This window comes from Eleginops maclovinus, chromosome 12 (genome assembly GCF_036324505.1).
Source record: "Eleginops maclovinus isolate JMC-PN-2008 ecotype Puerto Natales chromosome 12, JC_Emac_rtc_rv5, whole genome shotgun sequence".
In the NCBI taxonomy this organism is placed as follows: Eukaryota; Metazoa; Chordata; class Actinopteri; order Perciformes; family Eleginopidae; genus Eleginops; species Eleginops maclovinus.
The window spans coordinates 3,938,887-4,010,411 of NC_086360.1; the positions used below are offsets into that span (position 1 = coordinate 3,938,887).

General features: G+C 40.3%; 4 protein-coding genes and 1 long non-coding RNA gene across 7 annotated transcripts in view; 1 reads left to right on the top strand and 4 right to left on the bottom strand.

Moving 5' to 3' along the window:
• Positions 1–7,416: 7,416 nt before the first annotated feature.
• Positions 7,417–13,019, bottom strand: ppiaa (peptidylprolyl isomerase Aa (cyclophilin A)). Its single transcript, XM_063897632.1, has 4 exons — positions 12,778–13,019; positions 9,525–9,644; positions 8,824–8,996; positions 7,417–8,193 (listed from the first exon to the last, which is right to left on the bottom strand). The coding sequence occupies exons 1-4, from the start codon at positions 12,841–12,843 to the stop codon at positions 8,061–8,063; spliced, it is 492 nt and encodes a 163-aa protein (XP_063753702.1). The 5' UTR covers positions 12,844–13,019; the 3' UTR covers positions 7,417–8,060.
• A 3,744-nt stretch (positions 13,020–16,763) lies between these two features.
• On the bottom strand, positions 16,764–49,132 carry LOC134873779 (zinc finger MIZ domain-containing protein 2-like). 2 transcript variants are annotated; one of them, XM_063897631.1, is made up of 21 exons: positions 48,730–49,132; positions 43,556–43,654; positions 43,227–43,341; positions 42,896–43,104; positions 42,144–42,303; positions 39,246–39,488; positions 37,884–38,040; positions 36,402–36,520; positions 35,869–35,961; positions 33,243–33,432; positions 32,473–32,614; positions 31,468–31,546; positions 30,425–30,556; positions 29,825–29,930; positions 25,486–25,643; positions 24,566–24,633; positions 24,402–24,470; positions 23,396–23,658; positions 22,245–22,417; positions 21,932–22,132; positions 16,764–21,757 (listed from the first exon to the last, which is right to left on the bottom strand). In XM_063897631.1, exons 2-21 carry the CDS (start codon positions 43,603–43,605, stop codon positions 21,650–21,652), a joined length of 2,835 nt encoding a protein of 944 aa, XP_063753701.1. In that variant the 5' UTR covers positions 43,606–43,654; positions 48,730–49,132; the 3' UTR covers positions 16,764–21,649. The 2 variants fall into 2 exon arrangements, with proteins under 2 accessions (XP_063753701.1, XP_063753700.1); XM_063897630.1 differs by having other exon boundaries at positions 39,246–39,500.
• Positions 49,133–56,094: 6,962 nt separating this feature from the next.
• LOC134873006 (uncharacterized) lies at positions 56,095–57,802 on the top strand. Its single transcript, XM_063896388.1, has 6 exons — positions 56,095–56,467; positions 56,657–56,724; positions 56,809–56,982; positions 57,074–57,132; positions 57,223–57,285; positions 57,411–57,802. The coding sequence occupies exons 1-6, from the start codon at positions 56,313–56,315 to the stop codon at positions 57,519–57,521; spliced, it is 630 nt and encodes a 209-aa protein (XP_063752458.1). The 5' UTR covers positions 56,095–56,312; the 3' UTR covers positions 57,522–57,802.
• A 2-nt stretch (positions 57,803–57,804) lies between these two features.
• LOC134873008 (uncharacterized) lies at positions 57,805–59,159 on the bottom strand. Its single transcript, XR_010166905.1, has 4 exons — positions 58,838–59,159; positions 58,638–58,753; positions 58,331–58,442; positions 57,805–58,232 (listed from the first exon to the last, which is right to left on the bottom strand). It is a non-coding gene; the product is annotated as an uncharacterized LOC134873008 (long non-coding RNA).
• A 2,399-nt stretch (positions 59,160–61,558) lies between these two features.
• Positions 61,559–71,525, bottom strand: part of ogdha (oxoglutarate dehydrogenase a) — a 40,125-nt gene continuing 30,158 nt past the window's right edge. For both annotated transcript variants that reach the window (XM_063898003.1, XM_063898004.1), the window contains exons 16-23: positions 71,280–71,407; positions 69,969–70,147; positions 69,170–69,241; positions 67,502–67,627; positions 67,007–67,079; positions 66,758–66,921; positions 64,496–64,650; positions 61,559–63,583 (exon numbers count right to left, since the gene is read on the bottom strand). In XM_063898003.1, the coding sequence (XP_063754073.1) occupies positions 63,463–63,583; positions 64,496–64,650; positions 66,758–66,921; positions 67,007–67,079; positions 67,502–67,627; positions 69,170–69,241; positions 69,969–70,147; positions 71,280–71,407 (1,018 nt within the window). In that variant the 3' untranslated portion in view covers positions 61,559–63,462. The remainder of the gene's footprint in view (positions 63,584–64,495; positions 64,651–66,757; positions 66,922–67,006; positions 67,080–67,501; positions 67,628–69,169; positions 69,242–69,968; positions 70,148–71,279; positions 71,408–71,525) is intronic.

Consider the following 71,525-nt stretch of genomic DNA (forward strand, 5'->3'; position numbering starts at 1 on the left):
TATCCATTATTAGAATCGAAAAAAAGAAAGACAGAAAACAAGCTGAGAGATCCACATGTCAAAGCTGCAAACAACAGAGCAGAAATTATACTTGGGTAAATTAGATAAAAATCTGCAGTTTTAAAGTAGGTTGTTCAAAGCATTTCTGCTGGTTTCATCCCCTCTGTTGGGACTGAGAGAAGGAAAATAAAGGAGGATCGAGCAGTGATTGATCAGCCGGTGGGAAGATGTGGATTTGGCGCAGCTTCCTGTGTGTGTCTGTGGTGTGTGGCCTGGCCCTGGACTCCAACACCATCAGATCCTCTAAAGAGCAACAGGGCTCCGAGCTTCCGGTAAGACAAATGATCAGAATGAATACTGCACCATATTTTAACAGGAGATCATGTATTTTATCCTGCACTAGATCCATCTGACAACTGGAGTTATTATCAACTCTACACATTTACTAACTTTAGTACGGAGAAGTGAGTAAGACCAAGTGTGTCCATCTGTTCAAAAGGTTATCTTAATTTGAGTATTTTTATTTTGAAGACTTTTAATATTCATTTTGGTTTATCTAACAACTGGAGTTTATTTACTTTTATTATTATTATTATTATTATTATTATTATTATTATTATTATTATTAATAATAATAATAATAATAATAATTAAACGAGCAAAATTCAGATTCATTATACAGGGGGTAGAATACAAAAGACAACAATAACAAAGGAGTCAGGAGTCATGTGTAAATCACATCAGATAAAAACATTACAATAACAAAACAAAATATGTGTTTGTGGCTGTTAAATGTACATACAAATAATGCTGATTCTTTATCAAATGGTTTATAAGGGTTATTCGTTGCCCTTTCATGTTTTTTTAATAAACTAAACTATTTCAATTATATTCTTTATACAACAAATTACATCATGTCTTGGTGTTAAAGGAACAGCACCAAGAGTGTAAAACTGTTTCTGAGTATGCAACAATTTATATTTAAAGGTAGTGATTTTAATTTAACTTGTTTATTTTTGAGAGTATCAGGCTGTTTAGAGTTTAATGTTCTTTGTCGAGAGATGATTATTAGCTCCATTTATGTGATTTGGTGTCAATTATATATTAACATCCGGGTGTGGCTGACATTTTTAGTTTAATGTTTTACACGAAAAGGAGACATTTGAAGGTATCAAAACTGATTCAAAAACCAAGAAAAGTATACAGATGACAGGTGTACATCTTAGTTTATGTCATTATGTAACTACGGAACCCTCTCAGTTCAATAAAATGTTAAAGTTAGTGACGTAGAATAAACATGTCTGTAATTCCGAGGGATCATGTGATCTGAATTAAGGTTTTTTTAATGACATTTCATTAAGCCTACATTTCATTCAAGTGTATTCAGCAATGAGGATACAGTTCAGAAGAGCAAGTACATAAACTTTCAAAGAGCAATATCTTTCAAAGTGCTTTGTAGTAGTTTTATGTCTTTTTGTGGTCCTTCTGATTCTCTTTGTAGTCATTTTCAAACACTTCGCTCTCATTTTGTGTCACTTTGAACTCATTTTGGGACTCTTTATAGTCATTTTTTTATATCTGTGAATTTTAGCCCCTTTTCTTAATCCATGTGAGCCTCTTTGTGAAGGCCAAAAGAGGGCCCTGCACACACACACACACACACACACACACACACACACACACACACACACACACACACACACACACACACACACACACACACACAGATAGATAGAAAAAAGAAATTCTAATTTAAATTGAAGTTGGTCATGCAGGACTTCTATCATTATCATAAGGTTGCCATTTCCTTATTTATCAGAGTACAAATCGGTTCAGTTGTGTGCTGCTTGTATAAAATGCACTTTCATTAAATTGTTGGGAGGTTTCAATAAAAACTAAGTGATCTTTCCTCTAAATGATTTTAATTCTCTATCCTTACCCTGTCCTATGATCTGCCCATGTCCTATCAGAGGGGAGGCTGCAGCAACAGAGCTCAGAGGAGGCCGTCTTCGCAGGACAGACACGTGGACAGACAAGTGGACAGACAAGTGGACAGACACGTGGACAGACAGCGAGACACAGAGACAGACACCCTCTACACAGACGGCTTCAACAGGACCAAAGGTGAGTGACTGAAAGTCAACGAGTCCCAGAGCACGACTGGAACAGTGATATTCCAAAACCATTATATGAAATAGTATAACACTGACAGAGTACATCCTACACCAAAATACTAATTATTACTGTAAGTAACCCATTTGCTGATAATACTCACATATTTTCACTTTATGTTCATTTTGCTGATAATATGCACATCATTTTACTTCAGTCAGGTTTCGAAAGCAGTACCTCGACTTGTAGTAGAGTATTTTCATAGTATGGTATTATACTTTTACTGCAGGGGTGGTGTATTTTTGTAGGCCAAACACAAAGATAACATCACAAAAATACAATGAGATTTATTGGGAATATTGAAGAAAATAAGATCTTTGGCAACACATGTTTATGATATTTGCACGTTTTGTTCAGCGGGAAGATCTCAGGTAGAAGTAAAAAGCTCCATTAGGCAACAACCGAACTGCTTGAAGGTCATAGGACTTCACGTGAGCACCGCTAAGCTAAAGGCGCTAATGTTTGCGTGATTGCGTTAAGTTGTCCCATTTATTCACTTGTAGCAACACATAGAAGCCTCATACAATCACCAGTGGGGTATTTACTGACATATTTTATATTGTAGAACAAAACGTGAACATTTCTTCAGCTTGTGTTCACATCAGACCTTACTTCAGGCATCTATAAAAGCTCATTCAAAAAACTACTTTTAGTTTAGCGATCCAGAAGAACAAAATGCTAACTCACTTCCAGCGTTTAGGACTCATTCCTGCACCACTCTCTAAGGACGTGTAGTAAACTGTGTCTCTTGCAGCTCCAGAGATGTCGAGCTGTGTGCGCTCCGGTGACTGTGCGGCCGGTCTGTGCTGTGTCCGCTATCTGACCGGCAAGCGGTGTCAGAGGATCCCGGTGGAGGGGGAGGCCTGTCTGCTGCGGGGGTCCACCAAGCTCAGGAGGAAGCTGGGGCGCTGTGACTGTGATGCGGGGCTGTCCTGCACCGCAGTCAGCCGGGTGGAGACAGGGACAGGGAAAGCCAAAGGCCAGGGGGTTTGTACGCCCCGCCAGAGAGAAGGCCAGAGGAAAACAAGGCATTCTGGGAAGAATAGGAGGACGGCAGAGAGCAGCTGCTGAAAGACTCTATATGAACTCTGTAGCTTTAAACACATTTAATTTAATCGTTGGTTCAGTTTGTAGGAAAATATTGTTGGTCAGTGATACTTTTTTCTCAACGGGTCACATCCGTGGTTCCCATACTGAGGAGTGTGAGGACAAAGTTTAAAATGTTTTCATTATTGTCATTTGAGTCAATAAAAGTCACTGTAGTATTAAGGAGTATGGCTGTTATTATGTTTGAATTATAATGAAGAGATTCCACAAAATGGAAACAAGTGAAATTGCAGGCGCATAGCATTAGTTCGCAAAATATCAGAATAAGAATCAAGTTTATTGTTTGGATGTACAACGAGTTTGATTTGGTGTCTGGTGGTGTGAATATAAACAATCTCAGAAAATAAGTTGCAAAGAAGGTAAAAAATGTAAAGTAAAGTATTTTTAAGAAACCATTTAGCTTTTTTTTTAAGGAAATGCTAAAGACAAGTATTTACACTAAATTTAAATTTAAATACACAAAGAACCTTAAAAGCTACACAAAACTAAAACACTTAGGACAATGAAAATATGGCAATATATGGTAGACTACAGACAATTGTATTTTAAAGTGGAGGGCTGTGCATACATGTGATGCAGTAAGAGCTGAGCATGAACATTATTCATGAAGAAAAAAAGAACAAGATGTTGTTCACATGACGTGCATTAATGTAATGCACATCATGTTTGTGTGTGTGTGTGTGTGTGGGGGGGGGGGGGGGTAAAGGGTCACTGTCAGTGGGGGTCCCGGGCCTTGTTGATAAGGCTGGTAGCGAAGATTTTGGTCCTGATGGAGAACAGACTCCTGCCAGAGGGGAGCATGTCAACAGTTTGTGGCCAATAGGCCCAGGAAGACATTTTTCCATTGACCTTTATTTGGAAAGAGACGTCTGTAAATCAGTGTATCACATTACAAACACTTTTTTTTGTCATTAGGTCCTAAAGGTAGTAAAATGCCCAAAAACAGACAATATTTTTTTCTCTCCTCCATTCATGTGACTGAGCTGAGATCGAGGGGATTTGAGCAGAGTGGGTAGGGGGGGAAACGCAAGGGCACATCATTGATGTATTCAAAATGTGTCATAGCCTATACTTTCTTATCATATCACTAATGTTGTGTTGAAAGGAATAGACAAATAAAATATAAAACATTTTGGTAAGTGCTGCTAGCAGATGTTGGTTCTTAAGCTGCCTGGTCTCCTGCTAGGGCTACTCTGCTATTATGAAAACACGCACTCAAATATTGTATAAAATTGAAGAATGGCTTTTTTTCTGACAGCTATCCTGCTATAACCCACACAGGGTATTTAAATTATTTAAGCAAATAGAGCTCTTCTGAGTGTGTGTGTGTGTGTGTGTGTGTGTGTGTGTGTGTGTGTGTGTGTGTGTGTGTGTGTGTGTGTGTGTGTGTGTGTGTGTGTGTGTGTGTGTGTGTGTGTGTGTGTGTGTGTACAACAGACTGTTAACATTTCAGTTTTTGGCAGGCGTTTCCAATTTGGATAAAGGATTCGTATAGTCAGGTCCAACAAGAGAAGAACTTTTCATGATAATACCTGATTACCTTTGAGTTACGCAGAAAATGTTAAATATATATCTTCACGGGTTTATGTATTTGAACTCAAACGCGTTACAACGTTCCAAAGCGTTACCATTAGAGAAAAAATACAAAAATGCCAAAAAATATGCAAATTAAGAAACATCTTAACCATGTTCACACAGCTGGGACTGCAGCTCTCACTTAAAATATAAGTTTTATTGGATTAATTTAACAATGTGATCATATGATTCCTTCCAATATTATTGCAGATCTGCTGTTAGCTAGCTAGCTAACCTAGTCATTTAAATATACTGACAAACACTTGCATTTATGAAACAGACTAACTCTGCCAACGAAGACCGATTTATAACTCCCGAACGCCACCGAGCGCTCCAGTGCCAGCTGTGTACTTTTTAGTTTCCGTGTTCCGGGTGTATTGTGAGCAGCTTTTTTGTATTTGCAGTGTTTTATTAATGCAGCACTTTTAGTAAGCTCTGCACCCGTTTCTGGTGAAGACGTTTCTTCATTAGCATTTGCTTAGGCACATTTTTAGATTTGTATCGTTTTTGAAAGTGCAGCGAGCTTCTCCAAATGGAAGTGTTTTGGGTGTTTTAGCTCTCTGGCACCCCTCGGCCACCGTAGCTAAGGTTTGATTAGATAACATGTTGTATGTGGAGCTAAATTCAAATGTCAAAAGTCAAAAGATCATTTAAAAAGTTGAAAGTTGAAGTTTGGACCTGACTTTGAGTAATAAAACAATGTACTCAAACTAAAAACATATGGAAAGTTGCTTCAGGTTGAATAGTATTTAATTCCGTTTCAGTGAAAAACAATGTGAAACAGGAAAATTAAGAAACTGACCAAAAAAAGTTACAAATCGTAATGCATAAAATCTGCAGCTGAAAAATGTATATCAAAATTATATATGTAAGAAGTGAAAATGTATAATTCCATTCAAAAGAATTACTAAACTGAATACAAATATTCAACATGAAAATATTTTTATATACTTATTTTTAGTTTGAATACATTATATTTTTGAAAGTTCATGATCAAAACTTTTAAATGCATTTAATTTTTCAAATGATCAAAACTTTTAGCCAGATTTCGATCCCTAGTTGTATTTGCATGTGTATCTTATATAGATGGGACTTGAGATAGACGAGTTCAATAAGAAAAATATACAGTATAGTTCTTCATGAAGTGTAGTTCAATATAGGCTAGGCTTGAGTAAATGTATTTATTGACTTCTAGATATGAAATCTACGCCGATCAGCCGTAACATTATGACCACCTTCCTAATATTGTGTAGGACCCCAAACCCGTCGAGGCAAGGCCTGGCCTCCACTATACCTCTGAAGGTGTGCTGTGGTGTCTGGATGTAAGCAGCAGATTCTCTAAGACTGTTTCAGCTATTTGAGTACCAGCAGCTTTTGTTGGACCGGGCCAGCCGTTGCTTCCTACGAGAATCAATGAGCCTTGGCCACCCATGACCCTGTCGCCGGTTCAGTGGTTTCCCTTCCTTGGACCACTTTTGGTAGGTACAGACCACTGCAGACCGGGAACACCCCACAAGAGCTGCAGTTTTGGAGATGCTCTGACCCAGTCCTCCAGCCATCACAATGTGGCCCTTGTCAAAGTCGTTCACATCCTTACGCTTTCCCGTTTTCCTGCTTCCAACACATCAATTTAGAATGCAGGACCTTTAGAATAATTTGACCCAGTTCTTTTTATCTGTTGTGTGGAAAATCAAGAGAAGTGTGTTCATATTTCACATATGGATATTTTTAAGGATTTTTTAAAGTTTGATTAGAACGTAATCAATATATTTAAATGTGTATTTAACTATGTAGCCCTTTGTAAAATGAAATATAATTTTAATGAGTCCACTGTAAAAATCACTGGATTAAAATGACTACAGATAAAAACACTGTAAAGCTTAAGAGCTCCCTCTGCTGGACATTTCATTTAGTGTATTTCAGAATTCAAAGCCAAACAGCATAACCGATCATTTTCAGACTCGGAGCCCCCATCAGCACTTGATTAGAAATTAAATTGCAAACTGGTATAGCAATAGTATACGGTTAATACGACCTGTAAGGTATTATCACAGATAGGAAACACCATGATAAAGTAAGGGCATATACTAACCCATGGGTGCCCAAACTGTGGCCCTGGGTCCATTTCAATTGCCCCTTAGCTCAGTCTAAAAGTATAATGGAATATGGCCCACACAAAGAACTTGTCTTATATTGTACTTAAATGTAATTACACACTACTCCTTTGTAAATGAGCCACTATTTGAAATCTAGTCAGTTAATTAAAGCTGCCAACACTTTCTCATTTTGATGACTGATAACTTTACTTAAGAGGCAATGACGTGCCCAGGCCCTTTGTATATTTTTCTGTAGGTGGCCCTCAGTGAAAAGGTTTGGACACCCCTTTTGAACTATTAGATCATATTCCAACCTTTGAACTAAACCTGACAAAAAGTTTTCCAAAGGTAGAAATAGCCTCTCAGCTCATCAGAAATGTCCTCTGGAGTTTTAATCGGGTTAGTTTAAAACAGCCCATCGTGTTGGTATTAAAAGCATCAGCGTTTTGAATGAGCAGCCACCGGAAACTTTTTCAGAGATTTATTCTGTAAAGACACAACTTTATTTGTTCTGGGCTGAGCAGATGTTAAATTGGCAAGTTAGCTCTGGCAGTTTCCAAACCAGCAGCATACTTTTATTAACATCCTTTCTGTTATTGCTGCTTAATTCTGTGGAACATTTTAAAGAGCTATGGATATGAATAGCAGTGAAAATACACACATGTATGGACGGCTAAACTATGCTGACATTCACTTCTAACTCACCAGGATGAGGAAGTTCTGTGGTGATGAAGTTACAATGTCTGCTAAAATGCTGACCATGATGTTCGTATATCTTTTAGACAATCTTTAACAAGTTGAACGTTTCTCTGTAATAAAAAAACAGACGCGTTTCAGCTGTCAAGGCAACTTTTCAGTTTTACTTCATTTTTTTGACTTAACAAAAAATCGTTGGGACTTTGTGGAAATAAACGTTAATGCAAAAGAAACTTCCAAAGGCAAAGTCACAAATGCAGCAACATGATGTCAACAACAGAATAAAAAAACCAAGAGGGAAGGGGGTCATTTGAATCTCCATCAACAGGAATGTGGAATGGCGATGGGGAGGGGGTGGTAGGAGCCTACAGGGGTGTGGCTACAGGATGAGCAGAAAGGGTTATGTGCTCCAGCTCAAAGCTGCCCACAGTCGGCGATGGCGAGTTTGCCATTGGTTTTGCCGCTCTGGCTGCCTTTTTTCTCCATCGCCGCTACGATGTCCAAACCCTCCACCACGGAGCCGAACACCACGTGCTTCCCATCGAGCCTGCGTACACACACACACACACACACTGAGCAGCTGCAGTAGCACATGGAAACTACACACTTGTGAAATACACCAAACAAGCACATTATCTGGTTGTGCTCAATTGTATTATTATCATCATCATCATCATCATCATCTAGGAGCTAATGCAGGCTATGATATTTTGTATGTTAAAAGATGCTAAATTACTTAATGGCCACGTTTCAAGCTGGACACTATAGTTTGCATTTTAAATGTTCCAGTGTCGAGCTGCCATTTCCACAGCCTCCATATAGTCAAACAGTTTAGAAAGGACCCTACAACTAATTTACCTTTTGCTTGATATGGTAGGTTTTAATTGTTTACCCAAGGTTAGGCCTCTTCAACGTTTTGGAATCTGCCATGAGATTAGCATTTATAAAAAAAAACAAAAAAACAAAAACACTGAAAATGAAAAAAAGTCTGTACTAAACGACAAGAGTGAAAACTGAACATTTATTTCACCGTAGGATGCTTTCATTATGTTGTCCGACAGTTTTTATAACTTGAGCCTTCCAGTGTTGGTTGTGGGTGCATTAAATTAACCGTGCTCAAAAAGGGTTCGTCACTTACAAAAAACAGGAAAATGGATAGATATACACATTTTCTTACCATGTGGTTTGGGCAGTGCAGATAAAGAACTGGGACCCGTTGGTGTTTGGTCCAGCGTTGGCCATGGACAGGATGCCGGCGCCGGTGTGCTTCAGGGTGAAGTTCTCATCACCAAACTTGTTGCCATAGATGGACTTTCCACCGGTTCCGTTGTGGTTGGTGAAGTCGCCACCCTTTGTGTTGAACAAACAAGTTAAAACTACAATTTGGCAAACCTACAAAAACCTGACCCCAAGACTTCCCATAGTCAAAGCACATCGTGAAATGCAGGAATGTACACAATGCCCATTGCATGCATGTGTTGCATTAGCCCAGTGAGGAATGGTCGAGAACTAGCAAGACATTTCAGTGTCTCATGTGTGTTACGTGCTGAGAGTTCATCTGGGGATTTGAATGATTTAAAATTAAGAATCATGCCATCTGAAGTACAGTTGAAATCGTTTCATACTAAAGTCAACAGTTTGGATAACAATGATTACCCAAAAAGAAAAATTGTGTCTTGCTTTTATTTCTCCAACAGTGATTCTATCGCATATTTGGAAAGCTTTAGACAAACACTGGAAGGCATTATGCTACAGAACTGTCACAAGCACTTATAAACACTTCATAAACAAGAAACAATCTCTAGATTAATCAAAATAAGTCCTCAATAAAAAGCCTCTAAGAAAGCACTGATGATCCGAAGTAGTTGGCTGCATCACCTGGCACATGAAGTCGGGGATGATGCGGTGGAAGATGGAGCCCTTGTAACCGAAGCCCTTCTCACCAGTGCAGAGGGCACGGAAGTTTTCAGCGGTCTTGGGAACCACGTCGTCCCGGAGCTGCAGAAAAATGGAAACAAACAATTTAAGCCAAAAAGTAATATCTGCTCAGAGTTGTCTTAAGTCTTGAAATATGCTATACTTGGCAAGTATCCAAAAGTACATTGACATCTTTCAAATATGAAAAAATATTCACACTGGGGGCTCTTGAGATTACAATTTGTTTCTTTAAATGTAATGAACATAAGCAGTAGTCCCATGTGTGAAAACACAAAATAGTCAGCTTAGAAAAAATCATTTAAAAGCCAAGCAGTTTGAGCAACTCCTTAGATTTTTGCTCCTCAAAGAACATGTCCAAAGGGCACAAATGGGTTGCAAAGTCATTATTCAAAGCGAAGGTAGAGGCTGGGAAATCAGTAACTAGTCACCTGGGCTGTAACCATCCAGGCACCTAGCCAAAACTAAAGTAGGTTAAGATTCTGGGCAACTCATTTATGCACAAAGAAAAATCAGTACATCTGTTTCTAATCGCCCAACTGTAGGTAGATGTTTGAGGCTTTCACATCCTTAGCCCAGTCGAGCAACGTTTTTTTTCTTGCCCAATGCAGGCATCTGTAGAAATTACAACACGAGTCAGTTTGTGCACATCGCACTGATTTTCCCAATGGATGGTAAACTCACAACTAGTTAAATATAACATTTAAAAAATAGCTAAAGACGATTACATGTGATCTGAAAATGTCAAAGCTCTACTACAGGTGCTAGCATGTGGTAGCCACACTTTATTGCAGGTTTAAACTTGATACAGTGTCTTAGAACTTTAAGAAGCTCGATTACACACTGCTTGACATTTTATGTCAACAAATCACTCCGCGTAGCCCGAGGGTAGCAGTTCCACCCCATTAAACACAGATCAGGTTATTAAGTAATGAGCTTGTGGTAATTGTGCAGTGTCATGGTGAAGCTGGAATGCAGCATTGCACCACACAGATATCTGCATGCCCTGCACAGACAGCAATGACGCTACCATGCAAGTATGAAGGTGGGGGGGGGGGGTTATGCTGCAGCAGACGGACTTGAGTGGGGATGAGAGGCTGCTGCTGATCTCAGCTCCGGTAGTAACAAAAACCACACCTTCATAATTTAAGAGCCGTCGGCTTGAAACGACCCGGGGGTCTGGTTACATGAAACACCACACTAGGATGGCCAGAAATAAAGACTGCATTTGCAGCTGTGTCCTGTAGAGCTGCAACAATTAGCTTATCAGAAGAAGAATACCATTTTGATAATACACCAATTAAAGTGTAGTTAAAACTATTGATTGGAATATGCAGATTATTGCCTTTATCACATATGGTAAATAATTGCTAGTTGTGGTTTCTTTGAAGACCAGTAAACACTGCTAGTATGATAAAAAATGTTTTAAGAACTTCCAACATTTTAGAAACAGAAGGAAACCTGGAGTTTTCTAGAAAAGGCAATCGTAACCTTGGATCAAACCATGTTCAACATTTGTTTTAAAACACAGCTGTTTTGGGTAAAAAAAAACAACATTTATACTAGGCTACTAGTTATAGTGCTTTCTCTAGATGGGAATCAAACTGGAAAGTGTTAAAAGTTTGGCAGTGTTGCCGGGTAGGAGTTTCCTTACTCAAGAAACAATCTGTACATTTTGCAGGTGACTATGGTTAAAACATATTTAGAGGCAACTGCAGACTTCCCAAGTAAATAACATTGAATAGGCCTATAATTGTATGCATTACAAGTTCTCTGAAAAGTTATGTTTACATATATAAATAAGGAATTATTAAGCTAACTAATTATACAGATACAAAGATAATTTGCGGTAAAAAACAAACTACTTGTGTATTTTCACCAACTGGTCTGAAAAAGACATTTAACTAAGCATAAATAGCCTCAACTTTCACGCAACATGGTTTTTGAAACGTCTTGAAAAACGGAGTTCATCTTATTTTTAGCCATATTATCTTGAAGCGGGAACGCCCATAATGGGGCTCAGCTTCAACTGTGTGCACAAAATGGCAGGACGTTTTAGCTAGCACAGTATCAGACTTCAGTTTGCCAAGGTGTGGGTGAAACAATGATGCATTTATAGTCCTTATTGTGGATTATGCAGCATACGCGTAGTCCATGTGGGAAAAATAATTTAGTAAAGTAGATCGCAGTTGTTTTTGGCCTACATCCGCATTTTTATCATGCAGATATCCCCTCCCCCCATGGAACTTTCCAGAACCACATGAATCGGCGCAGTTAGCTACGGTGGCTAGCTAACATGCTGAACCCAGCATGCCATTTGTATATTTTTTAACGTTCGACTTTGGCCACAGTTGGCCAGTTTCAGCATAATAATTAAAACTGGAATTAAGAAGGGCAGCAGTATGATTGTTCTAGTAGTTTCACTGACGCAGCAGGGGTTACACGGGCTCGTGAGAACAAAGGGCGGCGCTGCTAATGTCTGCATTTTCAGTTAGCATTAGCTGAGCCTGATATTTGGAAACGAAAAACTGCTAGCCGGCAGATCGATTTTCTACGACTCACACCAGGACCGCGGGCCTTTTGTGGGCCTCTACGTGACGCAAGCTAATGCAAGTTAGCACTTAAGCTCTACCCCATTGTGAGAAAATCGGGCAGTTAATTGTTTGAGATGTACTTATTAACGCCTTAAAATGATAATGCTAAATACTGCAACCCAGAAAAAGCAATGGCATTTATATTTACATATTAAACTCTTCAGATTGCAGCTGAACATGTTTTCAATTACAAATGATTGTGCCGAGATATGAATAAACTGCAAATTCAGTCAAAAACATAAACTACGTGTAAAATATTAAGACGATGCTCCGTAAATACAAATGAATAAAGCCACATCTGCACTTGCTCAAGTTCCGTTATGTTGCTGGTTAACGCTGGCTCCGAGCCAAGGCACACACACGTGCACATGGTCCATGCAAAGGCAACAGTGTTCGTGACAGCTCGGCTAGCGCTACCTCGTGTCAACTGAAAGTTAAACATATGAAACCGGGGTGCAACTATTAGCAGCACAAAGTGACTTAATTTTTGTAAGAAATAAAGACAAAGCACACAGTGATGACTAAATGCCCGCAAGGACGATAACCAACGTGTCTGACAGTGATGACTCCCAGCTACACTTTGCATCATTGAGACTGTTTACCTCCATCACAATCCGGCCCATGGGTTTACCGTCAAGGGTCACATCGAAGAAGACTCTTGGCAACATTTCAGCAGGATGAGTTGGCTAGCGTGGACTGAACGGGTTTTCCAGCGATGGGATACGGCTGACCAGGAGGAACCAAGAAAAGACGGCGATGTGTGGATTACATTTATATTATACGAGGGTAGGCGGCGTAAAGCCAACACGAACCAATTGGTAGCCATGAAGTATTTGATTGGCACCCGTTTTAGCAAATCCGCAGCGGAACAGCTGAACCCCCCCCTTTTTGACAGGGCAGTCACATTGCAAAGCATGTTTGAATAGTAAGGCAGAGTGGGCCGATTCGGGCGGAGGTTGGAAGTTATAAGCTTACCTTAGACACCGCCCCGTTTCTTTGTCAGGGTAACGAAATCCGTTTTTAACTATGCGCGCCACGAATCATTGACAGCTGGGGCGTCCAATAAGTGCAACGCACGCGAAGGGGTGAGTGTAAAGTCCCGCAGTCAGCGCTCGCTCCCCCTGTCAGGGGAAAATGTGAGTGCGCGACCACGCGGTCAGGGCGCGGTTCGTCCGGTTCTCCGCATAAAGAAAAAAGTTATCACGCAAAGTTCACCATGTCCAAAGTTGGTCATGGATTTAAAGCAACATTTTAAGTCATTTATCCGCCTGCGCAGGGTTTACCAGATGTACTTAACCTTAAAAAAAAAACGAATCCTGTTTATTGCCAAAAAGAAGTTTAAAAATAAGGAATGTGTGTTGTGTTATTATTGAAGAAGGATAAAGATTTTTGCATCATTGTTCAAATTTTCATTGACAAATACAGTATATTATAATGATCATGCTGGCTATGTTCGCAGGATCTGTCCCAAAACAAAACATATTTTTGTCTTTAAAATACTATACGTCAGGAATTCATGCCAAATATAGAGGATATCATGAAAGGAAAGACATATCATGGCAGATGTGTATTATATATATGTATGTGTGTACTATAAACAGATTCACAGAGCTCAGGAGTTCAGCAGTCTTATAGCCTGTGGTATAAAACTGTCTCTGAGTCTGGTGGTCTTGGTCCGGATGCTGCGGTACCGTCTGCCAGACGGCAGCAGACAGAACAGATTGTTGCTGGGGTGATGGGGGTCCTTTAATATCCTACCGGCCTTCTTCCTACACTGCTCGGTGTAGAGGTCCTCCATGCATGGCAGCTCCGTCCTGGTGATGTGCTGAGCAGTTTTCACCACCCTCTGTAGAGTCTTACGGTTGAGGGCGGTGCAACTGCCATACCAGGCGGTGATGCAGCCAGTCAGGATACTCTCGATGGTGCACCTGTAGAAGTTGCAGAGTATCCTGGAGTCCATGTTGAACTTCCGCAGCCTGCGGAGGAAGAAGAGCCGCTGTCGAGCCGTCTTGGATATGACCCTGGTGTGATGAGTCCATGTCAGGTCCTCACTCAGGGCCGGTTCTAGCCCATTGGCTGCCCTAGGCGATATTGAATTTTTTCCATCTATAGCCAATCAGATGTCTCCTCCATTCTAAGCCCATCACATGAGCGCGCCCCCACGAGGGTATGACGTAACGCCTGACAGGTCAACTTCAACATTTCGTCTAGCATAAGTCGTGTTAAGCGTCTCTGCGTCAGGCCTGGTGCCAGGATAAAATGACTGAGGGGGCTATTATTTTATTTTTTTCTTCTTAAAATAAAGTAACTTAATGTACCCATGCAAAAAGGCTGAACACTTATAGCATACGTTTTCAACATTTAAAACATTTATTAACCAAATCCCCAAAAATAAATCACAGAAACCTAGAACAGCACAGTGCTAAATACAGTATTGAAAAATCAACGTCAATGTAAATGTGTCAAAGCGGCAGAAAGCAGAATTCATACAGTTAAGTGGGACATGAAGTTCTCTCAGGTTTATTTGTCCTTTTACTTTGTAAATTAACGACAGTTTCAAGAAAAATTAAGGCCCCTTAGAATTGGGGGAAGTAATCATTTATAGTTATTTAATAACTTTGACATATTTTGTACTTTTTGATGGATGGATGAGGATCAAACTGAGGGGAAACAATTCAACTGACGGGGCAAAGCCCCCGTTTGCCCCCTCGTGGCGCCGGTCTGCCCTGCGTGAATTATTCAATATGTTTTAGATATGAATTGTTGTGACTTTAGTGATGTGTTACTGTTAGCATGGAAGTGACGTTAAATAGGATTAACCGGTTAAAGTCCTAGGTAGTCTATTAGCATTATATAGCTAACTTGCCAGCAAACGCTAGCATTACATGCCACCCATATTACTTCCATGCTAACAGTAACACATCACTAACGTCACAAGAATTACACCTAAAACACATTGAATCATTCATGCAGAGACACTTATCACTCACACTTGTGCTGGACGCCATGTTGAAGTTGACCTGTCAGCTCCGGACAGCGCAAAATGCGTATATGACGCGTTACCTCACGAACGCAATAAATCATACCCTCGTGGGGGCGCGCTCATGTGATTGGCTTACAATGGAGGAGACATCTGATTGGCTAAAGATGGAAAAAATTACAAGTACGAATCGGCTGAGCGTCAGGGGAGTCTCAAAAAACCCACACACGAATACACAGCGATCCATACACAGAGAGCGGTTTGTGTTTGCAGGTTCAGCGGTTTGAAACGGAAAACAAATGTGTGGATCAAAAATACACATGTAAAACTTTTTTCTGTATTTGGATTTTATTTACATGTATGTGAAACGGAACACATTTGTGTGTGCATTGAAAATACAAGTGCGAATGCTTTTGCGGATCATGAAATACAAGTGTGAATCCTTCTGGGTGCATTCGTGTATTATGAGACTGATCTGACCCCATAGACATCGATCATGGGCTGAGGATTGGAGAGCATAGATACTGTGTACTCTCTCTGGTTCGGCAGAGATGAGAGATCCTTTCCTCAGAGCACTCTAAAATAACTTTTAATAAAACCTCTCTGGTCAATAAAAAGCATATCTTTGTCAATAAGATTTTTGTCTGAGTTGTCGTATTGGATCTTAGATTTTAGAGGTGTACCTTAAAGCATAGGTAACTAAAAGATGTAAACTGTAGCCAAACCAGGTGATTGATTTGAATTTTGCACAACTTGCCTTATGTTCACCTAACCGGGTTTAAATACCGCTGCACAACACTTTACATGTAGAGCTAGCCAACTATATTCATTGTTATTGTTCATCAGTGAATTTTTAAGCTCTTTATTCAATAAGTATTTTAGTTTTTGCAGCTGCTGTAGTTTTAGAATTTTGTGCTGGGATTAATAACATAGCCTACCCTTTCTAAAGATATCTATATATGTATCATAAGTGTAGTTGGAGTATTGATTCAGCCGCTGTTTATGTCCTTCTTGTACTAATATAATTATTCTCCCTTGTGTTTCATGTGTTTTGCTGGTGGAAATTTTGTAGTTTTCCAGTTATAAAGTTCTATTTATCTTATCTGTATTTCTCTGCATGTCCTCAATTCACCTGTCAAAAAAGTTCATAAATATGCATTTAGTAAATTCTCTCAACATATATATTTATTATTATATAAAATGTCCTGCCTTGACATTCAGTCATAAAGTCATATATATCTTTTTACATTTTTTAACAATTTAATGATTATTCTTTTAGTCTTCAAAAAGTCATCAAATATGATGGCCAAAAGGAGCAAACTTGTGCAACGGCCCAAAAGACATACATTATGTTTGCCAAAATGTCAATGTTTTTGGAAACTTATAGCCTAAAAGGCTTATTTTAACAATGTGATGAAACACAATTAGAAAACAGCCCAACTCTGACAACAGTGAGAGTTGGCCAACTTTATAAATACCAAAACGTCCACAAGCGCCAACAAAAGTGGTTTGTAAGTGTTCCGTTGTAGCGCGTTGTCGACTTGTCAGGCACTTTAGTAAAACACTGAATATCACAATGTTCACAATCTTGTTCGACCAACACCAACGTACAAAGATATGAATTTTATTGTGATACAAAACAGGGAAAAGCAGCACATATGAGAAGCTAGAACTCGAGAATATTTGGTATTTCTGCTTGTTTAAAATCCTTCTAGCTAATAATAGCTAATACCTCTGTATTGCTTGATTTTTCTGCATGGGATTAATAACTGATGTTAATTGTAATCTTCCTTTTGATTCTAGTTATTTTTCCATGATTCTTCCTCTAGTCTTCTTTGCAAACATTTCATTCAGCCAGACTATTAAAATGGCCACTGTGTGTCTTTCCAGTGTGTGTTTATTAAATTACAAATTGTTGTTATTCACATTATTACTAAATCATACAGGGTGATCATGTACAGATTTATTTTTTGAGACATGGAGACACCACAACTGTCAGGACTGTAGTCACTTTACAACAAGCAGGATAAGGAGGAGGAGGATGAAGATGATCCCTCAGTAACTCTCACAACAAATATGATCTCAGGGCAACAGTTCTAGGCACACACTTTTTGTCACAAATCTTCCGCTGTTAACATCAATTTCGAAGTTTGTCAAATTAATAGTCTGTCTTGGTGCCTGGATGGTGGGTGAGTTAAACCTCACCAAAAGACTTAACCGCAGGAGTGAGAACCCCAGCGACCCTCCAGGTTGTGACAAAACTTTTACCAAAGCTTTTATACCAAGAGATGTCCGTCCAGATGTCCTTAACACACTCATTTACACTCGGCAACCCAACATGCAGTGTGATCCATTCTATTTCGCTCTGTTTAAGACCTATTTATGCGGCTTTAATAACCGTTACACTGTCTGATTTGATCTACTTCCCTTAATTTAGGCCCCTGGCTTGGCCTGGTATCACAAAACTTTGCAGTTGCGTTGCCAGGGAAATATCGTCTCGGTGCTCCTGTGCTGTCTGAAGACGTTTACATTTTGAGACATGAAGATTTGATCTGCAACTCGCAGATTCAGTCAGTTATACCCTGCAGATATGGTTAAAAATACAAACGTCATCAGAGTTTGTGCCAACTGCCATGAGATCAAAGTAGCAGTGATTGTCGCCGGGAGAGGCTTTGCTTGGACTCATTTAACTTGGGATGAAGTGACAGGATGCTGAAAAGATAAATAATAATAGCTCCTACATGTTATTTTTTGAAATACATGACTAAAAAATTTGAAGAAATTAAAGGTTATTATATAAACAAAAAAAGTGTTCCCTCATGAAAAACTTCAGAGGCGTGTTGAAGAAGTAATATCATCAGCATAACACCTTTTTTGACAGCCCCATTTGCCATTTGTGGACTGTATGTTTAAAAAAACAAGATATTCGGAGATATCGCAGAGAAATTTGGGTAAATGGAACAGATTTTCTTCCGACTATTTTTATTTGACATTTTATCTTAATGGTTGCTGACAATTTAACAGTTGATTAACTTACTGTTTCAGTCTCACAACAGCTTAACAATACACAGTGATCAGGTGATGGATTTACCTTCCTTGAATCGATGGATCAAAAGTGGAAAACAAAGGAAACAACTGGTTGTTTTAAAGAACATTTTAACGTTGTTGTTCTACAGAAAATATTCTTCCCATGTTATCTGACACGTATGAAAGAGTAACATCACACATTAAGAAAAAAAAAAAACCTATTACTTATTTGCAGTTCTGTATTTAAGATTAAACCTCAAATCCAGATTTTTTCAAAAATAAATTCACATCAAAAAGCTCTGTCGCTGTTGCTGGGTGTGAATGGTGCCTTCAGTGTCTCCACATATCTCAGATGAAAAACAAACAAAGAATGTCTGACAGAACAGATGCTCCTTTAAAGCTAATTTTCTACTTTTTATACCTTTACATTTAAAACATGTGAACCAGAAATACTTTAAAAGGACCATGTCGCTCATTCATCACAACTCACATCCAATTCCTGTCTCTGCTGAACATTAAATTAGTCTGACTGGTGGGAATTAACTGGAACCTGGGGGAGAAAGACCAGTGTTAAAGCAGTGACAGGTTTTGTGTGTGTGTGTGTGTGTGTGTGTGTGTGTGTGTGTGTGTGTGTGTGTGTGTGTGTGTGTGTGTGTGTGTTTAAAGGAAAACTTCTGTATTTTTCAACTTTGTCTGAATTTGTTTCTTTTTGTGTGTATCTGAAACCTTGTTCACACAGGACCAGTATTTCAGATAGACCCAATAAACAAATATTTTGCAAAAAAAAACAAAAACCAAATCAAGACACAGGACTAACACGGTAAATATGGTAGGCAATTTTCAGTGACATTTTTACTTGACAAATTCAAACGTGGCAGACTCAGGTAACGACCACAGATGATCTCTGCATTAATAACAAACTACTAGAAGTCCCCAGATCATACTAGTCTCGCGCTAATGGGGCTATAGTGACAACATTTCATTTAGTTTTGTCTAGTATTGAGTAAGAGTGCCGCAGCCAGCAGATGCTAAATGTGCTAAAATGTTAGCCGCGTCAATGTGAGTCCAGTATAAGTGTTTGGAGCTTAGCTTGGTTTGCCACGACAAGCTCAGGTTGTTAAATCTGACGTGAAGTGACTTGATTTCTGAAAAAAACTGTAAATGAGAGTTGAGTGTTGGAAATGCGTGTTGTGTCGGAGTAAAGAAAGAGGTATCAAAAGATTAGAAATGTACAGCTGAGTATTTAGCAGCTTTTGACATGATACCAAAACGATAAGATAAAGAAAATACATTTTATTTGTTTATATTTATAGAAACACTTAAGAAACTGAAACGCTGACCTAAATTAAATGCATAATGTATATGTGTTATGTACATACCTGTATTAGGTTAGGTGAAAACCTTAATTTTAAGTTGAACCTAATATATTTGATTTAAAGTTAATATTATTGCTTTCAGCTAACCTGATACAGGTATGTGAAATCTGTGGATATAATACATTTAAGCAAAGTCAACGTTTCAGTCTTTGAAGTGTCACGCCTCATTGCTTTTTTTTCAGCTTCTGCATAGGATTTTTTCTGTGTTATCCAAAAATGTGAGAGTTTTTGTAAACATATAGATGTTATGTTTTCACAGCATGTCTTTATCTAGGAAATATTAAGCATCAATTCATTTTTATTGACTTGTAATCCTTAAGCCCAACTTTTTCACGACGGTCAAATAATTGCTTTCCATTCTGCACAAAAGGTGGCTGGCATCCAACATACCTGATGAGTTGTACCAAATGATAGAAAACTGATTCAAGCAACTGTATTCAAGTCAAGGATTTAGGCAATGTCATTAAATATGACAAAAGATATTTTAAGCTTCATTGGAATACCTCAGCAGAAGAGTTTAACGTAGAAAAGTGATATTTGATAAATCAAAGTTATATTGAAGACAGCTTTTATTTTTGGACTCAACAGTTGGTGATTTGATTGGAGTGATTTTAAGCGGTGAGAACGAAGCTCTGTCCACAGTGAGCGAAAACGACCAAACATGGACAAGTACTAACATTCGAAGCAGAGCTGCATTTACTAATGCAAAGCTAACTATTATATTAGAAATACGACGAACACATAATTGAGCCTCAGAGAATCAGAGTTGCAGCTGCCAAAAGCAGCAGGGACAGCTGGCAAAAAAGAAAACGAAATCACTGACGGTGTGAATGATTCAAATAACAGGCTTAGAATATCACTGCACATCTAAGGTACGAGGAGAACTGACTATAAATACCTTTGTGTATTAGGTTAACGTGAAAATAATGTGATGCTTCATTCCTCCTCTTTTGGCAATTATTTCTTGTTTACCTTTTAGTCTTAAAACACGGTGGTGTAAAAATAATTGAGCAAATTAGTGACAATATATATAAATATATTCATATCATATATTGTGTCAGCTTCTCGAGTCGAGTTACTTTGCTACAAAGTACTTATATGTATGGCGCGGCTGAAAGATATGAAAGTTAAATCTGCTTTTTGCCGTTAATCATATTTTTGAACCATGTTTATATATTTGTCCCTGGGGTTGCAGCTGACACAATAAAGTATTGTTCCTATGGTTACCGAGGGGTGGTAGCACCATTAAAACACAACAGCAGCATCAGCGCAAAGCCGCTTCACTACGCATCACGTGAATGCAGCTTAAGGGTAAAATATGGTGGAGTTCAGTCGGTGCTTTCATACGCGTTGATCTGTTGTCTCGAGAATAATCTGCTCTGGTAAAAAGTGACCAACCGTCGTAAAACTGAAAGCCTAAAAGGGTTAAACCTGAAGTTACCTTGCCAACCCATAATCCTGCTTTGTGAACTGATCTACCCATCACCGGTTCGATCCCACCCACTGCAGTCAACGAGAAGAAGTGTCCCAGGGCGATACCATGTCTATAGGAGTATTAAAGTGTATGTAAGTGGCTTTGGATAAAAGCGTCAGTTATATAAAATGTTAGGCGGTGGCTAAAAAATGACTTTCAGTGGATTAACCTCAACAGCACGGAGCTGGACACACTGCTGCGCTCTCACTCAATACTACACCAGTTTAAAAAATGGTTAACATTTGTCAGTTAGATACAAAAACTTGGAGAATTGGGTCTCTGTTCAAAAATACTTAAGTTTTCCTTTAAAGCAGTGGTCACCCCAACTTGAAACAGTCAGAGATTACTGGGTTGTCCACTCCGGGGAATGAATAGGAAACATCAAAATACAGTTTCAGAGAATAAAAAAACAATAAAATAAAGTTACCATCATCGTCACACACCAAAGAGATTTCATATTTAAAAGTTTTTTTTTGTTTCCTTCAAGTCCTCCGCTCCATCCTGTGCAGATGACGGCCATGTTGGGCCGCCAGTCATGTTGGCGGGCGAGGAGAGAAAGCATTCATATCTTACAGTAAAGGTCTGTCTCATGTCTGGAGGTGTGTGTTTGCATGTGTTCAGTTGTTCTCAAACAGCGACAGCAGGTCATCGTTGTTGTTGTTCGGGAGGTCCGGAGGTCCGAGGTACGACAGCAACTCGTCTGGGTTGGTCAACTCTGGAAGCAACTGCATAAGGAAAAACAGATGAGACGAGTTTCTGTTAGACAAGTGAGAATCAGAGCGATACGATCCTCTCCTGTAGTGTGTTATAAAGGTTTGTGTGCATGTAAAAGGTCTGCAAAGTCTAAAGTCCTTTAGGTCAAACATCAGTAGATAAGGTTACAGTCTGGGTCTACTCACATCCAGAGATGCTTCAGGACCCTCTGCCGACCCCCCGAGACCAAAGGAGCTGTCACCTTGGAGACGGGGGTTCTGGATGCTACGCTGCATCATCTGGTTGCTGCCGCCCCCCATTTGAGAGTTGCCGTGGAGACCCTGCGACTGCTGCTGGGAGAGAGGGGCACCATGGGAATTGGAGTCCAGACGGTTCGAGACTGACATCTGAGAGGAGGGAAGGAAAGGAGAGAGGAGAGGAAGTAAGGAAACACTGACAATTTTAGTTCCCGACTCAGAAAACACAAAGATGTCAATGAGGATGTTGATGATGGTGTACCTGTCCAGCCAGCGGGTGTGGGGGAGGTTTGTCGGGAGTGAGGAGGGCACTGGAAAGTTCAGACTGGTAGGAGAGAGGGGGAGGACCGGGGGAGGAGAAGTCCCCCCCTACTCCCGGAGTCCCGGGACCACTGAAGTCTGAGAAACCACCATGTTGGCTGGGATAGGACGGAGCTACACACACACACACACACACACACACACACACACACACACACACACACACACACACACACACACACACACACACACACACACACACACACACACACACACACACACACACACACACACACACACACACACACACACACACACACACACACACACACACACACACACACACACACACACACACACACACACACACAATTAATGGAATTAGTTGATCTACTTACTCTTTATTTTTTTAAAGGATCATTCCATTTTGATGGAAACTATACGAATACTATCTTGTGTCAACCACAAACCCTTTTTAAATGTATTCCTCAGGTTTTTAAATCAATCGCTTTATTACATTTGTGTTAACCCCATTGCTGCCGTCCATTTTTTGGACTCCGGTGCAGACCAGTCTACAACTACCCTTCCTCCTCGAAAGAGGTTTATATTTAGTGAATGTTGGAGCGCCTCATTCCTGGTTTTAACACCATTCTCCACAACAACAGGAAGTGTACCATTAATGCAACTTCACTGCTTCAAAAAGACCTACTTTGTTTCCTGTGAACTAGAATCTGCACATTTGTTTAAGTTAATATAATGAATTCCTGTTTATCAGATCACCAATGAGAACCGGTCCCCCTGCCTCTAACTGGACCTTTAGGTGTCCTGGCCTTTTGACTTTGAGGATGGAACATCACATTCTGTCAAAAACGCTCTGATTTTAACATCAGTGCAGATCAGAACATTGTAGTTACCTTTCCTAGTGTCAAAATAAAGATACTGATGTTATTCTAAGTCTAACAATAATGTAACAACATTACAGAAAATTACATTTTTCTTTAATCGAGATGAGCAGAGGGACACCATGACCTCTCTGGTGTTCTAATACCGTAACATTTCATCTTTTACTTGTAAGTTAAAGATCAAAGTAATTTTTCCACTACTGCTTCTTACTTAAACATTTTCTTAAATCAGATCTTGTCTCCTGTGTACCTGGTCCAGGGTAGTCAGGCGTGTTGCTGTTATTGCTGCCCCCTAGAGGAGGGTAGGGCATCGGGGAGGCAGCGGAGGAGGGGGCGGGGCCTAGTGATGCGATCATTTCCATGACGCTAGGCAGGACCATGTGACTCGGGCTGAGTGTCCGGCAGCGCTTCAGCACCGGACCGTCAGACTCCTCCTTCACGTGGATGTCCGGCTTCACAGGGACCGGCTTCCAGCTGCACACCGGGTCGATGGTAATCTCCTCATACTCCGAGCTGGGGGGGGGGAAGAGGAAAAAGTGTTAATCAAGTCAAAGAAAACGTGGCAAAATGTGTCACCTTTTATGTAGACATCCAATCAGGGTTGATGGTAGATGTAGCAGTGAAAGCGATACATTTTGAGTGTGATTCATTGAAAAAACAAGTTCTTCTGCAGTCACAATATGTTGCTCTTCCTGCATCAAGCGCTCTCCTTTGATGTGACAGCGATTTGGTTCAAAGCAAAGAAGAAACATATGTTGTTTGAGCCTTGAGTTCTGTTCTCTGCCTCCAAGTAGCCAGGCTCTAGATGCCACGGAACAAGAGAAATTCTTTATTCTCTGCAGATTTAATATTACAACAGCGAAAAAAGATAGTCTCAAAATATGAGATGTTACTGAGGAACATCTATTCTTAATGTTTTGGCTGACAAGGTGGTTCAGCCGGATCTTTTTACCTTTCTTTGAGGTACGCTTTAGGGCCCTATTAATGGTCTGCAAAGGCTAAAATACCAAACTTCAAAAGGGAGTTTCTCTCCTCCCCACTCGCCCCCCTGCCTGGAATGCTTCCATTGAACATATAATGGCTGGTACTTCAACACATTGTATATGATACCTAAGGGGCGGGACATCTCTAAGCGGTTCACCAATCACAACAGATCCAACCAGTTAGCCAATCAGAGCTCGACTCCACATGGACATCTACATAAAGATTGACATTCCACATGTCGACACAAAGTACAAAAATATATATGTTCTTACTTCTGAACGTAGATGAGGATTCCCAGCATGTACTGATCCACCTCTAGACCTTCCAGTAGAGCGGTTTTACTGCGCGCACACACACACACACACACACACACACACAGTTATTTAGGATATAACACACGTGTACAAATTGTTTACTGTGTTTGCGGGAGACATACTTGCACACAGGGCATCTCCATGTTCCTCTCTCACAGTTGAGCTGCAGGTACGACTCCAGATCAAAACACTGCGGACAGACAGACAGGGAGCAGTGTGTTTTTATGAAATATCAAATACATTTAGATCAATTTCTCCTTTTGGAATATTTACCTCTTATCCGTATTGATTTCAAACATTATAGGAGTTATACACTTCTTAAATGATGTCTGTTAAGATAATCTGCCAATGATGACAAAGACGCTATGCATGTATTTTTGTATTTGTTTCGTCCTTTAGGCAGCAGGTGGCAGATTGCTTCTCTGAACAAGCAATAATTCACCCTATCGATAATATTTACTCTTAAACTCTTGAATGACATTTAAAGTTGTCATCAAGATATCCAATTGGCATTTCAGGGCGCATTCAAAAAGCAGAATTTGAAAAAAAATCTACGTGTAAAATGGGGTGAACACAATCATAGAAAAACTGATGTGATAAATGTGATTAAACCATTATTATTTATGGACGCAAGCGCAAAAAGCTCAAGTATAAATGAAAAGTCAGAGTTATAATTATTATACAACACCATCATGTGAATTCTGACTTTCTTTTATGTATTGCAATAAGTGTTTGATATGAATTGATGTAGGAGGGGTCTGTGGATCTATCACACTACTTGACATTTATGTTTGTGTTAAAAATTGTGCATTTGTTTGTTTATGTAAGTTATATTTACTATTTGTTTTGTGTCAGAAAAAAAGTTTTGTTCTTTTAATTTATTTAAGAAGAGAGAATGCACATTAATTACCATCTGTTGATGTTATGTTTTAAGTAGTCAAAGAATATTGGTTTTATTGTAAATGTAGCGATCCGGGTTAAAACCTGCCCAGTTGCTGTGACAACGCTGTGTGGAGTGTCCTGATTGGCAGCGGGGTCTGACCTGTATGTGTCTGCAGTCGTGACCTCTGGCGGGCAGCTGGATGCGGCGGAAAGTAATGGGACATTTTAACGAGACTCTGATGGCTGTCTGCTCCACGCCGTCCTCTCCATTTAACCCGGGAGTCCCAGGGATCGAACCGCTGCTGAAGTTCCTCTTTACTGAGGAAGAGAATGAAACATCATTTTAAATTACAAAAACATTGAGACTCACAGATAGAAGAAACACTTTTCATAAGGCTGATACTTCAGTCTGTGTGAAAGAATAAACAGCAGAAGGTAAAACATGGAGATTCTATTTTAGCCACGAGGGGTTTCATCACTTCTTAAAGTCTTTCCCAGTTTTTCCAGGGAGGATTATCTGAGCTTGAAAACATAAAGCACATCATTTCTAAATGTAGTATGTGAACACCTGATTCATGAAATGATAGTGTATTAATCTGAAATAGCATCTGTAACTGTTATTCTTTATTCCAAGCCTTTCATTGAAGAGGACACATTTTGGATACTAAATATCTTGATTTCTTCTTTTCTGTTGACACTAAAGTAAAACATCTGATTGATATATTTATTTTCTCTTTGATTTATTTGCATTGCATTTGATAATGAAGTAATCCAAAAGTAACAGAAAGTAATCAGTCAGTATATATTGATACTAAGATTATGTTACATGGGATTACACCGGAATACATTCTCAAAGTAACCCCCAATCCTGACTGGAACTGACAGGAAGTACGAGCTCACAACAGCCTCATCACTAAAACGATATGCGAAAATGGAAGATGTCAATCAATAAAGGTTTATTCAAAGTGACTTTTACTCAAATCAAACATGTCACTAATAGACCAATCAGTTTTTGTACAGGCTTTACTTTAGCAGTGGGTGGGACACAGGCACTCTGATTGACTCATGTGTTGTCAATCATGTGATTCAGATCACAGGGACAGAGTAAACTCTGCATAAACTTCAATTAGTCCAGAATTCAGCTGCCCGCATCATAACTCGGACCCCCTCCACCCACCACATCACTCCTGTCCTCCAACAGCTCCACTGGCTCCCGGTTCAGCTCCGTATTCAATTCAAAGTCCTTCTGTTAACATTCAAAGCCATCCACAACCTCACCCCCCCCCCATATCTGTCCGACCTCCTCCATGTTCCCACTCCCTCCCGCTCCCTCAGAACTTCTTCCTCCATACACCTGTCTGTCCCCTCCGCCCGTCTCATCACCATGGGGAGCAGAGCATTCAGCCACTCTGCTCCCCGTCTCTGGAACTCATTACCACCCCAACTCAGAAACATGGATTCATTCGCCAACTTCAAAACATAGCTCAAAACACATCTGTTCAAAACTGCTTATTCCACTTGATATCAATTCCTCTGTCACCGTCTATTGGTGTTTTTATTTTTTACTTGCATTGTTGGTTCCTTTGATTGTCTTTGTGTGTGTATCATGTACGGTGTCCTTGAGTGCCGAGAAAGGCAAGGAAGTACTCAGGTCTCGAGTACAAGACCTGAGTACTTCTACTTTTACTCGAGTACAAGATCTGAGTACTTCTACTTTACTCAAGTACAAGATCTGAGTACTTCTACTTTTACTCAAGTACAAGATCTGAGTACTTCTACTTTTACTCAAGTACAAGATCTGAGTACTTCTACTTTACTCAAGTACAAGACCTGAGTACTTCTACTTTTACTCGAGTACAAGACCTGAGTACTTCTACTCGAGTACAAGATCTGAGTACTTCTACTTTTACTCGAGTACAAGATCTGAGTACTTCTACTTTTACTCGAGTACAAGATCTGAGTACTTCTACTTTTACTCGAGTACAAGATCTGAGTACTTCTACTTTACTCAAGTACAAGATCTGAGTACTTCTACTTTTACTCAAGTACAAGATCTGAGTACTTCTACTTTACTCAAGTACAAGATCTGAGTACTTCTACTTTACTCAAGTACAAGATCTGAGTACTTCTACTTTTACTCGAGTACAAGATCTGAGTACTTCTACTTTTACTCAAGTACAAGACCTGAGTACTTCTACTCGAGTACAAGAACTGAGTACTTCTACTTTTACTCGAGTACAAGATCTGAGTACTTCTACTTTTACTCGAGTACAAGATCTGAGTACTTCTACTTTACTCAAGTACAAGATCTGAGTACTTCTACTTTTACTCAAGTACAAGATCTGAGTACTTCTACTTTACTCAAGTACAAGATCTGAGTACTTCTACTTTACTCAAGTACAAGATCTGAGTACTTCTACTTTTACTCGAGTACAAGATCTGAGTACTTCTACTTTTACTCAAGTACAAGACCTGAGTACTTCTACTCGAGTACAAGAACTGAGTACTTCTACTTTTACTCGAGTACAAAATCTGAGTACTTCTACTTTTACTCAAGTACAAGACCTGAGTACTTCTACTTTTACTCGAGTACAAGATCTGAGTACTTCTACTTTTACTCGAGTACAAGACCTGAGTACTTCTACTCGAGTTCAAGATCTGAGTACTTCTACTTTTACTCAAGTACAAGACCTGAGTACTTCTACTTTTACTCAAGTACATTTACTCGAGTACAAGATCTGAGTACTTCTACTCGAGTACAAGATCTGAGTACTTCTACTTTTACTCAAGTACAAGACCTGAGTACTTCTACTTTTACTCAAGTACATTTACTCGAGTACAAGATCTGAGTACTTCTACTTTTACTCAAGTACAAGACCTGAGTACTTCTACTTTTACTCGAGTACAAGATCAGAGTACTTCTACTTTTACTCGAGTACAAGATCTGAGTACTTCTACTTTACTCAAGTACAAGATCTGAGTACTTCTACTTTACTCAAGTACAAGATCTGAGTACTTCTACTTTTACTCAAGTACAAGATCTGAGTACTTCTACTTTTACTCGAGTACAAGATCTGAGTACTTCTACTTTTACTCGAGTACAAGATCTGAGTACTTCTACTTTACTCAAGTACAAGATCTGAGTACTTCTACTTTTACTCGAGTACAAGACCTGAGTACTTCTACTTTTACTCGAGTACAAGACCTGAGTACTTCTACTTTTACTCGAGTACAAGACCTGAGTACTTCTACTCGAGTACAAGATCTGAGTACTTCTACTTTTACTCAAGTACAAGACCTGAGTACTTCTACTTTTACTCGAGTACAAGACCTGAGTACTTCTACTCGAGTACAAGATCTGAGTACTTCTACTTTTACTCAAGTACAAGATCTGAGTACTTCTACTTTTACTCAAGTACAAGACCTGAGTACTTCTACTTTTACTCAAGTACATTTACTCGAGTACAAGATCTGAGTACTTCTACTTCTACTCGAGTACAAGATCTGAGTACTTCTACTTTTACTCAAGTACAAGACCTGAGTACTTCTACTTTTTCTCAAGTACATTTACTCGAGTACAAGATCTGAGTACTTCTACTTTTACTCAAGTACAAGACCTGAGTACTTCTACTTTTACTCGAGTACAAGATCAGAGTACTTCTACTTTTACTCGAGTACAAGATCTGAGTACTTCTACTTTACTCAAGTACAAGATCTGAGTACTTCTACTTTACTCGAGTACAAGATCTGAGTACTTCTACTTTTACTCAAGTACAAGACCTGAGTACTTCTACTTTTACTCGAGTACAAGATCAGAGTACTTCTACTTTTACTCGAGTACAAGATCTGAGTACTTCTACTTTACTCAAGTACAAGATCTGAGTACTTCTACTTTACTCAAGTACAAGATCTGAGTACTTCTACTTTTACTCAAGTACAAGATCTGAGTACTTCTACTTTTACTCGAGTACAAGATCTGAGTACTTCTACTTTTACTCAAGTACAAGACCTGAGTACTTCTACTTTTACTCAAGTACATTTACTCGAGTACAAGATCTGAGTACTTCTACTTTTACTCAAGTACAAGACCTGAGTACTTCTACTTTTACTCGAGTACAAGATCAGAGTACTTCTACTTTTACTCGAGTACAAGATCTGAGTACTTCTACTTTACTCAAGTACAAGATCTGAGTACTTCTACTTTACTCGAGTACAAGATCTGAGTACTTCTACTTTTACTCAAGTACAAGACCTGAGTACTTCTACTTTTACTCGAGTACAAGATCAGAGTACTTCTACTTTTACTCGAGTACAAGATCTGAGTACTTCTACTTTACTCAAGTACAAGATCTGAGTACTTCTACTTTACTCAAGTACAAGATCTGAGTACTTCTACTTTTACTCAAGTACAAGATCTGAGTACTTCTACTTTTACTCAAGTACAAGACCAACAAAGCTTTGTTGTTGCTTGTTTGAATAGCCTCAGGTAAATAACTTACTCTTAGTGACACAATGCTCTGCCGGCAGCAGCCTCTTCTTCATCAGACCTTGAAGCACTGAGCGGACCGAAGGACGGTGAACCAGCTGGAGGACGAACAGGTGAGACTGGAGAGAAACGGAGGCATGATCAATTACACACATCTTTACATCTGTGATATTTCTTCAAATTCAAATCTTGAAGCTTTTTTGCTTGTCCTTGTCTGTCCACCCTCCCTCATACTGTAAAGCATCTTTGAGTTCCTGAAAAGCACTATATAAACATTATTTATTATTATTAATGCAACAAAATATGTATACAATCTAAAGATTTTGTAAAAATAAAAACAGTGCAAGGAGAAACAGAGTAAAACAAAGTAGGATGAAAAAGTGCTGATTGTGTTCCGAGACCAATGTGGAAGTAATGCAGGTAAAATAAACTATACACGTCGTAAACAAGAAATAAAATAATATATACACAACACAATAACCCAAATGTTACAGAAATTGTTGTAAGTGACTAAATAAATGCAGGAGTCTATATACATGTAAACAGGATTTGTGTGTGTGTGTGTGTGTGTGTGTGTGTGTGTGTGTGTGTGTGTGTGTGTGTGTGTTCTTACGCAGCAGCAGGCGGTCACGGTGATCTGGATGGTGTTTCTGCCCGGCTGACACACTTGCTTCAGGTACAAAGGCTTGTGGGAAGTTTTGTTGTCGCCTCGCTCGATGGTGAGAGGAGTCGCATTCACACTCACCTGTGGAGAAGAGGAGGTCAATGAAAACACAACACAAGTAAACCCTCTGTTATTACAGACCCTATTCTGTTAACATGCTGAAGTGAAGGAACATCACTCCTCATTTGATTCACCCGACTGTCCAAAGACCTCCCTTTAACATCTGACTGTAACTTTTATGACTATTTATCTTATGTTTCTTGCTTCCTCTCTAGATTAATTATGCTATGTCTGATTTTTGTAACTATCAGTTTATATATAGATCCACACTTTACAGAAGTTACTGCTGTTGAACTTTACAAATGAATTAGCCTTCATGTGGATCCTCCCTTTATGATTCTTATCAGTGCTGGCAGGAACTGATCTGCGTCTGAAACCACAAGACCTACAACTTAAGATAGACTTCCATCGGACAACATCAACACCAGATTCTCAAATGTAGGAAAGTTACGCCTATCATTTTTTTCGGGAATATAAATGTATTTATTAATTTTTGGGAAAACGTAGCATTTTGGTTGAATTTCTATTTCAGATTTCTGTGTGTAAAGGGCAGATAGTTGGCTTTGGTTTGCATTTGTGGAAATCTGCTGGTAAAAAGGACATATTAGACCCTTTAAACAGGAGCACCACGCACTCTATGGTGAGGGCTAATACAAGGATAAATAAAAAGAAATAACAGGCTGTATTGTAAGCTAGCTCCACAAAGTGGCCTATTGCGGATTTAAATATTTTCACAAGGATTGCTTTCTTTGAGTAGGGGATCTTCTCTCCGTCCTTAATTGCTTTTGTATTTTTACTGCTTATCAGCTTTAACACAAAGTATTTATTCAAGAGTTTAAATGTTCTTGTATGTGTCTTCATTTGAAAGCAAATACTAGGAATTAGGGTTAAAATGATAAAGCGTGGAGATAAAAGAAGAGTGGAGGTTGGACCTGGACGGAGGCAGGCCAGTTGGTGTTCATCTGTCGATCCTCGTGGTGGTAACACTTAAACTGGAGCTCCAGGTCCGGTCTGACACACAGAAACACAAACACATTTATGTTTGGGAACAAACACTCAATACATGTACAATTCGGCGGTACATGTACTTTACCCGAACCTTTTATTTTCATGCTACTTTATACTTCTACATCTCAGAGGGAGACAATGTTCATCTAATTTTCACATGTGTTTAATAACATTTTCTTTGCATTATTAATAATACAAAATATAATTTAAAATATTGTATAACAAGCAGTAGAGTTATCAAACTAAATCAAAAACTTTATCCCACTCTTTCAACGTAGGACAGCACATCGCCTGAAGAGTAAGAACTTTGCACTGCTAACTTTCTGACTGGTGTAGTATGAAAAGGTGTAAAATATAGCTATCATTTTAGTTTATAACATTCAAAATGAACTTGCATCTTCGACAGCATATAAAGTATTTACTGTTTGGATATTTCGCCAAAAGACGTCTATGTATTGAGTTGCATGGAACTGAATTAGAATGCTAACTGATTAGCCCAGGGCTGTCTTTCTTGTAACACCATTTGTACGTTGAGGGGCGATAACGACTCGCTCATGTGGATCTAACCTGACCTGACCTCCGCTCAATACTCATTACCATAGCCACGGCCTGTGTCTGTTAGGAAGTGTTATAGTTAGACCTATAGTTTCTTGGATGAATTAAAAAGTGAAAAAATAAGAAAACATTGCCTTGGCACCCTCAGCGTTTACTCACATCTGTGGGATTGTGTATATTTTTGCCCTGGTGTAAAATCAGGTTTAGACTTTTTTTTAATAACATGATAGGTGGCTTTTTACTGTCATGGCGGAAATAGCAAACCAGCTATTAAGCCAGCTGGCTGCTAGCTGGCTATTTCAACCATGCATAAATGCTACACTGTGTGTGGTGTGTGTGTGTGCGTGCGTGCGTGCGTGCGTGCGTGCGTTTACCTCATAATGAGAGTTTTGTAGACAGAGTCTCTCAGCTGGAAGACGTGGTTACTGACAGCCAGGTTGTGCTCTAATCTGAAGGGCTCTAGGACCACGCCATCACGCACCGGGAAGGTCAGCCGCAGGTCGTCACTAGGGTGACCTGTAACAGGAAGTCAAAATCAACTCAAGACACACTTCCTGTGACACCACTGGCCTATATATACCTGACTGATGATAATCTAATTGATTTCATTATGATAAGTTTAATTAAGATTAAGTTATTACAGAGGATGATGCAGGAAAGAGACAAACAACCTTTATAAAAATGAAAAGACGACCACACCAGTGTGTGAATGCCTCTTGTGTGTTTGTGTAGCATGTACTCTTCCCAAGTTACATGATGGAGAGGAGGTGGTTTGGCTCAGACTTGGCTGCTTTGCAACACCTGGTTTGACATCTTTCTAGATCCAATAATCTCATTTATGTTTACTATCCATCTTAGTTTTTAACACCCTGACTGTCTATGCTGTAATTTAATAACATGTCTATTCTGTACACACTATTTGTATCTGGTCTACACTCTGGGAGAGGAAATCTCTACAAAGTTGTTATTCAGGAGGATTAATACATTTTTCCTACATGTGTTTTCACAGGGATTTTAAGATTGTAAAGTACCTTGAGGGAATATTTGAGATTTGATATGAAAACAAAATTGATCCTGTGGTCATTTTGGCACAATATGCATCAATCTCAGTGTTTTCATGAGGCCGTGTTGTGTGTGTGGGTACCTGTAGGAGGAGGAGGTGGCAGGCCGGCCATGTTGGGTTTGATATCTGGCAGGAACGAGGAGGGAGGCGGCTTGACATCACTGTTGCCGGGAGACATGTAGGGCGGGGCCATTGAGCTGCTGGGGGTGATGGGAGGGGTTGGGTTCCCAGGAACTGGAGAGGAGGGATAACCAGGCAGGCCTCTACCCGGCTGAGAGAGACACAGTGAATGTATTTTAATATACTGATCGTCACAGACAGAATAGCACCAGTACCCATAGAGTCAACATTTGAACCATTAGCTAAAGGAATCATCTCAACTTAGTTCTGAGATGTTGAGCATAGCTGCCATGTTGGTACTGAAAAAAAGAATAACATTTCCCATCATTCTCTGTCGGTACTGATTAGTTTCCGAGACTCATTTATAATGTTGAAATCTAAATTTTGAGGCAGAAAGGATAGGAATTTGAGTGGACCCACACCCAACTGTAGTTACAGAAAAGTGCCAAAAATGAAAATATGTTCAAATAAAACAATTTAAAAAAGAAAAATTTAAATTTAAAATAAAAGCAAAACAGACAAAATACAGTAAAACACGGACAATGAAACCAGTGAGAATTGACAGTTAACCCAAATTAAAAGGCAAATTAAAAAGATAGGTTTTTAGTTTACGTTAAACATTCTAGCGAGTTTGCTGTTCCAAGATCCACGGGGATCTGGGGTTCCATAGTTTAGGGCCGTAAAAACAGAACGCAGCCTCCCCAGATCTCTTCTGTGATACTCTTGGGATTTCTAAAAGCAGGGCAGTGGAGGATCTAAGGGGTCTTGTTGGAACATAAAAAGAAAGTCAGTCGCTGAGGTAAGAAGGTGCAAGGTGATTGTGGCAGCCGGGTGTGGTTAGAGCGCCGGCTGCGGGGGTGAGGGGAGTGGCTCGGCCGGAGACCAGACAGCTGATCAGAATCAGGTAATCAGTCATTTAATATAAAGCATGTTGGTAACCTGGTTCTGGGCTGTCTTGCAGTAGGCTGGGTCCTGGGAAGCCGACACTCCCCGTCCTGGCCTTGCCCGTCCTGGAAGTGCCGGGGAGCAGTCTTTCGTTTGCACGTTTCTTACGAAATAAACGCTATCATTTTTGCCCAACCCCGAACCCTTCCGTCTCTTGCCTTCAACCTGAGCGATCCTGATCACAGTGATGTAAGGCTTTGTAAGTTAATAAAAGGACTATAAAATCGATTCTAAAAGAAACAGGTGGAGCGACGCCAGAACAGGGGAAATGTGATCTCTTTTTGTGGTGCTAGTTAAAACTCTTGCCACAGCGTTTTGAACTACTTGTAGTTTCCGTAGTTTTTTTTAAAGATATTTTTGGAGGGCTTTTTGCCTTTAATCGGATAGGACAGTGGAGAGTGACAGGAAAGTGGGAGAGAGAGTCGGGGCGGGATCCGGAAAGGACCACGGGTCGGGAATCGAACCCGGGTTGCTGGCGTACGGTGTTCTATAAAATCCTGCCAACATTTTTCTGGGTTGGAATTCAACAGACACTGGAATGGCTGCCATACATGTAGAGATAGAGATTTTACAAAAAATGTGGAGTGGTCTCTGTGGTTTTTCCGGATCTGTATAGCTACAGTCTATGGTCCACACGGATCAGATGAGAGAGGGGATGGAGAACCTGAAGCATTTACCGATGGCGGTAAATAGGGCAAACATCGGCCTGTCTAACTATCCCTACTTTTAGTCTATTTAAAAAGATGTATTCATAAAGCTTGCGTTGCTGCTCATAAATACATGACTTAAACTGATACCGTGTAGATGGTTGGTTGGTTTAAACCAGTACAATACAAATATACCAGATAAACAGAATGTACAAAATGCACAGAATCAAGGGGAACATTGTTTTTTTTGGCAGGGCTAAAAGATTAGGGTGTTCTGGGAGGAGGGGTATAGTAGAGAAGATCATTTCAAAGCAGATTTGACTGGATCCAAAGTTTTTTCTGTTGGGTTTATATCCAAACAAGCATAAACATATGAAACCTAAGTGAACATTTATAGATTTATAGACCTCAGCTCGCTCTACGCCAAAACCTGTATTGCATTGTTTTTGAAAAAGGCTCACAGCCTAAGCATCACTCATTGGTTGCGATGGTTGCTGTCAGGCCTCCCATTGGAGGAGATATCCTATATTTTAAGAGCTGGACAGCATGTATTTGAGATTGTATGGACGCCCTTCATTGATTATGTAAAGGACCTACATTTATTTAATGTTCCAGAGGAGTTCCTGAGATCGTGTCATTGTGCCTTGTCTTTTCTGCGTAATGTTTCAAAAGATTGACTTGTGTTGTTCAGACGAAGCAAGTTTGTTGTTATTTCTCTTATTTTTGTATTGTTATAAATCTTATAAAACATTGTGAAAAAAATATTTTAAAAGGTATTTATAAATGTAACATGCTACGCTAGTTATTTGTATTCATGTAAGAAACAGTTATATTAATTTAACAAGGACTCACAATTTTTAGAACTCCCACTGCTCCAGTATTGGCTACTCCTGTTAGAGTATTAGTAAATAGAGGAAAATGGAAATGCTGCAGTAAAGCACACAGCCACACACACACACACACACACACACACACACAAACACACAGCATTTTACCCCAGGTGGTTGATTGAAGGAGTTGTACACTCCGCCGGGACCTCCTGTGTTCAGAGCGCTCAAACCTCCACCCTGACCGTTAAACTGCTCCTGCTGCAGAAACACACAGACCAAAACAACACATGTTAATGTTTTTTACGCTAAATGTCACTGTCCGTCCAAATAATTGCCCCCTCCCTTGAAGAGGAAACTGGGCTTGGAGGTCAAGTGTGAAGGTAGGTGCACACAGTGTATTTTAGAGTATTCTTGTTTTGGACGACACATTTTCATACAACATTCCCATTTTTTCTCCTACGGTTAAATTGTCCTGTTGTCTTACATAATACACTTAAGTGAAAGCTTTGTTGTTGATATTTACTTTCTCTTGTTTTTATGTGCGTTGCGTCTGAAATTGAGGTAATCCAAAAGTAACGGAAAGTAATCAGGTTACATTGCTTTAATATTGTGATACTCAGATTAGGTTATCGATTAACATGAAATCCACATGAGGAAAATAAGTATAGAAGACTAAAGAATCTGAGGTACACACACACCTTGTAGTACTGTGAGTTGGGGGGTCCAGAGGGGGGGTACTGTGGGAGGGGCATTTTATGGGTCTGATATGAGGGGGAGGAGCCAGGTCGCTGAGGGGCAGAGCCTGGGCCACCAAGACCTGCAGGTAAACAGACAGAAAAGATCAGAAAACAACAACAATTTTAATTCATGGAGCTGGGATAATGGTGAATCATCTTTAAGCCAAACTACACATATATATTTTGAAAAATGTAACTACTTCTGCAATTTAAATGTTTTAATATGTATACATGTTTTATTCAAACAGTTTGTTTTCATGTTGAATCTCTTCCACGCCACCCCTTTCTACTCAAATTGCTCTGTTTTGGTTTTTCACTTGGTATCAGTGTATCTGCACATTTTGAAGTACAAATTGAATGACTTTTAAGACCTCTAAAAGGAAAAAAATAATACCACCACAAAACAATGGATGAAAAATAACTGAATGCTGTCTGACTGGAAGTGGGCCCTGAAGACTTTGCCAGGGTGGATATATTAGTTGTAACAGCCAACCTAGAAGTAGCGCCAGCGAACGACTCTATGGCATTGTACTCCTCTGAATACCAGCATAGCGCTTGTGTTTTTCAGATCTCATGTAAAAATCTAATGCTTTGCACCCCATTGTGCCAAATTTGAAAGTTTTCCGACACAGTTTGCATCGCGCCTCATAGGAGCAGCTGGACGGTTTCAGCCAGCCACGATACTTGTCTTTCTCCAACCACTTCTCATTAAATTTGCATTTACCCATTGTTCGTGTTCCTTTTAGTCCGCGGCAGCTTTCAAATCTGAAGCTGGATAAACACGTTCTTTTTCTACCTTAAAATGCGGAACACACCCACACAAGGCGTTCTACCGCCACCAACTAAGCAGAGTGTGCGCTATTTCCCGCACAAAACAAATAGGTATTGCACGTTGATATAAAATAACATTACCGGTAAAATAAAACATACACATCTAACTAAAAATAGACACACTCATTCATTCTGCCCCAGGTAAAATGTAATACCTCCCCCCCTAAAATTCCTGACCTTTTTAGACATTTTAAGACCTTGAATATCAAAAACTAAATGTAAGACTTTTTAAGGATCCGCGGGGACCCTGCTCGGGATTGTATGTAGGACTTTTATAAGAACCACATCAACATAGAAGTTGTTTTGTTTTGTTGACAAAGAAGCAATCGAGTCTCTCGTATGAAGGCCATTTGTTGTTGTTGTAATTTTTGTGTTGATATCTTTTGGTTGCGCAATGATTCGACCATTTCTTACCACTCAAAACATGTTTAAATGATTGCACAACGAAACTTTATTTTCCCAATTTCTTTATGAAAAGGAACTCAGTTGTAACTTTTAAGAAGATTTCTTAAAAAAACCCAAAAAACAGTGTGCTTTGTTTTAAACTATAGTTGAAAATATCAAAACACAGCAGAAGCTTTATGTCATTAACACCTCCTGCTCACATCATACCTGGATGGTACTGCATATTTGGGCCAGAGTACGGGCCGGGGCCCGCATGAGCGCCTCCACCTGAACCTGGAATGGAACCACCGCCACCACCAGGACCTGACATCACGTTCCCATTGGGACCGACTGGAACATACTGCTGAGACATTCCTTGGAACGACTGAGGAAGAAGCAGAGGAACAAGGAGGAGGTATGTATGAAATGTTTTTGGGGTTTTGTACAGTAATGTTAATGTAAGTAGGGGCATTGTCGCCCATATTTGATGATTGAGCAAGTCACTCGGATTTGTAAGTATCTAAAAATGACGAGTTATAGAGCGCCACAGGGATGACGTATTTTTGTAGGCCGACCCGGAAGTAAGCTGTGCATGGGTTCCCTCGAAAAAAAGCAATGCGATTTCTCCATAGGGTTTTGGAATATTGTAGAAAATAAGATCTGTGGAAAACGAACCTGTTTGATAAATGCACGTTATGTTCAGCCGGATATTCTCCACATGTTAACCCTACTTTTAGATCCTTAGCATCTTAAATGTAATCGCCAGACGTTATGCTATAAACAAACTACAGACGAGTACAGCAGGGTCGCACAACTTCAATGTCACGCCAACTTAAGATCCTTTCACCTGACTTTTGCTTGCATATTTTAACAAAGCTTTTCCTTTTAGCCACACTGGGTTTAACTAGAAGTCATTGCTCTAGAAAAGGGGCAAACAAACTTAGCGGGAGTTGTTTATGTGTTCGGCGTAATGACGTACAACGTCCTCGACAATTTCTGTAGTCCTATTCAGCCACCTGCTAACAGTATGATTTCCAGCTGGCTGGATCGTTAGAAGAGTATGGTGGGAGATGGACATTGACATTCTTCAGTATCCTAATTAAATTGTTACATTTTGACAGAAATATTACAGCGACACACTTACCACAAATATCATCAGAAAAGGTTTTTATCAGTTTTCTTCACGTAATCATCAAACACAACATGCACAGACAGAAGGTACATGTAACCCAAAACTAAATCAAATATGAAACGGAAAACAATCCATTTCAAAAGGTGCTTATAAAACATCACCGTATCATAAAGAATAATTGAACTGGGTCTGTGGGTATGTACAACTGATTGTTTTATATACTGTATGTTTTATTCAAAATTATAGTTTGTGTTTTTGTTTTTACTGGTAGAAATAGGCCTCCATTACAGACATGACTCATGTCACAATGAAATATTAACTGAAAATGTATTCTGATGTGGTCAATTGTGATAATCAGATATCAGATACACATTCTGATAATTCATGGTAATGTAAAATAAACAAACTAAAATAATCTATTGTAACCCCATCAAATGTAGCTTTATCTTTGATCTTACCTCGGAATTGTAGGGGCGTTTCAGGCCCTGTGGGGGTCTCAGGTGACCCTGCTGTTGTCCAGGGCCATAGTTAGGGTGTTGAGGGACCCTCTGGGAGCCGCCTCCAGGTCCATACATGGGGCCCATGGAAGGAGGGCCCCTGGTTGGTCCTGGCCCGTGTCCCATACCTCCAGGCGCCATACCAGGTGGGCCGCGGGGGCCGGAGTGGGCCATGAACTGGTTGTTATAAGCCGGCCCTCCCATCTGAGACACAAACTAAATAATAGCATGTGTACTTGGTATCATATTGATGAAGGTACAGAGTAATGCAGAAGAGTGTGAAATAAGGAAGTTCAGATCTGTCACGGAGCAACTGAAGGCGATAGAAAAGTTATCGTATTGGCTATATTGATCATGAGCCAATCGATTATTTTTTTCCTGCCAGTATTTTTTCAGCAAACTTTTAAAAATAAATGGGAAAATTCCAAAGGTCTTTCAGACGGCTTGTTACAACGTTATTGTTTTGTTGAAAAAAAGTACTCGTACTAGTACTTAGTATTTGTCTACTTGCATAATGATCATTATGGGGGAGAAGCTTTGGAGGGAAGCTGAGGGACGGGCAGCGTCTTAGTGACTTTCTCGCTAGATGCTACTTTCATTGGATAAGAGTTTAACATCTGAGGAATGAAAACAGACTTGATCAGGGCCTTCAAAAGTCACTTATTTCTAAAATGTATAACAAACTCTTGACCGATGACAGCTCACATACCACTAAAGTCAGGGATGCCTGGGAGGCTGAGCTGGGTGTGAATAGGGCTGTCACTTTTTGAAAAAAATCAATCGATTTTTTTAGGCTTACATTTTCATTGAATCAATTGTAGAATTGATTATCCACGTCTACGTTTCAATTTTCAAAATAAAGGCCAACACACTGCCATTAGGACGAACGTAAAGAGGGCGCAAGATACGTACAGGTCAGCATTTCTGATTATTTATTGCGTGAACTTCGTGTATAACAAACAGGAGCATTCTCGAAAAACAATAAGCAGTATGGACTGTCATAACATCAATGACGAAAACCATTACTGCAGGCTTCTGGCTGTTTACCATTATCAATATGAAACACATTTCGCATAGGCAGGCGATTGTTAAATAGTTTGAAAATGAAACTTAAAATTCACTTGAGGAGTAGCCAACATAAAGATAGGTTGAAAATATTTCACTTAGCCAACACGCAGGATCGCTACATTCCCCACAACAGACAGTGGACCAGAACATACTGAGTCTGCATGTGCCCCCTCATAGTTGTAGTGCTGCTGTGATATGGGAACTCACGATTGCACAGTTTGCATACCACTTTGTCCTTCTCCATAGTTTTGCCTTCTGCCCAAAATCCGAAGTGCTTCCATATCAAACTCCTCATGTAATTAGGGGTTATCACTCGTCTCTCATGTCACGCAGGTTGATCGCTGTTGCCCTCCATTTTTTGGCAAAACACTAAGCCGCGGCAGCCGATTGACACTATCAGGCTGTTTCCGGTGCGTACAATTGGTGGGGATTTACTTTTTAGCCGTCGCAATGCCTACTGCACTTTTCGTGTGTTGGTCGGTCCAATCGATTGTACAATCGATTCTCGAACGTAAAGTGACAGCCCTAGGTGTGAACTTAGATCACTGGTGGGAATTCGTACAAGCTCAACCTGTGCTCGTCTCACTCTCATACAGTTCAAGGTGCTGTACAGGATTCAGTTTTCAAAAGGCACGACTGTCACAAATATATCCCACTGTCATTGACATCTGTGACAAATGTCAAGCCTCTCCCTGCGACCTATCCCATATGTTCTTTTACTATCCATTAGCATTTTCCTTTTGGCAGAAGTTTTTTGAGGATATCTCAAAAATACTTTCACTCACAGTAAAAGTCTGTCCCCATATTCGCTTGCCTAGAAGATTACAATAGACACAAGTCGAGGCAATTAGATATTCTGGCTTTTACTTTGCTATTGGGAAGACGACTTCTTCTTCTTCACTGGAAATCCAAAAAAGCTCCTTCCAGTGCTCAGTGGCTCAGGGTTATTATGTCTTTTCTAAAAACTGGAGAAAATTAAATATTCTTTAAGAGGCGAAACCTCTAGGTTTTACACTAAGGGGCAACCCTTCTTAGCCTTCTTCCAATCTCTCGCATTCTTGTCTACTGATTAATGTACACTACCCCTCCCTCTCTCTCCTCTTTATTATATATGTATTTTTTGTCTTTGTATTGTTTTAATATTATTCTTCTTCTTATTTCGGTCTGTTAAACGGTACATCCCTGTCTTACATCTTGGCTATCTGGTCTGTTGTAGTTATGAAGGTGGTTTAAATATGGTACGCCTTCAAATGAAGATCAACTAGGTATGGCTTGTCAATTGTTGCACAATAGTAGAGACTAAGCTGATCACTAGTAGCTTTGAACTGTTGTGATATTCGTAACTTTGGTTCCTATCAACGTACCAAAGGTCTTCAATAAAAATATTTATACTTCAGGGCTTCATTCGTGACGTTGACATTTCATTCTAAATAAAGACTTGAATGTTGCTGTTTTTCATGTCTAATTAGTGGTTTCAAATCTGATATTTCTGCACAGTTGAAGATAAATACAAATATACCCTAACCCTTTAATTGTAAACAGTTTATAGAAATTCCAGAGGTGATGTGGGATTGTTTCTGATTTGTGTGATGCCAACATTTATAATAACACAACTATTAAATAACATATCAGCAGCAACCTCTGGAGGGTGTCATGTGATTGGACATGAATTAATAATACATCAGTTCAAAATGAATTAGCCATGAAGACATCTGCAGTATTTGACAGCCAATCAGCAGCAGGTGTATCTGTGAATTCACTGTGACCCCCCCTATCTTTTCCTCCTTTTACCTGTCCATAGTTCATATCCTGGTTTTGTTTCTCCTGGATGGCGGCTACGGTTGCCGTGGCGGTGGCAGTTGCCGTAGCAGCAGCAGCAGCAACGGCGGCGGCAGCAGCAGCCTGAGAGAAGTCGGCCGAGCCTCTGGAGCCGCCGGGGTTCGACGGGTAACTGAAGAGAGATGAAGGTCATGTTTAGTATTTGATCATGATTACTTTCTTCAGAGTATAAGTATGTACAATTATACATAAACCAAAAGGTGTTAATACTGTCAGTATTTATGCTATGCATCTTTAAATCATATTTATTGTTGACATTTTTTGTATCTTAAAAAGGATGCTACTTGCTAGGAACTATATGATATGGTACTAACTGTGGGGGAAATACAGATTATTGTTGAGCCAGTACAGAGAGTAAGTAAAAAAAAAAACAGACAATAGAGACAGTGTCATTTTTTACATTACAGAGAACTGAAAAACTGACGGATTAAAAATCCTACTGTTTGCATGCATTCAACAACAACAATCGCTAAAAAGTACCAGGAAATGTCTTCATTAAATTCATGACTCATTAAGTAGTTACACATCAGTTCCTTTTTAGGAACATAATGGAAAACTAAAGTTTAAAACAACCAAAACACATAAATCTAAAACGCGGGACTATACCCACGAAAACACACAAAACACCTTAAAAAAGATTTCAAACAACAACAAACACACAATTGAAATAAAACAAGCTAAAAAGAAAAAACTGAGAAACCCACCTCCCTGTGTACCCCCCTGGTCCTCCAGCGTAGCCCCCAGTGTTCCGCCCATACATGCCCTGGTTCATGTAGCCTTTGCTGGGCTCTCCGTAGCCCTGCTGACCCATGTAGCCACCTGGCCCACCGGCCATGCCCGGACCCCCGGGGCCCTGCATCATGGGGCCCCCGCCTTGGTTCCCCCCGGGCCCCATCACTCCTCCACCCATACCCTGACAGAGTAAGAAAAACACACATTTTATATCGGATATGTCTTCTTCCATAGTTGTTTTTTTTGTTGATTACATCTGTGGAAATTATAAGTCATTTTTCCAAGTTTCCCTTTTGATGATACCTGGCTGGCTGAGGGATTGGTCACTCCCCAGACTGTTGTTACCACGGAGAGGGATCCTGTCGGCTGATTGGTTGGCTGCTGCCAGCCGGAGGGGTCATAGGGGTACGAACCCTCACTGTAAACAAACGCACAGAGAGGATGTGAGTGGACCTTTCTCATTTAAAGACTGAATGTGTCAAATATCATTTTGGATAAAGAATTGTGGCGCTGCAGAGATATGCTGGCCAACAAATCCTTTACTACAGACCTAATATGCATATTTGCTTTCTACTGGATTATTGATTTTCAAACATCGTCCTATCATAATACGAGTGTGTCTGTTCGTCTACCTGTGTGGGTTGTTGGATAGTCCAGCCTTCATCTGGTTCAGTGGGTTCATGGTGGGGGGGCCTTGAGGCTCGACAGAGTCCAATCAGACAGTCAAACTCCTGGAGACACACAGGCAGACACTCATTAGGTAAACTAAGTGAAAATAAGATAAACAATCCATCTCGTATTGTTTTTCTGATTTCAGCCATACAGGGGAAACAAAGAGAAAAAATGCATCTTTTAATAGTTAGTACTTTATTGAGAATACCTTTCTTACAATGCATCTTAAGAAAAAAAACAATATACTTGTCTTGTGAATTGACGTGGAAATAACAGGGAAAGTATAATTGGGTTTCAAGTTGTTAACAGATTTATTACTTTCACCATTTAGATTTTAATATTTAAAATATCAAAAAAACATGTGGGTCTTTTGTTTACTGTATTTTTCTCAATATTTTTAGCATTAAACATGTGATTTGGATATTGAGCGACTCCAACTACAACATTAACTACCTATACATTTAATGCAGGGGTAAAACTCATCTAATAACGACACTGACACGGCTCATTCTGCATAATGAACATTTTAACTATGACTCATTTCAGTCTTCAGTACTATAACTGAAGTTAAAATTTAAAGCGAGATTGTAAGCTGAGTATTTTTGATACTTGGACTTGAGAATACTTCCTCAACTGATATTTAACTCCCAGAAAGAGGTTCACGTGTTGGTGAGATTTGATCACTTCTGACTCCAGTTTTGGTTCTTCTTGATGAATTTGTTCTTTTAGCCTTTTATTTTTAAGCAAAATAAGTCATTCTTGGTAAATCAGGAGTGAAATATGAAATGAAGGGATATTTTATAACATTCAGGCTTCATAAAGACTGCCTGTTAGGCTCCACTCCCCTACAATTCTGAATAGTTGATCAGCCACCTTCACTAACCGCTTCCTATTCCGGTTTTTGGGTCTCCCTTTCCTGGAGTGTGTTATAGCACTTTCTCCACTTTTACTAGATTGTTTGTCCCTTTTACCTACGTTATCAGTGACTGAGTCAGTCAAGAGCTGATAGAAGTATAGGATGTGACATTGGGAAATTCAAACGCTTCAGTGTTTGAGCCTGACACCGGGACGAGTCACCTGAGAGGCAGCAGGACAGCATCACTAACACGCCAACACACACACATTAAAACGCACACAGTATATCACATGATAACAAACACACTTTTGTATCAGACAGAACTGATTTGCATCTGAAAACAAACGTCCGACACTCAACAAATACTCAGACTAACAGACACATAAAATGCATCTTCTGATTAATTATACAAATAAAATCAATGCTGTCCAAACTAACAGCTGACAAACATACAAAAATGGCCAAAACATTTCAGTTAGAATCTGGAAATCATTCATGCAAAAAAAGTTACATTAGAATGTAATTCATTCATGGCTTCTATTGCCACATACACACATCGCTTCAAATAATGAATTTCACTGCGATATAAACTAAATACATATATACGTTTTGAATCAAAGTAATTGATGAATCTTTTTCTCTTGTAAAACTATCATAAACAAATTTGATGTATACAAACGATGATAGGTAAGCACCGTGGTTAGCGAAAAGGGCTCTGGGTTTCGAGGAGGGTGGGTTTGTTTGCCACCCCTGCAGCAAGGTCCAAATGATGGGCCCTTTCACCAAGCCCACTGGCAGAGCTGGCTCCAGAGTGGAGTGACGGCTCTGCAACGGTGAAGTCCAAACATTTCTAACACTAGCTGTGTTTGGCTAAAAGTATGTCACCTGATTTAGCACGCAGCAGCCATTTCTATGAGGGGAGCAGGTATTTCAAACATGTTTTTTGCAAACGTATACATTGTTGAAGACGTTCGAGGGCCTATTTACTCTCAGCGCTCATCAAAAAGTATCTCTCAAAAAGTATACGGCAAACACAGTTAGCGAACAAAGTGTTCTACAGCTAAAGAAACAGATGTTTATTTCAGGAGTAGGTGGCGACCAAAAACTGAGTTAAAAGAGACATCTTTCTTATGAACTACAATTTTGGGCTGTAGCTGCTGGATGTGGAAATAAAGCTTGAATGACAGCCTAAAAAAGGTTAAAGGTCAAAGTTTACATTAGGTTTGGATGAATGTTTTGGTACATTGAGTAAAATATTAATAGTAATGTGCATTTAAACAAACCCAATAACCGCATGTCCATCACTGCCTTCAGGAACCAATATTGATATTTTGGCTAAACAATAATAAACAGTGTTTATTTAATCCCTAAAAAGTGTAAACTAATGTTTTATGGTGATGAAAACATAACAGTTAAGTTTCAGATGAGCCCCTCGTCTTTTCAAAGCCATATTTAGGCCCTCTAAGCTGTTTCATCACCTAACAGATGTTGGAAAATGTAATATCACATTAAATGTCATGTTTTTTTACATGCCTGTCCAAACCCTGCCTCAGAATATAGTTTAGTATATTAGATAGTCAGTCTAAGTAAATAGATAGAAGAGATTTTCCAAAAAGTATAACAACTTTACTTTAATAAAAACGTAACTTTTAAAAACAAAATCTGCGAGTAAACTTTATGATAAGCCAGCAGCAAAAAATGACTCACTCAGGTTGAGGACGATTCAACACTCCATGTGTTATTACATGTAGCATCAGCCTCTTCATCATCAAACCAATATTTGGCTCTTGTTTGGATTTTAGTAATCTGCAGCCTTATTTAATCTTTTTTTCTTATTATTAACAATTACATTTGCTTCATTCACTTGCACTCCGAAAAGGCTTATAGTCCGAAACAGCAGCAGCTAAGGGTCATGGTTCTTGTAATCAGAACAACAGAATCTGGTGGTGAGAACATAACCCAAAAAGGATGTTTAAACATCTGGAAAATAATCACAACTACCTCTGTGGATATTCTTACAATGGTAGGTGATAACATGAGCATAATTTGCTATTAGACACATGCATACTCACAGGCTGAAAACGATACCAGCGTCTTTTTCACAACTTGTAACAATCCAGAGTTATGCTTCTCTAATAAACCATTGTTGGCCGTACATAAACAGTATAGCAGCTTACAGATAGCAAATAAACGTGACACTTTAACTTTCTTCAGCTGATTGGCTCTGCTGGTGTTTTCAATCAGTAAAATGAACAGTCTTTATCTTTAAGTCTGTTTTTGACATTGGAGACACTCTAAAGAATAACTGGCTGACAATACAAAACATGTCTGGAATCACTTTTATGGGCGTGTTGCTGCTGATAAAGGTCACATTTAATTGCCAGATTTGTGAATGGACTTTGGCTTGGCGTTCACTATGAGACAAAAACAGAAGTTGAGAAAACAGGAAATATTCTGTGAACTTCTTTCGTTGAAATACTTAATACTTTCAGTCACGTTTGTTAGGTAAGATCTGCAACGATAAGTAACTGACACACACTCAAGCAACAATCATACTGATCATCTAATATACTATATAGTGGAAATACATTTAAAAGTACTGAAAGTGAAGAAAAGTAGTGCAAAATCACAGAAAGGAACTACCTTTACATAACTTTCAAAATCTACATTCAAAGAAAAAGGATGGAGAATTTCCTGTGTACTGTAAAAGTACTCTACTAAACATGCTTAGATTTTGGATATTGTGAAATAACATAGGTGTAATCTCCTGATTTAAATGCTGCACTTAGAATGCTATTCATATTACTTATAATTAATTATCAAATGCATACTACAATAAAAAAGCCAAACACAACTTTTTGTTGCTTTAATTAGGGTGATGACTTCATGATATATGCTGACAGACATTGAAAGCCTATTTGAAAATCCCAATTGAAGTTTTGAATGTAAAACGTAAATTACATCTGTTATAGCACGATTACTAACTATAAGTTTTCGTCTCTAATAGTAGTAATCACCAGCAACTCACAAAACTATTTGAGCCATGTCTTAGTTTCATCTGCTAACCAGGACTCAGTGGTCTCAGTACAAACATGACTTCACTTTGTTGACTGCTTTTGTCATATATTATTAACAAACCCTTTAATAAAAGAAGCTTCTGTGGCATTATAATGAAAAAGAGGACCTTACACATATCTTTAATTCAGTGGTTCTAAATAAGTGGTAAAGCATAATTTAGCTTTTTCATTAATTGATTAGCTGATCCCAAAAAATAGTTTTTATTATCAATACCCCAAATAAAGATGGAGTATATTTGTTTAAAAGCACATGAGCGTCTTCTCCATTATACCATCCTTGTTTCTCGACTCCACAATGTCATTTGCTAAATTATATCCAACATTTACAATATATTAACACATTGTGTTTCATAATTAGCTTACACTGTTTAAGTGTTGTTCAATGTGATATTGTTGAAGTAAATAAAACCCGATTGATAGAACAGCTGATTCTTATGGACATTTAAATGTCCTTTAAACTCTGTAATAAATCGGTTAAAATGTGTATCAAGAATTAAAACTTACTTTTTTTTCACTGTGTGTCTGGTTCTCAACCTAACAACCCCTCCTACCATGAGCCGTGTGAATGCTACACACGCACGCGCATGCTATAATGTTATGGCTGATAATTAAAACAATAAAACGAAATAAACTGGAGAGTTGTCCCAGACACGTCTTCGTGTTTCTAATATAGTGAAATGAACTGCTCCGACAAAATGACAGAGTCAGAGGAGACATTTTGAGAGTCCTTGTAGTGTTGCAACCAGGTAACGAAGCTAATGCTAACATGCTAATGAAGCTTCTCCTTGCTTTATGGGGTAACACCGCTGTTAGCATAAGATGCTAACAAGGCGAGAGCAATCCGACGCATCTAAAACAACATAACGTAATCCACAGAACATTTATTGAGCAAACCAAGAAGCGAGAATACAAACAAAAGATATAGTGTGTTAAATGTAACGTTAGAATGAATTCATATTTCACAGCAATCAGGTCTGTTAGCATAGCTAGCTCCAACGGGCTGTGACAATGGAATGCTACGAGGCTAACAGTTAGCCACCAGCTATGTTCTTCTTCCAACACAAAACATTAGACAACATGTGGATCGACATTGAGCAGCCTGGTTGGTGGTTTAACCATGCCGTTAAATACACGCATTAAAACGGTGTTTCACACACGGACACGATGAACAGAAATGTTGTTTTTCGTAGAGCCGACATACCTTCTGTACTCCCCGGTGTTCGAGCCCTACTCCGGGGCTCCGCAGTCTGGGCTCCTTAATCTGGGATCCTCCGGCCCACCGGGCATCAAGAACCGATTCCACCTAAAAGCCCCCTCCACAGCCGAGAGAATCCGGTTCAAATAATCCCTCAATATCCACAATTGTCCCAATACAATCCTGCTTGGAGGCCGAGATTTAACCAAGGAGTCCTTGCTTGAACTCCAGGCAGATATAGCCTTCGCTGCCGCCCCTGCCTCTGCGTCTGATTTACCCGGCTTCAGTGGGCGACACCATCCTCGCAAATTAAACAGAAGTATGACATTAATTACTACTATTAACTGTGCGGAGTCTGACGTTAGCTTCTATGTGTTTCATCTGCATCGTTGCCGGTGGAGGAATCAGGCAGGGGGGGTCGGAGAAAGCAGCTCTGAGAGAGAGACACCCACACAGAGGGTAGAGAGAGAGAGAGAGAGAGAGAGAGAGAGAGAGAGAGAGAGAGAGAGAGAGAGAGAGAGAGAGAGAGAGAGAGAGAGAGAGACAGAGAGAGACCGAGAGAGATTCCTGCACTGATCGTTTGCAATGTGTTCATCTCCCTATATTTACATATATAGAGAAGACATTGCTAAGATCCCGTGTTCTTAACTGTATATATGTATATTCTATATATATATATTGACATCATATCAATCATATCAGTAGGTTTCTTGACAATTGCACCATGTTAGAATAACATAAATACATCTTTACATTAACACAAGTCTCAAGTAGGACACTATGTTGAAATATATAGGCTGGATACTTCAATCAAATGTTTTGTATTATACATATTCAGTTATATTGCCATTGTACTCTATAAAAGGTTACCAGATGTCATGTTTATCAGGTTGTTCATAATCTCAAGTGAAACAAAGTGACAATCATAATGTTTAATTTGAGTAAAGTTAGACTTGGGACTTTTTGAGACAAGAATAAATGTTCAACTTGCTAATTAAATACAAGTTTGTAGTTTGCAATATTCAACATCATCCTGACCGTATTGAACAAACACAACACATGATCTCTTATGATTCAAGGATAAATCATTTATGAAATTAAACATTCCAAGTGATAATATTTATCTTATTTATCTTATTTGCACCATGTATGTTGAGTTGTTGGAGGAGCACGCGACATAAGATTTTCATTGCCAACATATACGCTGTATCTGCTGTGCATATGACAAATAAAACCTTGAAACCTTGAAACCTTGAAACCCCCTTAATGTGAGCCGGATAATATCAGTTTCACAACATTGTTTTCTGGTCCTATAGTGGCATCTTGTGGATGTAAGCGGACGCTACTAGAGTTGATTTGCATACAGGGATGTGAGGTTTGGCAACAATAGTGACAGACAAATCAGAAGGACTCAGACATTTGCGCACGGGGCTGTATAATTGGAATTATGAAATCTTCGACAACTCAGAGATAAATCCGCTAATGCTCACTGAGTGACAAGAAGCTCAAACTGTGTCCCACCGGTAAGTTGAATAAAGAACAGGACAAAACAACGTTTAAAAAAGTTAAATACACAACTATTCTTGTTTGCACGATTATCATTGCACAATACTCATAATTTAAAGACAAAACGTGTGGATAAGTATGTGTTCAAACAGTATTACTTTAGTTATCAAGTCCTTCCTATTGAAGATGTAAGTGTTTCTAGTTAACTACTTTCTCAGCCCTGCCCCAGAGAGTGGCATTGTTTACTGTCTGTGGGCTAATTTGATTTTGGGTCAATTGAGAAGATTGAGTGGATTCAGAACCATTCGGATTGGACAGATTGCTTATTTATTTGAAGAAAAGTTGTCCACAGTATAGGCAATATCATTTTCATCTTGTGCTCTCTATTTCCAATGGTCACAACACTAGCCTACTCAGGGTGGTCAGATATTGGTCACTATTATCCACATAAGCTATAATGGCTCTAATGCAAATTAACGCAATTTATGCTAATTGGGCAAATTGTAGTTTCTATGTGCTGGGGACCCCTACTATACATTCCTAATATAACACTTTGGGGTACTGAACAATTCCGGGTTCACTATGCTGGCAAATACACTAACCTATTCATTCATATTTGTAAATGTGTACCTTGTATGTTATGTTTAAGGGTCATAACCCTCTTGGTAACCAAGAATACATTTTCTCTAATCTAAATTATGTAGGATTCAAAAAACATTTTGCAATTTAGAATTTTAATTTAATTTAATTTTACATGGTACAGTATGTCTACTGTAGTACCTGAAGAACATTGTATTGTGAAAAGACAGCCACAATTAAAAAGATAAACTATGCATCATATAATGCTTATAGAGTGATATTTATACAAGAATAAATTCACCTTTATTTGAAAAATAAATAAGCAATTGATCTGAGCACTGCTCTATATTTGGCCACCAATAAAACTAGTTTTGTTTTTGGTGAATGCGACCAAATCTTCAAAGACTTTGTTGTTAATGCACCGGGAAAAGAACTCAATTGAACTCCAGCCTGCTACGATAAAGTAAATATTGAGCTGAAACCCTCTTGACATTCTCACAATTTAACTTCACAACATAGCTTTTACGTTAGCAAGCATTCTTTAAGTTTCCTCAATTATTTACTTGTTTACACAGTGTACACAGTGAGGTTCTAACACTAAATACATACAGGTACAACTAATAAATATCCATAAGTACGGCTGTATAAAAACACAAATGCAATGGTAATGCCCTCATCATAATTTAAAACATGTTTAGTGGTAGGATCTCAGTTTTGTATTTATAGTTTACGGTTTTATTTTGGAATGTATCTTGTTTTGTCACTTCCTGTCTTGTATGATTTACTTCCTGTCTTTAGTTTCCCTCCTGTCTTAATTGTCTGATCATGCTCACCTGTTACCCCTGTGTGTCTCCACCCCTTTCCAGCTGTTTGTTGTCTTGTGATTACCCTCCTCTGTATTTAGTCTGGGCTTTCCTTTGTGTTTTCTGTTGCGTCGTCGTCGTTGTTTGTCGTTTTCCTGTTCCCTGAACCCTTTTGGATCTCCATTTTTCAGCCCTCCCTCTTCCACTGGGTTGTCCGTGTTTTAATTTAGTACTTTTCCTTAGTTTTACCTTTTGTTTGCATTTCTGTTAACAGCCTTTTTATAAATAAAAGCTCGCCCTTTGTTCCATGTGAACCCCTGCCTCCGCTATTGCTTCTGCACCTGGGTCCTTCCCCCAATCCTGACAGTATGACGCGACCAAAAGATAGACCCAGTAGACAGCCTCTATGAGGTAGCTTATAATTTAACTTGCCTAAAAAATGACTGTCGGTACGCCTCCAGTACAGAGGAGAGGCGTGCCATCATGGCCGAGGCACTCATGGAGGTATGTTCGAGGCCGTGGTTAAGAGACTTATTATCCGAGTGGGTGGAGGAGTTTTTTGGAAGCTGTGAGGCAAAACCTGTTTCCCGGCCTGCTAGCCCCAGGTATGCTAGCTCCCTGCCTGCCACAGCTCCCCACTTGGGAGCTTATGTGGACCCTTTTGTTGGCTCCCCCCTGGCCTTTGGAGGTCCGCGAAGCCTGCAACAGTCCATTAAGGGATGCAAGGCCAGGTGACCAGCCCTTGCTCCTGCAGGCACGCCTCCAACAGGCACTCTTCTGGCTCAAGTTTTGGCCCGAGCAGCCGAGTTCCCAGCTGCAGCTTCGGCCCTAACCACCATGTTTCCAGCTGCGTTCCGGCCTACCCCAGCCATTCCTGTCCTGTCGGCGGCCCGGCCCACTCCAGTCCCGCCTTCTCTGTCGGCGACCCGGCCCACTCCAGTCCCGCCTGTCCTGTCGCCGGCCCGGTCGACTGCAGCCCCGCCTGTCCTGTCGGTGGTCCACCCGACTGCAGCCTCGCCTTTCTGGTCATCTCCGGCCTCGCCTGTCCAGCCGACTCCATCCTCTCCTGTCTCATTGTGGGTCCCGCGGACTTCTGATCCTGTCCCCTCGAGGGTCCCTCCGAAACCTGTCCCATTGGGGGTCCTGCCACCACCTGTTCCGATGGGGGGCCTGCCAACACCTGCACCTGCTCCGTTGGGGGTCCTGCCGTCACCTGTTCCGATGGGGGTCCCGCCAACACCTGCTCTTGTTCCGATGGGGGTCCCGCCAACATCTGTTCCTGTTCTGTTGGGGGTCCCGCCAACACCTGTTCCTGCTCTGTTGGGGGTCCTGCCGTCACCCGCTTTGATGGGGGTCCCGCCGAAAGCGTGTCCTTTTCCGTTGGTGGTCCCGCCGCCTCCCGCTCCAGGTCCTCCGGAGCGGTCCCGCAGCCCTCCAGAGGGGTCCCACCGCTGCCTACGCCGTCCTCGAGCACGGTCCTGTCATCCTCCAGCCCGACCGCCAAAGGCATCTCGCCGTCCTCCAGCCCGTCCTCGAGCATGGTCCTGCCGTCTTCCAGCTCGTCCTCCAGAGGTGTCTCGCCGCCCTCCTGCCCGTCCTCCAGAGGCGTCTCGCCGCCATCCTGCCCGGCCCCCAATGTGTCCCCGACGCAGCCTCCGGCACTGTCTTTGGCGCCGTCGCGGTCTTCGTCGCCGCCCCTGTCTCAGCCCCTGTCTCCGCCCCTGTCTCCGGCCCCCAGTGTTCCCTCGCCATGACCTACGTCCCTGTTTCTGGGGCCTAACGGCCTCTGCCTTGCTCCCGGGCCGTCCGCCCGAATGAATATGACTGATTTATTATTTATTTTCAGGAAAGTCACGTATTACAGGCGCTGATCATCTGATGGAGTCTCATCCGTGTGGTCTGTGAGGCCTCAGTGTAAGTGTGTCCGATATACAGACTGCATGTGTCTGTGTGCAATGTGACCAGGGCAACTGCATTTAGTTTGATTTTGTGTTTCTTTTGACATGTATAGATGATTGATATGTTATTTCAAGAACAGACTACGCTATTAAAGTTAAAGCAATAATAATAATTTAAAAGACAACTTTCAGCTGGACAAAAGTAATATTTTGGTGAAGTACAGCAAGCAGTCAGTTTCGACCAAAAAGAACAAAGCAGAGACTTTAGTGTAAGCAACATTTCACGTGTTGAATGCTGGTGAAAGAACATTGAAATGTTTTGACCAGTACTGCTCACACGATGACAAAACACCTTTCAATATTGTTTGCATTAGCAAATTTACTGACACTAACTTATCTTTGAGGCATGAATGACATGTTTTGTGTGAGTTTCATACAGCAATAGAGTTGGGATGTCCCATGACATTGTAACCATTGCACATAGAGTTAAGGGAAGGTCAAGACTGTTTTAAAGAAATGCGCCGAATGACAAAAAACTGTATCATGGATGCTAGATCCAACTCCCTGCTGTTCTTATCTGCCCTGAATATATTTTATTCCTTTTAGATCAGCAGATCTCTGTTATTATTTGGATGTTAAACATAACAGTTAATACTTCACAGGCAGAAATATTGTTGTGAAGAATATTCTATTCAACCAGGTTTCTTCTTCTCCAGATCATTGAAGTTGGGTCTGCGTGCAGAAAACACGAAAGTAACGACGCATGGCTTCTACAACACAGTCGGCTGTGGAGTATGTGAGCAATGCCAGAACTCCTCTTGTGAGAAACTTAAGGAATCTGTCAGTGATTCTAGAGAACTTGAATCAGCGAGGAGTGTTAGGGGATGGAGAGGTCAGCAAAATACAACAGAATGGAATGACAACAATAAAACCAGAAAACTTCTAGGCTCGGCCACAAAAAAAGGGGAAGAAGCCTGCTATGAGTTCCTCAAAATTATTGACATGACGAGGAAGAGGACCCTGGTGCGGACATCCCTGCTCCCTGGGAAACAGACTGTAGCTTCTACTGAGATGTTTGACCCGCACTACTGGATAAGCTGCTTCACTTTCAAGGAAGACGCACAAATGGGAAACAACTACCTACAAGGTATATCATGTTGTTGAACACCTTTTTATATAGAAAGCGTCTCATGTCTTTTTATTTTTGTTTGATGGGCTGATGTAATTTTGCTTACTTTAATCATGTGTCAATCTGCAAATATTCATCTAAGGGCACAGCATTTAATTTACAATATTACTTTGTTTACTCACAGTTGTTTTTATTTTAGGCCTGACACCGTGCCACGATTACCAGGCAAAGTTGAAGTCAAAAGCACATAAAATATCAGAAGAGTTTTGGAATGCAAACAAAGATCTGGTTGAAGAAAACAACAAACCTGATCTGTCATACATGTCACTTGTATTGGACACACAAGGAAGTGTTTCTCCTTCTAAAATAAAGAAATTGAAGAGTAAGAAAAGCAAGATGAGAAAACTCAATGCTTTCAGGCCCAGTCCCAGCTTTGTGTTGACTGCAATCAGGGAGAATTATAAAGCCTGAGCCAGTCATATTATTCCCAGTTTACTGAGGTGCTTGGATCATGTGATCAACCTGACCTGCAGAAAGATGTCACCTATGGACTGTTCTGCTCTGCGCTACACCCTTACACACAGTGATGGAGTCAAACTGAACCTCCTGTGGATCTCCATACTAGCAGAGTCCATCCTCGTCATGCTGGATAAAGTTTCTCAGCTCAGGTCAGACAAGCATCATTTGAAAGGGAAATGAACAGGCTCTCTCAACGGTATAAGATTTATTGGCAAGACGCTTTACAACATTACAACAAAGAAATAATCTACCAAACAAACCTTACTTTTTGTGCTATGTTTATTTAAGACGTACAATATAAGACAGGTTTCAGGTGTGGAACATATTCCATTATACTTTAGAATTCGCTGAGGGTCAATTAAAAGTGGAGTAGGGGCTGTAGTTGGCCCCCGGGCCGTAGTTTGGACACCCCTGGCATTAACAGAGAACTCAGGCAGGCTTACAGTGGTGTCAGAAAAGTGACATCCTTATTGAAGATAACAAAGTGAACATAGTGTGTGATTGGACTGTTCGTAAACTTCCCAAAGCAGCAGCCAGCAGATATTAATCAAAGTTCCACTGTTTGTGTTTGTGTGCATGCTGCAGTCTGAGCCACAACAACCTCCCTGATGCTTCGACTGCCATGTTGCTCCAACTGGTCTCCATCAACCCCTCCATTCACACTGTGCGGTGAGCAAACCATAATGAGTGCACCGACACTATAGGCTTACAGAGAAATCATTCCTCATCGTATATCAAAATGCTGTTCAACTGCTTTTGTATTTGTCTAGACTCTTCGGGAACCAAATCATGGACAGAACATCCTTTTAGACTGACAAGAAGTTTGAAATATGGTGAAACATCGTCACTGTGTTGGGAATGTGCCAATTACTTTATATTTCTTAAGAAGGACGTCACTTTGTATGGAGGCTTTGTTTGATAATAATTCTCAGGAGATCATGGGCCTGTACTACGAACGGAGTTCAACCTACTTAGAACTAACTCAGGGTTTCCGCGGTAACCCGGGGTTGACTAAACCTGGACATCTTGATTGGTCTTAAACGGTACTACGACGCTGATTATGAAGTTGATCAGCTGAACCTGTGTTCACTCAACCAGAGTTACTGCGCGTTCACATAAAAGGGGTGGTACCAGCGCAAAAAAACACTCTCGATCATGGCGCGCTCTCCCTATTTCACAGAAGAGGAATGCGAGATCATAATGAGGAGTTATGAAGAGTATAAACCGACCCTGGCTGCTAAATCCAACACCGCGGCAGCAAACAAGGCGCGACTGGGGTGTTGGCAGCAAATTACAGACCGCGTAAATTCGTAAGTAGGCCTATTTCTTTACTTCTATATGTCCGTTAAAATAATCCCAACCTGAATACAGTATGTCAGGACGATGTACAATAACAGTCGGAACGTTACTGTATCGTATGTGCAACCACAAATGAAGCAGGACAACTGAATGTTTAGTCCCCTTCACTAATTCTGTGTATGTCCCTTAAATACTTCCAGAGGTACCAGCAGCGCCAAACGGACCTGGCAGCAGGTCCAGATGAAGTACAAAAACATCATTCAGAATGGTAAGTAAGAATGTGTGTGTGTGTGTGTGTGTGTGTGTGTGTGTGTGTGTGTCAGAGAGAGCTAAATGTGTCTGTCTTTAACAGCCAACAAGAAGAAGGTAGAAATAAGGCGCACAGGAGGAGGGAGGGCACCAGACTCCTTTACTCTTGCTGAAGAGTTGGCCCTAGCCAACAACAGTGGCAGGGTGATGATGGATGGGGTGGCAGGGGTACAGTCTAACCCTGGGGCAGCTGAAATGTCCACCCTCTATGTGCAAGGTAATGTATGGCATTCATCGTTCTTCATGTTAGAGTATTTTGGCTTTCTTCCCCTGAATCATCAGTAACATGTGTCTTCTGTTGCATGCAGTCGAGGGTGGAAACATCACAACCCTGCAGCCACCAGGATGCATTCATCCTCTGACACAGGTAATTCAAATGGATAACATCCATGACATGTAAATTAGGCTATGTCACCCCTAAAGTATGGGTGCAGCGTAAAATTCTGAATCTTTTCAGGATGATGATGATGATGATGATGATGACGAGACCCTCACAGCCCCCTCCGACACACACATGCAGGTTAAAACACTTTACTGCTACTATATGCCACATTAATGTCCTAGGAGGGTGAGCATCATTTGTCAGTACTGTCTGAATCAAGTGACCTGTGTCATTAATGCAATGTGTGTGTGTGTGTGTGTTAGGAGGACTTGGAGGAGCTTTCCCCTCCTGAAGCCTCCCTCCCAGGGACCTCACAGTCAGACAAAGTACAGTTTCTCCTTCCTTGTTTAATTACTGAATATAATGCATACTAGGCTAATGTGTACAACATGGGGTGGGGGTTGTGTAGGCCACAGTGGACAATGTCCGTAGTTTATACAAGAAAGTGCTGGAGCTAGACCGCACAAAGAAGAGGCTGGAGATCAGAAAGCTGGAATTAGAAATTGAAAAGCTGGAACATGAGAAGAAGGTATTGTCTTATCACTCCATTAATATATAGGCTACCCACACCCTATATGTGTGTCATTGATCTGGCTTTTCGTCACCTTTTCTTCTTGCAGGAAAGAGAGTCATCTAATAAATGAATAATATCAGAGATTGGTGTGACATGTCTTTATTTTTGTGCATTTAATTTGTGGTGTGTACAATTCATTGGAAAAACTGGTTGGTAATGGCATCCCTGACAGCACGGCCTGTTGGATGATCCAGGGTGATTGGATCAGTAATATCAGGGGGTGGGGGAGGATCATGAGGGGGCACTCTTTCCTTCCTTATTGTGGCGACATTCTGAAGAACCACACATGCTGCTATGGTTTGGCAGGCCCTGTCTGGCTTGACCCGAAGGACCTTCAGGCAGGCGAATCGGGCCTTCAATATGCCAAATGTCATTTCGATCCTGGCCCTAGTGACACTGTGTGCATGATTAAATGATCTCTGTTGCCTTGTTTGTGGATCAGGAAATGGTGTGATGAGGAACTTCATGCATGCGTAGCCACGGTCCCCCAGCAGGATTCCATCAAATTGCCCTTAGATGAAATGGAGGAAAAATTAAACAACTGTCACACTGATTTCATGTTCACTATTAAAGCATATTACTTCAGGTAAATCGATATAGGACTTTTACCTTGGTGGAATCTGTCAGACAGTGATGATTCTCTGAATATACGGGAGTCATGGACTGACCCTGGCCACCTTGCATCCAGGCTTGTGATCATATAGTGGTGATCGCATGTCATCTAAGAATATGTGCACAGGTAAGGAACATAACAGGTGAGGCATGCTGTTGCGCATGTAAATGACACCACCCCATGCAGAGGACAGGAAATCATTCTACATGACAACAGGAATTGACAGGTTGACATTACCTATTCCAATGAATCGTGGACTGTACAATGTACGCCTACTGTTAATCTGTTAGTCTTGTGTATTACCTGGACATTGATGGTGTGTTTGGACTTTCTATTCACAAAATCCCGCTCATGCTCTCCCAGGGGTGCACTGATAGGAATGTGCGTACAATCAATGGCTCCAATTACTCTTGGGAAACCTAGATATTTTGTTAGTCAAATCAGTTGCCAGTCACAACTATGAAATGTGCAAATTACCTATTTTTAGATTAGTGGCATATTACCAGCGATTGCATAGAACCCTTCTTTTATCTGACGTGCAGGCAAATGGCCAGGGAATACAACAAATGCATCCACCAGTTTAGTGAGAGCAAGTACCACCTTCCGTATCACCCGGCATACAGTGTTCTTACTCAGGTTTTCAGCATCACCGATGGAATACATATATTGTCCGCTGGCGAAATAGCGCAATGAAAGACATAACATTTGCTCGATTGTGAGGGCCTGACTTCGGCGGGTTACATTAGAGACGTCCGCCTCGAGCAGCTGGCATAGGTAACGAATTCCCTCAGCTGAGAATCTATATCTTTCATGGAGAACATCGTCCGGGTCTCTAAATACCCTCGCCCTCCGAAGAGAGCCCCTCACAATCTGCGCGCCTATATCGTACGGATCGTCCAGGTATGCTGGCATTGTCTTTAGGGGACATGTCGGTGGAGGAGTGGTGTCTAAATAGGGTGTGGTTAATCGGAAACCTAGGGTTAACCAAGAACTAAAACTGGGAAGACCAGTTTTGGGATCCTACGTATATTGCCATGGCAGCATACCTCGGTTTTAACATATCCAACTTTCGTAGTATGGGTTAACCAGCAACATACGCTGCACGTGACCAAGTTACTCTCGAAGTTACCCCGGTAAGCCAGAAAACCAGCTTCGTAGTACAGGCCCCTAGGGTTAACCAAGAACTAAAACTGGGAAGACCAGTTTTGGGATCCTACGTATATTGCCATGGCAGCATACCTCGGTTTTAACATATCCAACTTTCGTAGTATGGGTTAACCAGCAACATACGCTGCACGTGACCAAGTTACTCTCGAAGTTACCCCGGTAAGCCAGAAAACCAGCTTCGTAGTACAGGCCCCATGACTTATCTTTTGTTATGGAGGTATTTATAAACCTAACACAAAAAGGAAGGAAATGTGTGTTTGGCATCTTATTTCTTTGTTGTAAAATAAGATAAGATGAAAATTACTTTATTAATCCCAAACTGGGAATGTTTTGCATAATACAAGGCATAGAAAATAATAAGAAATAGAAATATAAACAATGCTAAAGTGTGGACATCTCAAAGACAATATATCAATAAAACACAGCGAGCTGCTGCAACAGGCTGCCAAGATAAGATCATTTCTTCTTGGCAATAAATCTTATACCGTTGAAAGCCTGTTTTCTTCTTATTGCCAAGAAGCATTGCTACATAAAAGAAATAATTACCACGCACAAATGTCCTTACTTTTTGTGTTACGTTTATTTATGTGGTGGAAAATCCAAAAGGCCTGTACTGGTATATCAAAAACAATCATTTACGTTTTTGTACTTTTGATAACTGTCTTTGTATTTTGTGATATTCGCACTCAGGGTTTAGTGTGAGACTGAACAATGACTGTAATGTTTTCTTACAGTAATGATCCAATGAGAGAAGGTTTTGAGATGCCAGAACATTTTCTCAAGAGAATTATCTTCAACATGTAAATGTGCACAAGTACTTTTTGGTGACATTTTAAAGGTAACTCAACATTTGTACTCCCTGTTCTCTTTCCTAATCAAAATACTTTATTGTGACCTGCACTAATCAGGGTTTTCTTGACTTTGGGTTGTGTAGGAGCCAAAATGCTTGTTTTGCCATAGCTTATTATTTATGTTATCTTCATTTCAGCTTGCACTACGTTTAAAACCTATTAGTTATCACTTGCAGCAATTATCACATGGGTGTGGTTCAATGGTATTTAGGTCACCGGGGAACTAAGTACATTTACTCAAGTACTGTACTTAAGTACAATGTTGAGATACTTGTACTTTCCTTCTTCCAGTTGCTACTACTTAGTATTTCTACCTCACTACAATTCAGAGGTAAATGATACGACATGTATTAATCCCTTTAGTTACTTTACAGATCTGGATTAATAATGGTAAATATAATCAGCCCTTAAATCAGCCTTTAGTTCACCTGGAGTAAATCCAGCAGCTACCCTGCAGTATACAAAGCCATTCAAACTAGCTGCACCTTTACCAGCTCTGAGAACACTTTAATGATCAATCATTATAAAACATATCAGAGATATTATTCTGAAATGGACCAATCAAACAATGACTACTTTTACTGTCGCTACTTTAAGTACATTTTGATGAGAGTACTTTCTACTTTTACTGGAGGAACATTTAGAATGCAGGACTTTTACTGTGACAGAGTATTCCTACACTCTGGTACTTCTACTTTACTCAAGTACAACATCTGAGTACTTCTACTTTTACTCAAGTACAAGATCAGAGTACTTCTACTTTTACTCAAGTACAAGATCTGAGTACTTAGCAGTCATAGCTACACTTGCTTGCGGTACAAAGACTTCCTCCCTCAGTTTGAAGGCCAGTGTAAACTGTGTGGAAGCAGATGGGACACGTAAGTTGATCAATGTCCTTAGAGCCGGTTTGCCTTCTCATATCGCTGGATGGCAGAGAAAAAAAACTGCTTTGGACTTGATGTGTTTTGTAGTATTCATTACTTAAAAAAACAAGTTAAAATATTTATTTTATAAAATAATAATAAAAGTGGTCATGAGCATAATTTACAGATTGACAATAGACCATTATATTTCATATTAAAATAAAGGCTGCAGCAACAAGGAAAATAACAAATAATGACATTGTGAAGTCATTTTTGGGTAGTTTTTACAAAAGAAACATAATGTAAATAAATGCAAACAGTAAAGAGACGGACGCAGCAGCTCTTCAGTACATACTGTATTCTTTATTGAATGAAGCAAAAAAAATGAAGAGAATTTCAATCCCCTATTATGAAAATAAATAAATCATTTTCTTTGTCTCACAGAAGCCCAGAACACCATGTGCAGCAGCTGATTTCATCTTCTGTTGTCATTTTATTTTTCAAAAACCAGGCGATTTTATTTCCTGCTGACAAGAGTTCACTCAGCTGAAACACGAAGAAGTAAATAATAAAAACATGAGACGCTCCGTTTTGGCACGAGATAAACGCTCGCGAGAGAAAAGAGATAGAGGGATGAAGAATAGAAGCCAAGGGGTTAAATCATAGTCAGCAGTGCATTTGGTTGAGCTCATGTAGGGACGCATGACGACACAGACCTCCGCCATTTTATTCCCCCAAAAATCCTTTGTCAAAGTAAAACATTAAAATCTCAATGTGCGAGTTAAGCGCTGCCATGGTGACTAGTTACAGACTTCTCCTTTAACATACCTGCTGAAAGGCAAGAAAACTCTCCACCTGCTGTAGAGATTCCACTCTCACTGTACCAGCTAGCCCTGCTCCCATTGGCTTTCAATAGGGAGTGCTAAATAAGCGAATGGACATTTATGTTAAACTCAAATGAAAATGTGTCCTGCAACGCTTGAGGGAAGTAGAGATGACAGGGATGATGGTGACGTGATAACTGCTGACCTGCTGTTACATAATACAGCTGGAGTGTGTGTGTGTGTGTGTGTGTGTGTGTGTGTGTGTGTGTGTGTGTGTGTGTGTGTGTGTGTGTGGACGGAGGAAGGTGGGTGTGAGTGTGTGTGTTTCACCTGTAAACTCAGGTTCAGGCTTCACTCCACCACAGTCAACTTTGTCTTCTTAGTTTGTTTCATGTTGTCTAAAATGTCCTCATGTCTCGACTCTTTTTCTAAATGTTGCTAACTTAAGACAACACTTTTGTAGTTCCTGCACAACCAGATCAGTGTTTCGAATATCTTTTACTGACAGGGAATGTAAAGCAACAGGAGCTTTGTCATCGGTTGCATTTTCTCTCAATGGCATCTGTCCGTCTTTAGACTCCGGATCGACTGGAAGGCTGTTCTCTGTATACTTGCCTTCCTGTCTGAATAAATCATTGATTGTTTAGATGCTTTACAGTATCAAACACTTTGTAGCATTAGTAGTATCAAACCTGTGTTGTCTGTTGTGGAGCTGAGTCTGCTGCTGTAGGACTGAACAGTGCACACAGCACTTACTGCACACTTACATACTGCAGTAGTACACTGTGTACTGCAGTAGTACACATGTATACTACCAACAGAATAATAGTACAGTGCGTCTGCTACGATAATACTAAACACTGATACCATAATGTACACACTGCAGGTCACTCAGGTTTTGGAGTAAGATGTCAGAGTAACAGTTCATTTCTGCAGAGAGTGGTACATTTACAAAGAGAAATGTAATATTAGAAAAAACTTGAATATACTCTGAGATAATAAAGTGATATATTCGTAAGAAAATCTGGAATATTCCGGAATATTAAGGATGGTATTTGTTTTGCGTATAAAGTCTCCAATAACTTCTGCTGTCTCTAAACTGGACACTGGGTGTAAAATGAGTGACGGTATTTCTGAAGTACACTGTGTACTTTGTAGTGTGCAGCACTAAGTAGTACACCATGTATGCAGACTATGCAGTGTGCTGTATTTGTAGAAGTACGCAAATGTATTATTAGCATATGCAATATTACAGAGTGTGAGTGTGTGTGTGTGTGTGTGTGTGTGTGTGTGTGTGTGTGTGTGTGTGTGTGTGTGTGTGGTGATGCAGCTAAAGTGTCACCACTGAATCCAGGAGGGTTGGGGGTCAAAGGTCAGACAGGTGAAGGTTTATTCCAGGTGTTGCAGGTCAGGGGTCACAGGTCTACTGCTGATCTTTGAATGCGTCCAGGCCAAAGGCGTTGTCCAGTAAGCGCTGCAGCTCCATCAGGTGAGCCTTCTTGTTTCCTGTCGCTGGAGCGGCGGCGGGGCCTCTGCCAGCATACCTGAAGAGAGGAGGAGAGAGGGGGGTCAAAGGTCAAATCGCCCTGAGCTGACACTTGGGATGTGTTTGACTCTCAGTGTAGCTTAGGAAGGTTCCTAACGGAGTGAAAGGACCTGGAGGTACCTCAGTGGAAGTCGTAATAAGAGTGTAATTCTCTAGAAGACAGGAAAGGAACTTCCTTTATAACCTCGTTTAGCTTAGGGAACACTGGACCCTCCTTTAGGAAAGGAACGGATAAAATGCTGTCCCATAATGCCTTGCTGCCGCGGCACTTGAAGTTTCTCGCCATTCCGGCATTCACACAAACAGATCGTGACAAGACAAACGCAGACGTGTAAACAGATGTGTCGCGGATGTGTAGGCCTAACAAGTTGTGCATACATTGCATCAAATATTGTTTCTATAAATATCTTCCTTCAGTCATACCAATAGCGATCCATCTCGATAATATGAGGGATTAAGTGGGGGAGACTGAGCAGCTGTTGTGTTTCACTTTTTCATCTTTTTAATTGAATTCAAACCTTGGTAACTAGATATATATTTTCCACGGATGTTCACATTTATAAAGCCTGCAAGAAACAGCACGATACACAGGGGGAAGTATCTAGATTTGCTGTTAGTACGATCAGCTAATTATTCATGAATTTGCCTGTTTTGTTTCCAACTAAACAGCTGCTTATCTGCGTGAGCATCACAACCCAATAGAACCTGTTCTGCTCGTTCTGTGTTGATCTCAGTGACGTTAAGTGAGAGGCACTCGGTGAATTATAAAGCAAAATCTATGTTTCTAACTAATGAAAAAAGGTGAATGAAATCCTTCTCTCCATATCTTAGCATTTTGAAATGTTGGTTAAAGACATTTAAACAGCAGTTAAGGTATCCAGGCTGTTAGCATGGAGGATAGGATGCTCACCACACAGGTTTGGCTCTCTGGGTGGTGGTCCTGATGCGGGGCTTCACGTAGTCGTAGTAACCCTGGTTTTTGTGCTCCTCCTGACACCAAACCAGGTCAGCATTGGCATAAAGCTCCGACTCTGCCTTCACCTGGTCGAAGGGGAACGGTGACAGCTGGAGGAAAGAAAAGGGAGAACATTTTTAAAGGTGCCATAGAAAGCATCTATCTGGTGTTTTAAATTGTTCTCTGATGTCTATAAAGAGGTATATAACTTTGGTTGATCCAAAAAATGTCCAGATGCGGTTTTACAGACCCATTTACAACCCTATGATTTGGTCCTAGAATGAAACAAGCTGAATTGCCTTATTGGGGGCTCATTTACATAATTATGACGAGCTCTGCTCTGATTGGCTGGTTTACAAGGAGCAATCCATGGCTGCCTCAGAGTCCACAGAAGTGAAGTTCACTGAGAGATGAACCATGGAGGCTATTGGCATCCAGCCTTACATGTGTGAGCCTTTATCGGAGGAGGAAACCGATGAATTTGAAGAACAGCCAGTTGGTCGGAGATTGGAGAGCAACGTTACGGAGTGGTAAGTGTTAGCGTTAGTGTTTCCAGCAGCTGTGTATGCAAATGTTGGGGCTGGACTACCGTGTGTGACGTCACACACAGGGATTGTTCTAATTCGCCCGTTTTACCGCTGTGATATGCATATCCATGATTTGCACGTGAAGGAGGAAACAATGGTGTTTGAGGTTCACGGTATGTCAGTTCAATGTACCGAACTCTCCTTATTCAACTATGCCAAGGTGAGTACAGTTTTCCATTCTATGGCACCTTTAAGTAATGTACTGAACATTTACACATGCATTTGGAAGAATTGACTAAATGCTTTGATGGAACTAAGACACAGATCAACGCTGGTGTTATTTTGCCTCCTTACTCAAATGTATTAAAAGAAATAGATGTTTCATGAGTTAGAAATGGTCTGAAATCAGGCCTGAACCCTGAAGGCTCAATGCTGACAAAGTAAATCCAGCAGCTACCCTGCAGTATACAAAGCCATTCAAACTAGCTGCACCTTTACCAGCTCTGAGAACACTTTAATGATCAATCATTATAAAACATATCAGAGATATTATTCTGAAATGGACCAATCAAACAATGACTACTTTTACTGTCGCTACTTTAAGTACATTTAGATGAGAGTACTTTCTACTTTCACTGGAGGAACATTTAGAATGCAGGACTTTTACTGTGACAGAGTATTCCTACACTCTGGTACTTCTACTTTACTCAAGTACAAGATCAGAGTACTTCTACTTTACTCAAGTACAAGATCAGAGTACTACTACTTTTACTCAAGTACAAGATCTGAGTACTTCTACTTTACTCAAGAACAAGATCTGAGTACTTCTACTTTACTCAAGTACAAGATCTGAGTACTTCTACTTTACTCAAGTACAAGATTTGAGTACTTCTACTTTACTCAAGTACAAGATCAGAGTACTTCTACTTTACTCAAGTACAAGATCTGAGTACTTCTACTTTTACTCAAGTACAAGATTTGAGTACTTCTACTTTACTCAAGTACAAGATTTGAGTACTTCTACTTTTACTCAAGTACAAGATCTGAGTACTTCTACTTTACTCAAGTACAAGATTTGAGTACTTCTACTTTTACTCAAGTACAAGATCTGAGTACTTCTACTTTACTCAAGTACAAGATCTGAGTACTTCTACTTTACTCAAGTACAAGATTTGAGTACTTCTACTTTACTCAAGTACAAGATCTGAGTACTTCTACTTTACTCAAGTACAAGATTTGAGTACTTCTACTTTACTCAAGTACAAGATCTGAGTACTTCTACTTTTACTCAAGTACAAGATCTGAGTACTTCTACTTTTACTCAAGTACAAGACCTGAGTACTTCTACTTTTACTCAAGTACAAGACCTGAGTACTTCTACTTTTACTCAAGTACAAGATCTGAGTACTTCTACTTTTACTCAAGTACAAGATCTGAGTACTTCTACTTTTACTCAAGTACAAGAACTGAGTACTTCTACTTTTACTCAAGTACAAGAACTGAGTACTTCTACTTTTACTCAAGTACAAGATCTGAGTACTTCTCCCACCTCTGCTGGACACCCTAACCCCTCACCCCCAGGAGACAAAACAGACCAGCTTCTCCACTCAGTTAAACTTTGCATGATGCGACACTCTTTGTGTATTTTGTGTTTTTGTGTGTGTGTGTGTGTGTGTGTGTGTGTGTTTACCTGCTCTATACGTGCGATGGCCACAGTAGCCTCCATGCCTCTGTTCTTCCTCTCTTTCACCAGCTCGTAGTAAACCTTTCCTGTGCAGAAGATCAGACGCTTCACCTCCTCCGGACTCTGCGACGCTAAGCCTCTCTCCGGGATCAGCCTCTGGACCTGAGTCCCTGCAAGAGAGACACTGAAGTCAGACTCAGCCCTCTAAAAGATTACTTTTATTATGATCAACTATGACTTTAATAATCATAGTACCAGGCAGCATCTCATCAAAGCTGGATCTGGCTTCTGGGAGACGCAGCAGAGATTTGGGAGTGAAGACGATCAACTGGAGGGGCAAACAGGAAGTTTAGCAGGTCAAATCCAAACACTTTGAGAGTCAAATTAATGCAGCAACCAAACTGAAGGATCAAGAGTATAAAGAGAAGTTTAGCTACAAAACAGAAACATTTTTAAAAAAGTGAATAGAATAGAAGAAGAAAAGGAAGAGGATTAGGAGATAGGAGAGGAGGAAGAAGGGAAATAGGAGGAGGAAGAGCAAGAGCAGGTATATTCAGACAGCCATGAGCCAGAGAGAGAGAGAGAGAGAGAGTGTGTGTGTGTGTGTGTGTGTGTGTGTGTGTGTGTGTGTGTGTGTGTGTGTGTGTGTGTGTGTGTGTGTGTGTGTGTGTGTGTGTGTGTGTGTGTGTGTGTGTGTGTGTGTGTGTGTGTGTGTGTGTGTGTGTGTGTGTGTGTGTGTGTGTGTCTCACAGGCTTTCTGTATGGCAGGAGGATCTGTCGTCTGAGGACATGGAAGTAGTTTCCAGGAGAGGAACAGTTCACCACGATCCAGTTACAGTCGTAGAGCTGACGCACCGCAAAGTCCTCCGTGAGGGTCTGAGAGAGGGCGAGAGGATTTACTCTATCAATCATTTTAAAAACGATATACTTCAACGTAAAAAACTAAGCCCTAAAGTATAGCTGCTATAGAGATTCCTCTTCAGGCGAAGCTCTGTACATTTGTTATCCATCCTCAACACTGGGCACCGCTCTCTGAGTGAGTACAGCAGTTATCCAGCTCTATGCTGGGGGATGACCCCCACTCTGCACACAGAGTGCCAGCTTACTCCTTCAGGAGGTTAGTTGTCCCAAAGTGTAGAACAAAGCCTTTTAAAAACTGCTTTGTTCCAACAGACATTGCACAAATAAAAAAGTTGTAGCAGCGTGACACAGGTGCTATGGAAACAATGCCTGACACGTCCTAAATGATTAGAACAAGGTGCAAAGTCAACTTTGTCTCACTTTAGATTTCTGGAAACAACATATCTAAATAAATGAGGTCTTGAAATTAGCTGGGAAACTCATTTTGAACTAGTTTTGACCAGAAACGGGTCATGTTGTGCCAGAAATGCTCAAATGTGGCTTGTTGATTTATTACCTTCCTCATGAATGTACTGGTGGATTTAAATGTTTTACATGTGATGGAGCAGCGGGTACTGGTTTGGAGATTTCTCTACATTGTTTTGGAATTCATAATGGATCCCTTGTCTTTTACCTGCCAACCAAATCTAACTAATGTGTAAATAAATAACCTGATCCGGACTGCGGTTTTTTCCACATTAAAATAAACAAACATAATGGTAATGCCTTTAGAAATGTGAACAGTGAAACCAGAACCTCCCACCTATAACTGCTGGATTCAGAGAGTGTGGGATATCCACCACATGGAGCAAATTGTATTATGTTTGCTGAAAAATACATTCATGACGCGATGGGACACCTGTAATGCATCTACTAATACAGTCAGAGCTGTTAACACCTTTCTATGTGACTTGTTTTCTCTTTCCATCATTATTATTTTTGTTTATTTACTATTATTTATTTTCTTATTTTCTATATTTCTAAGGTTTGGTCTTGTTTAGCCCTGGAGTGGTTCTCTGTTACTGGTTGTCTAATACCTGAAAGCTCTTTGAGATTCTATTGACACAGCTGGAAAATCTGAAATGTGACTGAAAGATATATTGTACTGTATTATTGTTTGAAACAAAAAAAACAAAGTTCTAAAAAAAGAAATCTGAACAGTGATACTGTGATCTCAGAGTGGGATTCAGGTATGACAGGGTCTTGAGAATAGTTGTGGCACAAATGTGACATAAGCAGTTATATCAAAGTGATCTGAATAACTACTACTAACTGTACAGTGGAGAGAGCAGCGATATATTTAAAGGCTGACTGCACATCAGTACACCAGCACTTACAATGGCTTGTCTTTTTGAAGTGAAAATATCTGCACTTGTCTGGTTGTTCTGAGTCAGTATCTGGTTCACTGCACCAGTAAAGATGCTTTGGATACCAGCATCAGCTAAATGCCATGCTATGTATTCAAAAAAAGAACCGGTGTGATCTCAGAGTGCTCAGAAGCCAAAGCAGCAGTCTTACCGGCATGACGTCGGGGTCGTCGTTGCACATCTGGAGGAATCTCTCTGGACGAGCTGAAGAATGTTCTGGACCCTGCAGACACAAACAATCCCTCACACACTTATTACACACTCTGGATGCAGCTTTAAAGTTGGAATGAAGATACTGGTATCGTATGTAACATGAGGAATCCATTGGTCGAGCTAGCTTGTCGGGGAGGAGGCTAAATAACGCTCCTAAATGTGGTTCAATGTTTAGGAGGGAGGACTGGCATGGCCAATGGAGTGGTGCAGGAGTAATTCCTTAGACCTGGAAATGAGTAGCATTGAATTTTCCGTTTTCCTCATTTCCCCCTCGTGTTTTATGTTAGACACCAGGAATAAGGTCTTAAAAACACTCTAGTATACACCTCTTATCTAATGATTCTTGTTACTGTTTTTGTTGATATGTTCCTCTTTATGATAGGAGCTAAACTACTTGTGTTTTCCGCTTAAAGATCACTGATAAATGAAAGTATTTCAGTGACAGATTTAACATTGTGTCTAAAACGTTGTTGTTATTAATGCTAGCATAACATTTCATTTCAAACTTGTTTATAACTGTTGGGTATTGTATTCCAGTCAGATTGGAATTAATTACTGATGTATTTTTGCCTCATTGCCTCCTGAAATGATGATTTACAAAAACTGTTTATATAGTATGTAGCAAAAGTATTAGAATATTTATGTCTTAAAAAAAGCCAGATATATCAAATCAGCCTGTAGTGTCGGATATAATGTCTACACCATGCTGCGTGTGTGAGTGTTTTTGTTTTCCTCACCATGCCCTCCATGCCGTGCGGCAGCAGCAGCACGATGCCGTTCTGTCGGACCCACTTGGCCTGCCCAGGACAGATGAACTGGTCGATGATGCACTGGGCCGTGTTGTGGAAGTCTCCGAACTGAGCCTCCCACAGGATCAGAGCGTTGGGACTCGCCATCGCAAAACCCAACTCAAAGCCTACAGACACACACAACATACAATAACGATATTTATACTGTTCATCTGCAGGCAGAGGATTAGTCCAGTTTCCTTTATTCAGAGGTGGGACTGGGACGAGTACTCAGGTCTTGTACTTGAGTAAAAGTAGAAGTACTCAGATCTTGTACTTGAGTAAAAGTAGAAGTACTCAGATCTTGTACTTGAGTAAAAGTAGAAGTACTCAGATCTTGTACTTGAGTAAAAGTAGAAGTACTCAGGTCTTGTACTTGAGTAAAAGTAGAAGTACTCAGATCTTGTACTTGAGTAAAAGTAGAAGTACTCAGGTCTTGTACTTGAGTAAAAGTAGAAGTACTCAGGTCTTGTACTTGAGTAAAAGTAGAAGTACTCAGGTCTTGTACTTGAGTAAAAGTAGAAGTACTCAGATCTTGTACTTGAGTAAAAGTAGAAGTACTCAGGTCTTGTACTTGAGTAAAAGTAGAAGTACTCAGGTCTTGTACTTGAGTAAAAGTAGAAGTACTCAGATCTTGTACTTGAGTAAAAGTAGAAGTACTCAGGTCTTGTACTTGAGTAAAAGTAGAAGTACTCAGATCTTGTACTTGAGTAAAAGTAGAAGTACTCAGATCTTGTACTTGAGTAAAGTAGAAGTACTCAGATCTTGTACTTGAGTAAAGTAGAAGTACTCAGATCTTGTACTTGAGTAAAGTAGAAGTACCAGAGTGTAGGAATACTCTGTCACAGTAAAAGTATTCTAAATGTTCCTCCAGTGAAAGTAGAAAGTACTCTCATCTAAATGTACTTAAAGTAGCGACAGTAAAAGTAGTCATTGTTTGATTGGTCCATTTCAGAATAATATCTCTGATATGTTTTATAATTATTGATCATTAAAGTGTTCTCAGAGCTGGTAAAGGTGCAGCTAGTTTGAATGGCTTTGTATACTGCAGGGTAGCTGCTGGATTTACTGCAGGTGAACTACAGTCTGATTTAAGGGCTGATTATATTTACCATCATTAATCCAGATCTGTAGAGTACACAATTTTCCTCCATATGGTAGTGGGGTACAAAGTAGCAAAATAATAATGAAATACTCGAGGGATCATCAGGCCCATACTGGTTAAGCTCATGGCGTCCAGATGGAACAGTGAAGACTCACCGAGGACTCCGTACTCGGACAGCGAGCTGTTGCAGACGGTGTACGGCGCCTGGTCAGGAGAGAGGTGGTTCATGGGAATGCAGATCCTCTTGTCCACGTTCTGATCGTGGAGGACATGGTGACGGTGGCTGAGGACACACAGGTTGAGTTTGCAGGACAACATTACATGATAGAACTGTGTCATTTATCTCATACCGTCTCTCCGTTCTCGACTGCGAGAAATCAACAATTGTTTATGTGAAGCTG

Excerpts from the sequence above, each read along its gene's own strand:
- ppiaa (XM_063897632.1), bottom strand. The coding sequence starts at position 12,843 with ATGTTGCCAAGAGTCTTCTTCGATGTGACCCTTGACGGTAAACCCATG. Across the intron at positions 9,645-12,777 it reads TGGGCCGGATTGTGATGGAG|CTCCGGGACGACGTGGTTCC; the intron begins GTAAACAGTCTC and ends ATTTTTCTGCAG. Across the intron at positions 8,194-8,823 it reads TGCACTGCCCAAACCACATG|GCTCGATGGGAAGCACGTGG; the intron begins GTAAGAAAATGT and ends GTGTGTACGCAG.
- LOC134873779 (XM_063897630.1), bottom strand. The coding sequence starts at position 43,605 with ATGAACCCACTGAACCAGATGAAGGCTGGACTATCCAACAACCCACAC. Across the intron at positions 38,041-39,245 it reads AACGCCCCTACAATTCCGAG|TCGTTCCAAGGAATGTCTCA; the intron begins GTAAGATCAAAG and ends CTTCTTCCTCAG. Across the intron at positions 21,758-21,931 it reads GTCCTGAAGCATCTCTGGAT|TTGCTTCCAGAGTTGACCAA; the intron begins GTGAGTAGACCC and ends TTCCTTATGCAG.
- LOC134873006 (XM_063896388.1), top strand. The coding sequence starts at position 56,313 with ATGGCGCGCTCTCCCTATTTCACAGAAGAGGAATGCGAGATCATAATG. Across the intron at positions 56,468-56,656 it reads ATTACAGACCGCGTAAATTC|AGGTACCAGCAGCGCCAAAC; the intron begins GTAAGTAGGCCT and ends AAATACTTCCAG. Across the intron at positions 57,286-57,410 it reads CCTCCGACACACACATGCAG|GAGGACTTGGAGGAGCTTTC; the intron begins GTTAAAACACTT and ends TGTGTGTGTTAG.